At 43.8% G+C, this 70,773-nt stretch overlaps 1 protein-coding gene across 1 annotated transcript; it reads left to right on the top strand.

Moving 5' to 3' along the window:
* Positions 1-12,924: 12,924 nt before the first annotated feature.
* On the top strand, positions 12,925-57,513 carry Cenpf (centromere protein F). The gene is made up of 18 exons (XM_051148123.1): positions 12,925-13,053; positions 15,440-15,633; positions 16,726-16,922; positions 17,891-17,997; positions 18,556-18,647; positions 19,698-19,992; positions 21,029-21,231; positions 27,460-27,585; positions 28,858-28,986; positions 31,049-31,171; positions 37,964-38,099; positions 39,884-43,224; positions 44,687-47,512; positions 48,747-48,903; positions 49,250-49,405; positions 50,262-50,738; positions 52,219-52,397; positions 56,947-57,513. The coding sequence occupies exons 2-18, from the start codon at positions 15,472-15,474 to the stop codon at positions 57,148-57,150; spliced, it is 8,910 nt and encodes a 2,969-aa protein (XP_051004080.1). The 5' UTR covers positions 12,925-13,053; positions 15,440-15,471; the 3' UTR covers positions 57,151-57,513.
* Positions 57,514-70,773: the final 13,260 nt, after the last annotated feature.

The following is a 70,773-nucleotide window of genomic DNA, read 5'->3' as shown; positions in this document are numbered from 1 at the left end:
ATACAGAGTATAGAAGCCACCTTAGCCCTTCTAGCAGAAATGACAAGGCCTCAGAGGACCAGGGCTTCTGTCGGGGACTCACTGTGAGGCTTAGAGCTAAGGGCTTCCTGAAGATCATTTTCCTCATCTTCACAACAACCATAGGAGGTAGAGAAAGTCAGCGGGGGCTGGCTGGTGTGCTCAGTGTCTCGAGCTGCTGCACTGTGGTCCCGGCTCTCCTTCCATGCAGGTGTCCAGAAGGCAGGGCCAGCCTGTGCGGCTGCTCACACACCCTGACCCCGCGCTCCAGGTCTCCTTCTTGTTGCTGCTGGTGTTTGGAGACAGGGTCTTGCTTTGCAGCCCATGCTGTGCTGTTACTCCTATGTAATGTCAGCCTCCCGAGTGCTAGGATTACAGGTGTGTATTCTTCTGCCCTTCCTGCATACACACATACACTCGATGTTTTCGTGAGACCATGCAAAGAATCACTTGAGCACCTCAAAATGGTTTTTGAAATATGAAAATGTTGGTTTCTGGTTCTTGAATCCCAGAAATTATTTTTTTTTTTTCTTTTCTTTTTGTTTTTTTTTTTGTTGTTGTTTGTTTTTTTTGTTTTTGTTTTTTGAGACAGGGTTTCTCTGTGTAGCCCTGGCTCTTCTGGACTCACTTTGTAGACCAGGCTGGCCTCGAGCTCACAGCAATCTGCCTGCCTCTGCTTCCTGAGTGCTTGGATTAAAGGTGTGTGCTACCATGCCCAGCCCCAAGGAGTAATTTCATGCCATGGTCTCTCAGACCTGGTCAGCAAGACTCACCCAGGGGAGGAAAAGCTAAGGTCTTTAATACTTCCTTTTTCTCCAACTTCCAAGAGAAGAGGGAACTGTAATTTTCCTCCCTGTGTGATTTACTTGCAATTAACCTTGGCTACTGAGTCTCGAGTAGGTAAAAAGGAATATTCTCTAGATTTTTCTCTTCCTTTGTCTCCTGACAAGCTGCTTCTTCCAGATAATGAGAGGACAGCCTGCTGAGGGTAGTATGGAGAGCGCAGTGCTCAGCACAGCCTCAGGTGTGGCATCCTGTGCTTGACCTTTTTGCTGGCCACCTGAGATTCGTGAGAGGCCTCAGAGCTGTTCATGCAGGAGCTGTTTTAGGATTGGAAGGATGACAGTGGACTTGGGACACACTCTGGGGAAGGAAAGGAAATGAATTATCACAAGACACTAGTTCAGTGTCTTCTGGGTTCAGAGAGCTAGCTATAATTTAACGTGGGCTCAGAATTATCTCTATGATAATTCACCAGAATTACCAATTACTTGATGAGTTTTATTTTTCAGATTTTGTTGTTTTCTTTTAAATTTATTTATTTAATGTATATAGGTGTTTTGTCTACGTGTGTGTGGGGGGGGGTGGGTGGGTGTGTGTGTGTGTGGGTGTGTGTGCTTGGTGCTCTCGATCCCCTGGAACTAGAGTTAGAGATGGTTGTGAGCTGTCATGTAGGTGCTGGGATTTGAACCAAGGTCCTCTGGACAAGCTGGCAGTGCTCTTAACCACGGTGGCATCTTTCCAGCACTTTTTGTTTGTTTGTTTGTTTTGTTTTTTTGAGACAGAGTTTCTCTGTGTACCTTGGCTGTCCTGGACTCCCTCTGTAGACCAGGCTGGCCTCGAACTCACAGAGATCCAGCTGCCTCTGCCTCCCAAGTGCTCGGATTAAAGGTGTGCACCTCCAATGCCCGGCTCTCTCCAGCACTCTTGATGGGACCAAGAGTTACATGAACACAAACTTTTGGGCATGTCTGTGACAGGCTTTCTAGATTAAGATGGTTGAAGTAGGAACTCCACTTGAATGTGTCCTCTCATGAGTGATATCCTGGATGGAATAAAACAGAGAAGCATGCTAAGTGCCAGCATTCACCTTTCTCTTCTTCCTGACATTGCTTCATGTCACATCTGTCCAAGAAGACCAAGTAACAAACTCTAGAGTTCCGTTAGCCTAAGTATGCCTTCTTGTTTCGTGCCTACAGCCCTTGAGGAGGACGAAGATACTGACATTCTGTTAAACATCCTGTACACTCTTCACCAGCTTTTACCCAGCTTTACTAAGATCTGGAAAACTTCCCTTAATGTTTGGTTTGGTTTGGTTTGGTTTGGGCTATGTAGCCCTGGCTACCCTGGACTTGCTTTGTAGACCAGGCTGGCCTCGAACTCACAGTCATCTGCTTGCCTCTGCCTCCCGAGTGCTGGGATTACAGGCGTGTGCCACCACCGCCCGGCTAAACCCTCTTAATGTTTCATTTTTGTTTCTTTCTTTTTGTATTTGTTCTTCAGAGGGTTGCCCACTGCAAAAACTTTGACGAATATTGCTAAAAAGCAAATGCTTGCAGATTTACCCTATCCTGTGTGTGATAGAACCAAAACAGTGCTTAATCTGTACTTGCACATACATATTCCACATTCATTACATTTCTTATTCCTCACATTCGGCACTAATGCCACCTCCAGGCCTGCTGGCAGCCTGCAGGCTCTTTGTCTTAGACTCTGCCAGGTAGCAGATTACCACTGACTGACACTAGAGGCCACCAGAGGCAGAAGAGACAAATACTACTGCATCACGTGGACGGTTTTGAGTTGTCTCAAGCCATCTGTGGTGGTCCTATCCCATCACCCAGCATACTGCATGTGATTCTTAAAATGGAGGCACGAGGGGACTGGGAAGACGGCTCCGTGGGTAGGATGCTGCCGTGCATGCATGGCATCCCAAGCCGGGGATCTCAGCACCCATATAAGATCTGAGAATGGCACTGTATATAACTGCAGAGCTGGCTTGCAGACAGGAAGGTCGTGGCGCCTGCTCACTGGCAGGTCAGTCCAGCCAATAAGTGAGCTCCAGGGTTAGTTAGAGAGAACCTGTCTCAAAAGAAGATAGAGAGTGATAAAGGATGATGCCTGCGAGAATACACGGACACAGACACATGGACGCACACACACAGAGACTCACACACACATACAGACCATAGGCGTACACACACACACACACACACACACACCCCAAACCATAGACAGACACACACAGAGACACACACAGCCACATAGATACACACACAGAGACCATAGGCACACACACACACACACACACACACACACACACACACACACACACACCAAACCACAGACAGACACACACACAGACACAAGGATACACACACACAGACAGGCACACACAGACACACACAGAGGCACACAAAGACACATAGATACACATAACACACACACAGACTCACAGACTCACACACACATATAGACCATAGACACACATACACACACCAATCCATAGACAGACACATACAGAGACACACACACACACATACACACAGAGGCACACACAGAGACTCACACACATATACAGACCATAGGCACACACACACCAAACCATAGACACACACACACACAGAGGCACACACCGACATATAGATACACACACACACAAACAGGCACACACAGACACACATAGATGCACACACACAGACATACATAGACACACACAGGCACACATACAAAATAAAATAAATCTTTAAAAAGAAAAGGGAAATGTTAGGTCCCCGAGGACAATGTGCAAAGGTAACCAGTGAAGTGATGACTGCTGGCTCAGATTTGGCTTCTTGCTCAATGTGGAACTCCGCTGACTGCATATGTACCCCACACTACCAAAGAAGTCTGTGGGAGGATGCAGAAAGACAAGGTGACTCGTTAAGTCCATCCTGGCTCATCCAGCTAATAAGAATGATATGTCATTCAAACAACCTACCCGGGACATGGTTAGCTGGAGAGATGATGGGAAGTTGATGTAAGCTGATGAATCAGTCGGCCTCCATCTTGGGCTTGAAAGCCATCTTAAAGACAAACTAGGTTCATTCCTATTTATAATAAGTCTGTTTCTCAAGGATTGGGTTCTGCTCTGCTGGTAGCCTTAGCTACAGATGGTTCTGTACTACCTTTTCCAGGAAAACTTATTTAGAAAGTTGTTATGACCACCCGTACTTATGGCCACCTTGCAAACGTGTCTCTGTTTCAGGAGACTGTTATGACCAGCTTAAGCTTATGTTCTGCTTCTGTGACCCCACCTATTTGCCTACTAAGAAGCCCCTTTCTTCCCCGTGTCCAATGCTGACCTCTTGAACCCTGCCTTAAGGACAGACAGTCCATGTCCATGAATAAAAAAGCTTGCTTTAATTACATTGGCATGATGTGAGCTAGTGATCTTTCTCCTCAAATCTGTGGGATTAACAGAACACGTAGGGACATGGATCTTCCCTGCCAACCCCAGAGGCACTTCATGGATTTCAGGATTCCAGAGCAAGCTTTCACCAGACCTCACTACATACTTAAATCGATGCTTTTTACAAGTTTGTCTTTTGGCCAGGCGTGGCTTCCCTACCAGCCAAAGACCTGGAGTGTAGGAAGGAAGATGGAAATACATTAGGAGCTAGCCTGGGCTACAGACAAAATCCTGGATCAAAAGCAAAACAGAAGCGCCCCACGCCATCCCTTGGGACTCTGAGGAGATGGCTGGTTCAAGAAAGTTCTTTGCCTTTTACTCAGAGGTGTTTAATCACTTGGGCATCACGAGACGCCTGTCTGTCCATCTGTCCAGGGCAGCCATGTCATCAGTTTCTTTCAGAAAAGCTGGACTTGTAGAGACCACTTCCTTTGAGGCATAGCCTTCCAACTAATGAAGAAAATAATGTCAAAAATAATTAAAAATTTTTTATTTTCACATTTTCAAAGATAGAGACGCCAGGTAAACCTTTTTTTCTCTGCAAATTTCTAGTGAAATTTTTTGGTTAGAAGTATTCTTTTCATAGTGTGGGGGTGGAACAGGAATTAGACATGACTATGTGCATGTTCTACTTGTGTGGTATATCACAAAGCCCTCAGATTTAAAAATATGAATTATTCTACTCTATAAAAAATACGTGTTTGGAGTTTCTGTGATTCCATAATGGTGACAGTTTTTTGTTTGTTTGTTTTTGGAGGCAGAGTTTCACTGTGTAGCCTTGGCCATCTTGGACTTGCTTTGTAGACCAGGCTGTCCTCGAACTCATAGCGATCTATCTGCTTCTGCTTCTGTTGGGATTAAAGGTGTGTGCCACCATGCCCAGCTATGGTGATGTTTTCTAGGACTTGTTATTTCTTCATTTCCAGTTAATCATTTTTTAGGGACAAGATTTTAGGCCTACAGGCTGTTAACGTTTCTTTCCCCTCCTTTGAATAAGCAAATGTTACCACAGAAGAGAGCAGACAAGGGGAAGGAAGAAAGGAGATGCTGGGGCTTGTGAGACTAGGCTGTTGTCGGAGACCTTCTGTGGCACAGAGCCACCTAGTGGTGGGAAGGAAACGGGGTCTCCAAAGTTGGGGCCCTTTTCAAGAACTTTACATCTCTGAGTGCTGCTCTGTAACCAGTTTACCTAAAACATGTGGAGACAATGAATATTTACTTCTGTAATAAAATTTATTTAAATCACATGCCTCTGTTGAATATTTAATTCCCAAGCCTTCTATCATACAGAGACTCAATTTTTTAAAATTAATCCTGTCTTGAAGATAGTTTCTTGCCCATGGGGTGCTCAGTCTTGTCCTGTGGAAGGCTCTATGCACTGCAGCATGAGCCTAGTGTGAAAGAGGGAAAAAGCAAGCAAATCTCCCTGTGGTCACACGTCTGACTCCCCAGAGAAGGTGGCTGAGGGTCCTGGCACACAGCTGGGGTGGTTTGCAGCATTGGGAAGATCAGCCCCAGCCACAGTCCTCACACGTGGAGCCTGACAATCTCCTGTTCGCTCAGGGTTCGTCTCCAGAAAGAGAACAAGACAAACCTGGCGGAGGAAGTTTCTTTGGTGATGATCCAGGAAGCAAAGGGCTGAGAAGGAAAAGCAAGATCCTGGAGAAGTCAACAGAAGGGCACGGCCACCGCGACTGCAGCGAGCAGCTGGGCTTGGGTCTTTTTGCTTTGTTACCGTGCGTGGGGGACGGGCACCCACCGACTGGCTCTACACCCCACTTGCTGAGGATTGCCTGAGGATGTCCTCACTGCTCCTTGCTTCCAGATTGTGCTTCTGCTAGTGAAACAGCTCCCTCAGACTCCAGCAAAGCTCTGGAGACACCAGAGGCCTATGACTCGCACCTGATGGAGTCTGAGCCCACTGTGTGGTACTCAGTTCTCTGACATGATGTTTCTAATGTCTTTACCCACATTGGGACACTTACAAAACTGGTCTCACTACATGTCCTCACAGGAGAAGGGCACAGGCTATCAGGTCCTCACCTGAGATACAGCCACCCGCTCCGTCAGCGCATTTTCTAGCTGCCTGTATCCTCCCCTCCCCCCTGCCAACCCCCACCCCCTCACCTCCCTGCAGCGGCTGTGCACAGCCTTGTGAAGGCGGTGGGTTTAGAACACACGGAAGCTGGAAGGTTGACTAGGGTAGGAATTCCAGAGATGCAACAGCTTGAGACCCCTATCCTTTCTGCAGTGGGGCTGGTCAGTGACGCAGCTGCCCAGACCACCCATGCTCTAGGAAGCAACCCCTCACTTATGGTACTTAACCCAGTAAGCCAATACACTTGTTGGCACAGTCAGCTGGAATCACATGGAGAACTTCCTTTGGACAGTCAGTGTCACATCTGGGGTGGATGTGCATTTCTGTGCATCTCCCAGGAAAAGCTAAGCAGAACCCTTACACAGCAGCCTGACGCGTCTCCGGCTGACACCACATGGGCCATGAGGATGTTACAAAATTGTTGGCTATAGTCTACCTTTAATCCTGTTTATGTCCATTTGTTTCTGCACTAAGTTGACTCTGTCCCCTTTCACTGTCACCTAGATAACCCTACCTTAGGCCCTACTGAGTGTGGAGTCGGGGACACTTCTATTGACATAACACAAAAGGGCTCAAACATTGGGTAGCTACTCCAGTTCCTGGTTTCCTTATGCATGTGAACAGCAGAGAGAGAGCATTTATAACAGTTACATGAGGTTTATTGACCCTGATTGTCACGAGCCATCTCCTCTGCTACAATATAGCACCAGGGTAGGTGGCTGAAGCTCAGGAGACCCCTGGCTGCTGAGAATTGATCCACATCAGCCATAACCTTGGAAGGGGCTGTAATGGTGGAGGCAAGCTCCTCATACCAGTTCTTTGTGTTGTGTTTTATTTAGGACATTTTATTGGGCAGAGGGTCATGTGTGTGCCAGAGTGCACAGGTATATGCTCTCACTGTCTACTTGTTGAGGTGTGTCTCTCTTGCCTCGGCTATGCTCTGAACTAAAGGCTCTCTGGCCTGTGACCTTCTAGGTGATTCTCCTATCTCTGCCTTCCACACGTCTGTAAGAGTGCTAGGATTATGGACATGCCCCGCCAGTCAGACTTCTGGTGCGCGTTCCAGGGTTCAAGTTGTCAGACTTGTGAGGCAGACATTTCTACCTGCTGAGCCGGGTTCCCATCCCCATCAACTTTTTGACAAAGTCTTCCTTAGCTTATGGCCACCATCATCAATGCAGTGACAGATGCTGGTCAGTGTCTCCCACCCAGGAATGCAGTGCTACATCAGCTATAGCCACAGAGATTTAACCTTTCTCAGGTACTCCAGTCAAGCTGGCCACTGCAACGAGTACTTTCACATTATTGTTTTTCAATTATATGTACTATCTATAGGCCTGACTAGGAATCAATCAAGACACAGACACTTGTTATATTTTAAAATAGTCTTAGTTAACCTGGGGCAGGGCAGATAGCAATCCTCTAAGTTGCCTCCCATAGTGGGGCAGGCATTGGATCCCTGTCTCAATCCCACGCCATCTGTTTTTAATAACTTCCATCAAGCTACCTTCCATCCATAATCCCAAATACGTGTTAATGTTCTTCATCTGGGCCAAATTTTCCATCCACGCCACTGGCCATGTGCTTCTCCTCCATCTAACCCATAGCGGCCTTCCTCTTTTTACTTCAGGTCTCTCTCTTTTTTCTTATGGCCATCTTTTCTTCTTCCCAGAATTCCTTTTTCTCCTAGCCCCACCTATTTTCTGCCCTGCCCAGGTGGGATGGCTTTTTATTAAGCAAAAGGTGGGTCAGACAGCAAGCAGTAATTAGCATCAAAATACCTCAGATTATCTCCCAACATCTCCTTTTCTGTCTAAATAAAAAAGACCATTTTGGGGGGCTGGAGAGATGGCTCAGTGGTTAAGAGTGCCACCTGCTCTTCCAGAGGTCCTGAGTTCAATTCCCAGCAATCACATGGTGGCTCACAACCATCTATAATGTAACCTGATACCCTCCTCTGCAGATAAAGCACTCATATGCAATAAATAAAATAAATAAATCTTTTTTTAAAAGGCCATTTTTTATATACAGTAAGTACAATTATGAAAAATTATAAAAACCAATAGGTAGGATTTACATACATAATTTTTAATCAAAATGTATTTGGCAACCTTGTAGAAATATTATTTTTCTTATCTTTGCAAATTAAAAGTTTTTAACCTAAATCAACATCTATTGAAGCTCAAATCTATTGACCTAAAAGTATCTATCTAGACTTAAAAGTTTAATTCCTAAACAACTAAGCTTAATTTTAAAATTAACTATCTGGTCTTTAACCCCATCAGAGACTTGAGAAGGAATAAATTTAACTACCTGAGTAAAAGTGCAGTGTAGGTTAGCAGCTTTTAAAATGAAACAAAACAAAACAAAACAAAACAAACAAACAAAAAAACCCGACAGAGACAGTTTACTGCCTCAACAGACACCCAACACTCTCTATAACATTGGAGCATCATCTTCAGCCTTTGGCCCAGTATATCCGACAGGCATATTTGTGAAGCAGGAACCATTGAGGACTTGCTTACCCTGTCTTGGCAGAGTCTGGCCATCGACTCTGCCTGCATCCAAGCTTGTCCATTTTTAGGCAGAACTGTCTGTGGGAGAAACAAGGATATTTTTGTCTAGTGGCTGTTTTGTCACACTCAAAGTCATCTCCACAAACAGGTTCTTTACTGCTCATCATCCTCTTTGTGCTAGGCTGGGTACTGCCCAATGATGTCTGCATAAGATGCTGAAAGAAGCAGACTTCAGACTGTGTCCATCCTGTGTAATTCCAGTCATATGAAACTGAACAAAACAGTGATTTACTATAAATTGTTACTTAGTGACCAGCAACTAAGTGGTTGACTGGCTGTGGGAGCTGGGGACTAGACAGCTGGAAAAGGGCATATGGAAACCTGTCATGTCAAAAATGCTTGTATTATGACTTTAAAAGTGTTTATATAGCTGGGCAGTGGTGGAGCACACCTTTAATCCCAGCACTTGGGAGGCAGAGGCAGGCAGATCTCTGTGAGTTTGAGGCTAGCCTGATCTACAAAGTGAGTCCAGAACAGCTAAGGCTACACAAAGAAATCCTGTCTCGAAAAAACCAAACCAAACCAAACCAAACCAAACCAAACCAAAAGTGTTTATAGAGATGTAATACTTGTCAAAAAAAATTTTTTTTGCACCTCACAGTTAAAATGTGTGTTTTGTTTACATTTATTACAATAAAATAAAAAAGATCTTGATGTGCAGAAAGGCTATATCATAATAAAATAATGTGCTGTTGTAAGAGACACAACTAAAACATATAGACATAAAAATTGGAAAAGAGATGGAAAAATATTTCTATCCAATATTAGCAACTGGTTCTAAATAAAACCCAAATGAATAAATCAAAATCACTGTCACCATCACCTAGCTGGCGTGGCTTCCTTGTGCAGTTGACGTCAGTGGGAGAGAAAGTCTGACAATTATATGGACAGATGTGTTCACTGTAAAATGTTTTAAGTCCTCAAATAGATAAAAATAGATTAAAGAATAAGATGTGGCTGAAACAGGTCATATTACACCCATGATTCTGAGAGCGAGAGAGACAGCTTCAAATAAAAGCACTTTTGATCCCTAATCAACCCTAGAAAGAAATGGAGTGTCAGTAGAGGTACAGTGATCACGGCAGGGAAAGAGGGACTCAGAGAATATGTTTAAAATTTAACTTAGGTGCATGCATGTTTTGCCTGCATGTGTGTCTGTGCACACCTGGTGCCTACAGAGCCAGAAAGGGCCATCAGATGCCCTGAACTGGAGTTACAGATGGTTGTGAGCTCCCTCGTGGGTGTTGGGAACCAAACCCAGGTCTTCTGCAAGAGCAGCCAGTGTTCTTAACTGCTGAGCCACCTCTCCAATACCAAGATTATTTACTTTTAAAGGGAAATATTTTGGCATTTGGGTGCTACTAGAAGCGGAAGTAGTTGTAGTTTGTAGCACATCACTGAGAGGGGGAAACTCCTGAAAAAAGTGTGATGCACAACACAGTCGAAAACGGCAGAAAAACGGAGAAGAAAAGATGGGAAGGCCAGAGAGCACTGAGCCATAGAAAGTAAGGTGGCAGATGAATGGTCCCCAGATGGTGGCCTGAGCCACGGAGAGAAGGGGCTGACTATAAGAAAAGCAAGGGGAACAACATACCGTTGTTTCAGTTGGATGGGCTCATCTTTCTGCTTCCAGCAGCCTAAATAGCCAACCAGCCAAAGGCAAGAAATAGTACAGAGGCATCTAGAATAATCTACATTGCATAGTTACCTTGTACAATTAAACTTTAACTGTTTATTGTAAAATCATATAGTGCCAGGCATGGTGGCACATGCCTTTAATCCTAGCACTCGGGAAGCAGAGACAGATATATATTTGTGAGTTCAAGACCAGCCTGGTCTACACAGCAAGTCCAGGACAGCCAAGGCTACACAGAGAAACCCTCCCTCAAAAAAACCAAAATAAAAATAAAAATAACACAAAGCTTGGATATGCAGTGGTAAGTAGACAGCCCCCCGCTAATTTATGTGGAGCGTGTACAGATTTTGCACTCAAACTTTAAAAATCCAGTGTTGTTTTTCTAGTTGTTTCCTAAGGTGGATAAAAATCACTGAGTAATTACCATGAGAACCAACAGAGCAGTAACTGGTGTTCAAATCCCAGAACTAAAAGACACTAATTGGATGGCATCAGTGCACAGACACTTCTCAGCCCCTAGTCCGATGGCAGCAACTGCCCAGAAAGTTTCTTCTTTCTTGCTGCTTTCTTTCACTTGAGGATTCAAGGAAGGTGGAGGACCGGCCCTTCCCCAAGACTACAGGATATCCCCAAAGATGATCTGGCTTACAAACTACCATGTGAAAAGGCGCTAGGACATTTTAACCGGGATGGCAAAGATAAATTGGATTTTATTCTACAGGAACTTCTGAGTCTGATCTGGGGGAACCAAAATCTAAGACATGGCAAAAATCCTAAAAGCAAAGTTTTAAAACAAGTTCTAAGAAAGAGCTAGAAAACAACTTAAGTGTGATTGGGACTTGTGTGGTGGTCTTAGATAGGGTTACTATTGCTGATGCAAGAGGTCACGAAGGGTTGCTGCTTACTGCCTTGCTTTTCATGGCTTGGTTAGCTTGCTTTCTTGCAGAAACTGTGACCACCAGCCTAGGGATGGCGCCACCCACAGTGGGCTGAGCCCTCCCCCATCAATCACTCATTGGGAAAATACCCCACAGCAGGCTCTTCTGGAGGCATTTTCTCAATTGAGGTTCCTTCACACAGCACAGCGGTTTTATGAAGAAAGCTGCATTTGAATTGAAGGACCAGTATGACTTCAGTAAAAGGGGAAGTAGAGTCAGATTAAGCTGCAGGAATAGTCTAGTGAAAGGTGAAAGGGGCAGGGACAGTTTGAAATTTATTGGAGCAACCTCAACCTCACAATTCCCAGTTTGTTCCTGCCTTTAGAAGCTTATTTGTGAGGGAAGAACTTACGGTTCTCACCTGTCCCTGAGGACTCAACAGATAGATGTTGATGAGGGAAAAGAAAAAAAAAAAAATTCCAGTGGTGTGTAGCTACTAGGAAGGTGCATTGCTCTAGTAAACAAACTCTAGCCTGTTTCCCTATGCTCCCGTAAGCATCCCTAACGCTATTCAAACACACACATACACACATGGTGAGTCTAGCTGGAAAGAGGAATGATTTTGGGTTTAAGGGAAGACGGGGCATACATATCTGTGTATAAAAATGTTATAACAAAACATACTATGTATAGTTGATGCTCATTTTAATAGGGAAAGAAGCACGCGCGTGTGCGCACGCGCACATCCATGTTACACTCACAAACCTGGGCTTCATAAAAAGGTTGGAGTACACTCAGTTTTGACGAGTCTTGAGACTATTCGAATCTGATCAAAAGCGTTTCCCTCAAATCTCATATTCAGATTTTGAAAATATGACTAGATGACTGAGAGGGGTCAGCAGTGAAGTGAAATTTTTGTATGCACGTCTAGATTCAACTTAACATTATTTCTGTTATATTGTGTCTCGGTTATTTATTTTAATTTAATTAATTAATTAATTTGAAGACAAGGATTCCATATTCCCTAGGCTGTCCTGGAAAGCGCTCGGTAGCACACGCTGTCCTTCAAACGCCATCCTCAGAGCTGCTGTGACAGGTGCGCGCTGCCTGGCTCAACTTCTCAGCCAACTTTTATAGTAATAATCCCTTCAGAGCTAAATCCTTATTCCAGTGCTACAATGACCGCGTGAGCAGTCAGTCCGAAGCACAGACGTTCACCCTCTTCAATCCGCCCAGCCACTCTTAGAAAAAAACCCAGTTCAAACCGGCTGCCCGTCCCTCGAAGCCTGCGGCGCTCGTCTCTAGGCAACGCCAGAGCATCTGCGCAGGCTCCGCGGCTGCCACGGCTTGTTTTTAAACAGCCGTCCAAAAGAGCCAATCAGAGGCGGGTCACCAAGCGAGCGGGAGCGGATTGGTTGGAAGCGTCCCGCAGTGGCCAATGGGCGTGGAGGCTAGCTGGGCGGGACCGGAAGTGAAGGAGAGGAAGCGGGGGGCGGCGGCCGCGGGCAGTTTGAACCCCGCTGGTCGGAGCGGTGAGGTGAGGCTCGCTGGCGAGGAGTTCCGCGGTGAGCAACTCCGGCTGTCGGATCCTGGGGCAGGGTTCCGTGAGGTTGCAGGTGAGCTGCGTCCCCCAGCCGCGGCGTCCCACTTTGGGGGGGGGGCTCTCATGTTTTCTAGAAGTTTCTTTTTCTCCTGGCTTAGGGTCGCCTGGGTGCCAGGCCGTGCTGTGTGCTCAGCAGCCAGAAGTAATTAGCACTGGGAGGCAGACAGGGCATTCTGAGAAACGACAACCGCAGATACCTGCCAGAACCTTCTGGGGGCCTGACGAGGGCGCCTGGCCCTTGAAGCGAGCCCTCTGCGTATTTAAAACACAAAGACTTTTCGGTGGAAGTCCCTTTAGAACCTTCACCCCAGAGGTTTTGCCTCATCATTCGTCTTCCTCCCAGACCCTGCCCTTTGAATCTTACTTTTCCTATTTACTGATTTTACTACTTTTGCTCCATTAACCCGATTTAGGTGGCTGACAGCTGATTCCTTACTTTGTGAACACCTACGGCAGTTAGGCGGTCGGTGTGGTAAGCGTTAGGAGAGGCAGAAAATGTATCTAAGTGTGTGGCTACAAATAAATGCATGTAGCTGTTGGTAGGGTTTGAATTAGAAACGCAACTTGCTGGTTTCTTTTCTTTTTGTCTTGTTGACTGTGGCTCCCCCCCCCCCCCCCCCCTTCCCCTGCAGACACCCCTTTGAGATAGGGCTTCTTCTCTGTGTAGCTCTAGCTGTTCTGGAACTTACTCTGTAGGCCAGGCTGGTCTCAAACTTAGAGATCTACCTGCCTCTTGCCTCCTAAGTGCTGGGGTGAAAGGCAGATATGGGTATAAGCATCTTGATGTAATGATTTAGGTGCCTGGCTGAATTGGTAAGACATTTTAGTGTGTGATTTTGGGTCTAGTGTACTCTCACTCTTGAATGAACAAGCTACAGGATTGCCATCCCTTAGAGCAGGGTAAATTGTCCTTTGGTAGTTAAGAGACCTTTGATTTCTTTCTTTCTTTTTTTTTTTTTTCTCGGTTTTTCGAGACAGGGTTTCTCTGTGTAGCCCTGGCTGTCCTAGACTCGCTTTGTAGACCAGGCTGGCCTCGAACTCACAGCGATCCGCCTGCCTCTGCCTCCCGAGTGCTGGGGAGACCTTTGATTTCTTTCAGCATTTTTTTATTTTAGGAAATTGGGTGTGGAGTTACAGATGTCTTCTGAGAAACGAGATGGGGCGGGGTGGGGGGGATAATGAAGCTGGCAGCAAAAACTGTTTTCAAGGCCTGATGTCTAACATGCCAAGAACCCTTTTTAACTTTTCAAAGTACTTTTTAAAGATGTTTACAGTTAGAGACTGTCTTAATATACATACACAGATGTGGCTCAGAAAGAGGTGATGCACATTTCCTTTGTGTCGTAAGCTGAAGAGTGATTTTGGGGAACTGACATGATAGTTAACACGTACAGAAAATGTACCAGGAGATGCCATTCTGATGCGTGAGGAAGTTGCCAACAGTATTCTCATTTTATAAACAAGGAAGCCAAGACACAAAGAACAGTTGAATGATTTGCCCAAGGTCTTGTTTTATTTAAGTGGCCATGGTAGGGTGTAAATGTCTTTTGAATCCCTTTCTTCTTCTTCTTCTTTTTCTTCTTCTTCTTCTTCTTCTTCTTCTTCTCTTCTTCTTCTTCTTCTTCTTCTTCTCCTTCTCCTTCTTCTCCTTCTCCTTCCCTTCTCCTTTCCTTCTCCTCTCTCCTTCTCTTCCTTCTCCTTCTCTCTCCTCTCCTTCTCCCTTCTTTCTCTCTCTCCTTCTTCTTCTTCTCCTTCTTCTCTCTTCTTCTCTTCTTCTTCTTCTTCTCTTCTACCTTTCTCACCTTTGGAATGGTCCTGGTAGTAACCTGGCACCCACTCTTGCCTGAGACATTAACTTAACAACTAACACAGCTTGGAAAGAGCTGAGTATGTAGTGAGAAGCTGACCGGGAACTATGGTCTGTGTAGGAATCACAGACAAGGCTTCCCTGAGGACGTAGAGCAGCGAGTCTCGGCCTTGACAGGGTCACTTGTCAGATGTCCTGTGTATCAGAGATTTACATTAAGAGTCATAACAGTTGCAGAATTTCCAGTTGTGCAATAGTGGTGAAATGTATGGTTGGGGTCACCACAACATGAGGAACTGTGTTACAAGCTCACAGTATTAGGAAGGCTGAGAGCCACTGGGATAAAGTATAAATCATAACGATGTGAGGAAGGAAAGGAACATCTGTAAATAATGCCATGCTTTTCTTTCATATAGGTAGAATCTATTTCACCTGGAAACCTTACAGCAAAACATTTTTAAAATTTTTCTATTTTATATAAAACAAGTGTTATTTTATAGCTTTAAACTGAACAATAAGAATAAATGAAGAGGAAACCAAATAAGAACATTATATAATTTTTGAGTTTCCTTTATTAACTTTATTTTTTCAGATTACTTCTAAATGCTTTACAAATAAAACAGGATGAGCTGGGCATTGGAGGAATGGAAGGAAGGTCTCCCTACAAGAGCTCTTCAGAAAATTCAAGAGCTTGAGGGACAGCTGGACAAACTGAAGAAAGAAAAGCAGCAGAGGCAGTTTCAGTTGGACTCTCTGGAAGCTGCACTGCAGAAGCAGAAACAGAAGGTATCAGCCTCCCTTTGCATGGCCTCATCTTTATCAAGCCTTCCTGTGGAAAGGGGGTCTTGCATGCCCAGGTGACGCCTTCTCTCCTTCTTCAGACACTTTAGGCTGCCTCGGATCTGATTCATCTGTGGCTTTATCACTGCCTACCTCTGGATACTTAGGGCTTAGTTTCATTTTAACTCATGTTTGGGAAATGGCTTTTTTGCTTTGTGCAGTAGGCTAAGTGTCTGGTCTCAGATCTGGATTGAGAAAGGGTTATGGTATTTTACAGTTTAAATGAAGATTGCTGTCAGACAGTCAACTTTAAAAAAACTTTAGTGTTCTCAGGGGTATTAAAACATAATGCTTTAAAAACCCAAACAAAACCCTGTTAGCCAACTATGTGGTAGTGCAGTTATGAATTCTAACATATTTTTGCTTATGGAAGGATTTTTTGATTTCTTAAATAACTGGCTTCCTTAGTGAAACTTAAATGAATTGTTCAAAGAAAAGGCTTATTTTAAAATTTTTTAAGAAAGCACATTAATGTTTATGTGTTGGGTTTGCTGATTGTATGTGCACCACATGCGTGTAGTGCCTGAGGGCTCAGAAAAGAGCGTCAGATCCCACAGGACTGGGGTTCAGACAAGTGCGAGCCATGTGGCGTGGGTGCTGAGTCCTCTGAAAGAGCAGCAAGTTGCTCTTATTCACTGAGCCATCTCTCCAGCCTTTTATTTTCAAAAATTTGAAAGGATGTTAAAAGATAATATAATATGCGACTTTATAGAATTTTTCTATTTATACGTGAAAGAGTTCGGTCATTTAACAATTTCTGTGTTCAGCTGGGTATGGTGGCGCACGCCTTTAATCCCAGCACTCAGGAGGCAGAGGCAGACGGATCTCTGTAAGTTTGAGGCCAGCCTGGTCTACAGAGTGAGCTACACAGAGAAACTCTGTCTCAGGAAAAAATCTGTGTTCATGAAGCATCACCTCCCCTACCCCAGGTTTGGGTTTATTACTACAGTATCACAGAAAGTTAATGTTAAGCGTTAGCTTTTGTATAATACTTGGAAAGTGCACAACAAAACTATTTTCTTGTCAACAATCTCTTAGGTTGAAGATGGAAAGACAGAAGGTGCAGACCTGAAAAGGGAAAATCAGAGATTGGTGGAAATATGTGAAAATCTGGAGAAAACAAAGCAGAAGCTTTCTCATGAACTTCAAGCTAAGGAGTCGCAAGTGAATTTTCAAGAAAGTCAACTGAGCTCATGCAAAAAACAAATAGAAAAACTGGAACAGGAACTTAAGCGGTAACTGAGTGTCATTTGTGTGGACTTCTGTGCCTCAGACCCCCGGCTGAGAGGCTTGGCCAAAGGCTGAGAAATGTTAATTTGTAGCTAGGTTCACACAACAATTCTAGGCCTAAGGGTCCCAATGCAACACCTGCAGAAAGACCAGCACTAGAGGGCACGGCTTGTTGCCCCTTGCTTTCGCCAGGTTCTCAGGGAAGCCAAAGCTGCCAGAGATCAGTTCTTGCTTGCCTAGAGTTTCTGTCGCGATGGAGCAATAGAGCTCCTAAAGTGGATGGGTAGCATTTCTAGCCATAATCTTTTCTAGCTGTGTTATGTTAAATTAATTTGTCTGTCTCTTTAAAATGTCATGCAATACCTATATGGCAAGGCTAGATTTTTTATTTTATTGTGTGTTCATGCATACATGTGGAGGCCATTGGACAACTTTTGGTAGTAATTTCTTTCCTTCCACCTTATGGGTCCCAGGGATCAAACTTGTGTTGTCTGGGTTGGTTGCAGATGCCTTTTCCTACTGATCCATCCTGTCTACCCCAAGTCTCTTCTTGTGCAGTGATGAGCATACGTAATGTTTCCATTTTCGTGATTAGAACCTGTTTCAAGAATGTCACTTAACTTGTGTTTCTGAAGTTCTGGGTTCTTTCTGTATCTTTCTTTGGCTAAAATATACATTTTAGATGGAATGTAAAATTTGCTTGGGCTGTATCTCCAGCCCTCCACTTCTTTGCTGCTATAGTGCTTATAATAGGTTTTTATATTATTTTGAAGACAGGGAACTACCTTTTTTTTTTTTTTGGAACTACGTTTTATATCAGGTTTGAAAATTCTTTCTCACTAAGTGTCTGTTGGATAAAATGGTTCCTCGAGGCTGTTTCACATGGTCCTTTGTTCTCTGGAATTGTATGCATTGGTATTCTGTAGCCTTTGTCCTAACCTGCTCTGTTGGTCTCTTGGGTTCTTTTTAACAGGTATAAATCTGAATTTGAAAGAAGCCAACAAGCTGCGCAGTCTGCAGACGTCTCTCTGAATCCATGCAGTGCACCACAAACACTTTCTACAGCTTCTCTCACACCAAGTCAGTATTATATCCGTAAAGATAGAAACAGCTCTGAGTTTTAAATTCTTCATGAGTGGTGAATTAGTCCAAATTTAGATTTAGCTTTTAATTTGGTGTTTAAAATGTTATTCCCAATTGCATGTTGCTGGTATGTTTGTTGAATTGTGTTGAGTCATTAGAGGTAAGCATTAACTCCTTACATTTTACCTTTCTTCAGTGTGTTTTGTTTTTCGAAACAGGGTTTCACTGTGTAGCCTTGGCTGTCTTGTACTCATTTTGTAGAGCAGGCTGGCCTTGAACTCAAAGTGATCCACCTGCCTCTGCCTCCCGAGTGCTGGGATTAAAGGCGTGCGCCACCACGCCCGGCTTCTTTCAGTGTGTTTTAAAAGAAAGTTTCTGAATATGGGAGACACCTCTATTTTTATATTTGAGTAAATTGATCAATAATTTGATGTGTTGCCCCACAGTGTTCTATTAAATATTAAGATAGTTATTCAGGACTTAGCATAATGTCTTTGCTGATCTTTTAGTTCCTTTAGTTGACATAAAATCTGTATTTGATTGTCTTGTGTTTAGGTTCCATGTATGAAAATCTAAAAGAGAAATATAATAAAGAAGTTGAGGAACGGAAAAGACTAGAGGCAGAGATTAAAACCTTGCATGCTAAGGTAAATTCATGATGGTCCTTCAGACAAAGATGTATTTACAGAAACCCTTTGCTGTAGCATAAAAGGAGTGATCTGCCTTACATAGGCCTCTTACCCTGAGGAAAACTTCAGGGCTAATTGGTGGTGATTATTTTTGTTTGTTTTAAAAATAGGGGCCAACAAGATGGCTCAGCAGGTGAAAGCACTTGTTGTAAACCTGGATTTGGCCCATGGAACCCCAAGGGGGAAGGAGGAAACTGACTCCCAAAAGTTGTCCTTTGACCTGCAAATAGGTGCTGCATCACACACAATCATGTGCTCACTCACGGATCACACAAAGAGCCAGAATTAAACTCAGGAGAAGTCTGGACATGTGCTTCATCATTTGGGACCAGTTCTGTCCCGACTATTATGGTATTAAAGGAATGGGTTTCTGTAATCGTTGAACCTCTCAATAGCCAGAAGAGCAGCTGCTATAGAATTATCATGACATCTGTCTCCATGTCTTGACGTTCATCAGAAAGAAGGCAGAAAGTACTTCCAGAGCACAGGCTACATGCAAGTGCCGACTATAAGCACCCACATGAGGCTTTGGGGGCGATCCCTGGGTATGAAGTAAGAGATTAGTGACAGTTCTGCAGGTTGATATTTAGTATAAAGGCATATGAGGAGGTAAAAGACAAGCAAAGGAAAGCCACTTTTGTCGTTTAAAGTGGAAGTGAATGATGGTAAGTAGTGCCAAGGCTAGCCCTTGAGAGTTGGTGGCACTCGGGTGGTAGTTCTTGCTCTGGCTGTTGGGCCTTGGGATGTATGGCGCCCTCTGCCTGCTTAGCGTTCATTATGGTATGCTTCACAAACACCGTCGTCATGGGTTGTGGCTCCATGCTCTGTCTGAATAGAAGCAGCCCTGAATATTGAAATGTCCTGGTTTGGAGATGTAGGTCCACAGTCATGTGCTTGTAGAGCATGCGCAGGGCCCTGGGTTTGATCCCTAACATTGGGGGAAAAGGTAAATACATTTTAAAAAATTGAAATTTCTGAAGGGCTTCTAAAGAGTTTTTTCTTTTACAGAAAGTGAACATGGCTGTTCCCCAAGCCACCATGAATCACCGGGATATTGCAAGACATCAGGCTTCCTCATCAGTATTTTCTTGGCAACAGGAAAAGACCCCAAATCGTCTTTCATCCAGTTCTCTGAGAACCCCACTTAGGAGAGATGTCTCTGCTGCTCACCCTTTGGGGGAAGAAGTGGTGACTCCTAACAGATCAAGTCTGTGGGCAGGGAGAGGAGATTGCGGTGGCAGCGGCCTCTGTGACGGTGCTCAGGGTGCTCAGCTTCTGCACCAGGCTAAAGCCCAGAATCAAGGTAGCTTTCTGACGTGAATTAAGTTGGAATAAGGGTTTTCCGAGGTAATTTGAATCTGAGGTGAGCATTCTGTGTTTTGTCACATCCCAGAACCATTTCTGTAAGACAAAAGACATGATCGTGTGAAATGAACTTATGTTTGTAATGAAAACCTGGTTCTGGGAGCCTTTACGTGGTCGAAAGGCTTTGACTTACATCCTCAAAGCAGAGTGGGAAGGTGGGTACCTTTGCACTGCTCCTGCTTCTCACCTGGCTCTTAGGGTGAGCCTGTGGTCTGACCAGCCTTGGCCAGAGGCGTGGCATGTGTCTGCAGAGCCCTCGGCCCTGCATGCCAGGCTGTCCATATGGGAGCAAACCTGTAACCTTGGCTGCTGCACCACACTGAAGGGACAGCCAAGCAGACCAGGTGGGGCTTTGGAATCTACTCCATGGGCTGTGATCATTTCCAGGGTTGTGATATATTGAGAACCATCAGTGTTTGCTGGTGAGAACTGTTGCACTGCCAGTGTTCATTGGAATCAGTACTGTGTGTTCAGGAAAAGGGAGCGAGATCATTGTTGGTTTTGGCAGTAGAGGAGGTTTACACTGTCTTGATCTTCTGTGGCGGCAAAGCTCTTAGGCACTATAGTAAAGTGAGCATTTCACTGCCTAGCACGGCTTTGCATTGATATGGGCATAAAGCAAACGTTAGCGTCCAGAGTATTAAGTTCAGTAGTACCTTTACATGGTAAGCACTACACCACCATAAGGTGCTCCTTGCAAAGCATTTCCTCCCTGTGTTCTTCTGTGAAGACATAAGGAAACATATTTCTCTGCTTTCTATAGGGCATTTAAATCTACATATCAATGGAGATGCTGCCTGTTGAAGTTAAATCCAGTTAAGGCAGTTTCAGTATTTAATGTAAATTAGAATTACATCATTAAAGATTTTAGAGTAGGTAAAATGAATAAGTTGTCAATATTTTGTAAATATATATATATATATGTCTTTATGTATGAATATAAATTGGAATGTGGTTTTCTTTTGTGTTTTAAGACCTAAGAAGCAAGATGAATGAGTTAGAACTTCGCCTGCAAGAGCAAGAAAAGGAAATGAAAGACCAAGCGAATAGATTCCAAGAGTTACAAGTACAACTGGAGAAAACGAAAGTGGAATTAATTGAAAAGGAGAAACAGTTGAGCAAAACCAGGGATGAACTAGTGAGAACCACAGCACAGTATGACCAGGCAGCAATCAAGGTACTTGAAGTGATCGTTAGTAAGGCCTTTGAAAGCACAGCTGTGTGTGCGTGGGTAGATAGTGGGACCTGTCTTGTCTGTGCCTTTCCAGCTGAGTGACCTTGAGCAAGTCATACTGAACAGTGAGCCCTCCTGCAGCAGGAGGGGTAATGAAGTTGTACAAGAGTCTCAGGACACAGGGTGGGTTCAGGTGACCTGTCCCTGGGACTCAGTAGATGCATGCTGCTGTAGGCTTCTTTTGTTTACTTTACATCCTGGTTGTAGCACATCCCACCCTCCCTCCCTCTCTTCATACCCTCTTCTCTGTCCCTCAGAACTTCTTAAGGCTTTGAGTGAGCTCATTACTTGAGGGCTTGCTCTTTCAGCCCAAACCTACCTCTGGTCCTCTGTTTTTTCCTGTCACTAGTTCTCATTCACTAAGTTATTTATTGAGTGCCTGCTGTATGTTCAGCATTGTTCTAGATTGTAGATTTGTAGAGCAGCAAAAACTATTACTCTAGATTTGTAGAGCAGCAAAAACTATCAGAAAATAGTGCTATGACCTATAAGTAAGGTTAAACCAACCAACCAACCAACCAACCAAACCAACCAACCAACCAACCAACCAACCAACCAACCATAATGGATTTGGTGCTTTCTGAACCCAATCGTTGGGCCCAGCGTTTGGCTTATCTTATCTTTCTATTTGGGATTCTCATTTTCCCTCCAGTCTGTGTGTTTTTGTGTCATCTACTCTTTTCTGGCATCTTCCTTATGGTTCTTTTTAGTGTCATTATTTATATTCTAGGCTTATAGTTCTGTCTTCTGGGTGTTAGGATTACAGAGAACCCTGAAAAACCATGTCTGAAGTGTTCCTAAGGAATTATTTTCCTGTAATAAATAATATTTCTGAGTTTATGGATGAAAATTGTTAGTTTCAGAGCCAGGTTCCTTTTTCTTCCCTAACTAAAATTTTGTTTTAAGCTGAGCAGTGGTGGTGCACGCCTGTTATCTCAGCACTTGGGAAGCAGAGGCAGGAGGATCTCTGTGAGTTTGAGTTCCAGGACAGCCACGCCTGTATATAGAGAGATACCCTGCCTCTAAAAACAAAACAAAACAAATTTGTTTTAAGATAATTGACGGTTCACACTTAGTTATACTAGCTTATTAATGTGGAAGATTACATTGGTTTTCAGATTTTTATTTTTTTATTTTTTGGTTTTTTTGAGACAGGGTTTCTCTATGTAGCCTTGGCTGTCCTGGACTCACTTTGTAAACCAGGATGGCCTCGAACTCCCAGAGAGCTGCCTGCCTCTGCCTCTTCAAGTGCTGGGATTACAGGTGTGTGCCACTGTGCCTGGCATCTTTCTTTCTTTTTTCATTTTACCTATATTGTCCTCTTTGAAGTATGTTTTGAACAGTTAGGACATGCTTTTTAGTTCTATTCTGTCTAGTGAATTTAGCTTGTTAACATTTAATGTAACTATTTATCATGACTTGAGCCTACCATTTTCATTTTTCTTTCTGCTTCTGTTTTTTTATTGCTGTGTTTCTTTCCTTTCAGTGGATTACAAAAAACATTTTATAGGATTCATAGGCTATTGGTATGTTATTTTGCCAGCTTTAATAAATTATGACACATTTACTTCTCTTGTTTTTATCCTACCCCATTTAGAATAGTCTTAAATGTTTTCTTAACATACTTAGAACTATATTGGTTGTATTACTTCCCCGCCCCCCCCCCCCCCCCCCCCCAAGACTGGGTTTCTCTGTGTAACAGCTCTGGCTGTGTTGGACTCTCTTTGTAGACCAGGCTGGCCTCTAATTCACAGAGATCCACCTGCCTCTGCCTCCTGAATGCTGGGGTTACAGGCGTGCTCCACCAGGCTGGCTTGATATTTTGTTCCCTCTTCATTCCCGAAGGATATTTCTGGGCTGAGGTCTGTTTGCTCGTTTTGTTTTGTTTTCTCCCTAGTGTTATGCTTATATTTGAGTATTGAATGCTAATTAGTCTGCTTCCTTCTTTCTACTCATAGTTTATTTCAAAGTTATATTCAGAATTTGTATTTGTTGCTATGTGGAATAAGTAAGAATATGTCTATCTTTCTTGAAGTGGTGTTTATAATACTGTTGTAATAAGGTTTTGTAACAATTGAGGTGATTTTTGTAAAAGTTTTGGCTTATTATAAAGTTTTTTTTGGTGAATTTATAATACTAATTGCCATGATCACAAATTATTATTGAGTTCATATTGAACTCAGCTAATTTTGAGTTGAATGTGTGTCTAGCCAGGACTTAGTGTTGGTGAGAGAGGATCTTTGTTCTACCCGTATTTGCTGAGGTCGCCACCAGGTTGTTGGTAGTGTGCTGACTTGGACGGTGCCGAGAACCTGCCTCTGGCTTCCATCTCATTCCTGTTCCTCCAGCTTCTTAAGAGTCCCTTTTCTTTCAGTGCCTTTGGGTGTCTTCCCCCCACTTCCACCCCCACTCAGTTTCAGATGCACCCAACTGGAAATTCAGTTCCATTTTCTTCTTGTGCCTAATATGACTTTTGTTAAGTGCTCTGCTAACATTATATAATGTTGTGAGTCACTGGAATTGCTTATCATTAGGTAAAATGGAGCTAATATGCCCTGTGCTCTCCAGTGACTAAATGCTTGTTTGTAGTATGTGTCTTTTTCAGCTATTTACAAACTACCGTTTGGGGCTGGAAGGGAATGCTCAGGTCATAAACTACATAGTTGCAAGAACTTGAGCTCTGTATGCTTTAGAGCAGTGGGTCGCAGCCCTTACGGGGTCAAAGGACCCTTTCCCAGGGCTCGTGTATCAGAGACCCCGCACAGCAGACGTTTACACTACAGTTCCTGACAGCAGCCAAGTCACAGTTAGGTAGAAAGAACAAAAATAATTTCGTCTTTGGGGCTCTGCACAGTGCGAGCAGCTGCATTACGGTGTCACACATTAGGAGCTCGGGAGCCTGTGCTCCAGAGGATTATGCAGCGCACGTGACATCTAGTGGCCAGCTACTTACACAGGGATCGTGCATCATTGGTACCACAGCGCTATTCAACATATTTTGAATGAAGTATAAATACCTTTAAGGATTGGTTTTAATCTACCCTGTCTATAAGGAAAGGATTGAGCTCCCTTAGGAATGGATTGCGCTTTGAAGGAGTGCCGGTAGAGGGCGCCAAGCGCTCATTTACTTAGGTGCTTGTTTTTGTGAGATTGTCAACCATCAGAGTGCCGTTCTTTCTTACTGAGTTGTCTTTCCACAGCCTAGAACAGTGCAGGACACAGGAGGTTCTCAGTCACTCTTTGTTAAACTTATATTTATTGTTAAGAATCATGTAGTCCTATTCCTTGAGAATTAAAGAACTTAAAGACAGTAATTGTAACAACGAATGTATCTTAATGAGTGAGGAGGCAGAAGGTGAATTTGATCTATTGGCTCAAGAACTTAATATTTTCTGAGGCTGGGGAAATGGTTCAGTTAGTAAAGTGCTTGCTGTGGACTTGAGTGGGTTCCCAGCACCCAGTAAGAGTTATAGGCATTCATCTGCATAACAGTACATATATGCACCACACAAAGCATTTATTGATTTTTGTTGAGAAAAAGTGTTCCACTGTGTAGTTCAGCCTGGCCTCAAACTGGTGATTTTCCTGCTTCAGTCTCTTGAATGCTGAAATTACAGGTGTGTGCCACCGTGTCAGCTCACTTTTATCTTCTTAAAGTTCTGGTATTTCCAGAATCATTTAGTCACCATTGACCAGTTTGATGCTGTTCATCTTTCCTTAGTTAATAACTGACATTTTGTCTTCTAGCAAAGTATTGGTAGTATTTTCTTCTGAATTCTGAGATTTCTAGTACAATACTCACAATAGTGTTAAGTTAGACTCTGGATGGCTGCACAGATGGCTTAGTCAATAAAGTGCTTATCACACAGGCCTGTGGACTAGTTTAATCTATCCCCAACACTCCTGTTTATATTGCACACATAAGTAGGATCTGTGAATGCACTCAGTGTGTGAAGTAGTTCTGCAGACACCTGACAGCCTGGCTTCAGTCTCTGGAGCCCATGACTGACTCCCATCACATATGCACACACAAGAGTCAAACACCAGCTGCTTATGGCTGTGTGTGTGTGTGTGTGTGTGTGTCTTCCTAGATCAGGGGTGGGATGGGGGCAGACACAGATGGAGCCCTGCTGCTGGCTGGCTAGCAGTGTAGCAGAATTGAACTCCTCCACTATCACTGAGAGACTCTGCCCGAAAACTAAGATGGAGAACCGCTGAGGAGGACACTGATGCTGACCTCGGGTTTCCATTTGTACCTGCCCATGTGTACCTTGATACACATTTGCACAGACACTCAAACACGTGTGTATTGGAAGAGTTTCAGAGAAAAATATTAGTGGAGAAGTTTACTAAATTGAGGCACCTCTCAGAGTGGAGAGCTCTTCCCCATTAATACAAAGCTTCATTTTTCTTTTTTCCCCCAATTCTTTTCTTTTCTTTTCTTTCTTTCTTTTTTTCATGTACGTTGGTGTTTTGCTTGGATGTATGTCTGTGAGGGTATCAGATTCCCTGAAACTGCAGTTACGGACAGTTGTGAACTGCCATGTGGATGCTGGGAATTAAACCCAGGTCCTCAGAAGAGTAGCCAGTGTACTTAACCTCTGAGCCAACCCCAACAAAGCTTTTTTATTAAGCAATTGTATTTTAGGGGGTGAGCCATTTTAAGGATTTGAACTAAAGGGAATCACACCACTTGAAAAACAATTTTGTTTTAATTTAATTTTAGGAAAATACCCTAAATTTTCATGCAATTTGTATTTTTAAAATTAGGTAACTGGATATGTAAGAAAGCAACAGCATATTTTTTTTTTTCTATTGCTTCTAAGAACATAATTTAAAAACAGCTGTGGTTTTCTGGCATTCTGTGAACCTCTAGAAATGTGATGACATAATGAGAGTATTATGGAAGCAAGCAGTTTAATATTTAAAGTTTCTCACAAAAAATCATTATGGGTTGGGCACAGTGGTGCATTCCTTTAATCCCAGCACCAGAAAGGTAGAGGCTGGCAGACCCCTGAGTTTGAGGCCACTTTGGTCAATGTTACAAGTTCTGTGCCAGCAAGGGCTGCATAATGAGATCCTGACTTGAGGGGTGGGGGAATGGGAAATCTGTCTGTCTGTCTGTCTATAATATGCTTATAAGAAACTTTCATAGGAGGGTAAGGCGCTCACCCTAATTATTGTATAGTCCTAAATGATTAGGTCAGGACCACTGCTGTGGTTATGTACAGATGCTCTGTGTGAAGGAGGTTAGAGGACAGCTTGCGGGAGGAAGTTCTCAGCCTAGCTGGAACAAGAGTTTCCGGGCACCGCGCACGTTTCCCTCCCCCATCTTGCCGTGGGAATCCTGGGAGTAAGTTCTCAGCTGGAACAAGAGTTTCTGGGCACCTCGCACGTTTCCCTCCCCCATCTTGCCGTGGGAATGCTGGGCGTACTGGTGCAAACCATCACATCCAGGTCTTCACGTGGGTTCTGAGGATTGAAGTCAATCTGTCAGCCTTGTGGGGAAGTGCTGTGACCTCCTGAGCTCTCAGGCCTGGTCTGCCTTTTGACCTGTTTGCCATGCAAAGCTGTTGTTGGTCTCCCTTTCCCGTAGCAGATGTTGTGAAGTGTTTTAGAAATATATTCATGTTTAACATCCTTGCTGCTATTTCCTTGATATGAATTTCATAGGTGCTAGTAGAGTCAGTGCCCTTAGGGTTTGGATACTGAATATAAATCTGAATTTTTTGTGTTTGTTGTTTTGTTTTGTTGTTGTTTTGTGTGGCCCTAGCTATCCTGGACTCACTGTGTAGACCAGGCTGGACTCGAACTCACAGCGATCTGCTTGCCTCTGTCTCACAAATGCTGGGATTAAAGGCGTGAGCCACCACAGCCCAGCATAAACCTGGTTTTTAACATGAAATAAAAAGAGCAAACATGGTAAGCATGAGACAGACTTTAAGGACTACAAATTATCTTTATTTTATTTTGTTGTATTTTATTTGGCTTTTTGAGACAGGGTCTCAGTGTGTAGGCGTGGCTGGCCTGGCACTTACTATGTAGACCATACTGGCCTTGAACTCAGAGATCTGCCTGTCTCTGCCTCCCCAGTGCTGGGTTTCAAGGTATGGATCACCACACTGGTATAGACTAAAGTTTCTTAAAACACAAAATTTGCCTTGTTGTCAGTGTACTACCTTGGAACAAAAGCTGAAACATTTGACTGAGGAGTTGAGTTGTCAGCGGCAGAATGCAGAGAGCACCAAACGGTCTCTGGAACAGAAAATCAAAGAGAAAGAAAAGGAGCTTCAAGAGGTGAGGTGCATGGGTTCGCGGAGGACTGTTTATGAGGAAGACCTGTTGACCACAACTGAGGACATTATGGGGCAGGCATGCTTTGTGAGCACAGGCCACTGCATTCTCTCACGTCTGCACTTTTGTACTTTTTGCATTGCTCACTTTCTGATTCTCAAGGACGCTCTTCTTTATGGGTGTGAGATTTGATACTGAGTAGGAAAGGAGCATTTCTGAGCTTTTGCTCCACAGTGAGAGGATAGCTTCTTCCTTAAGGCTGTGAGCTGGTTAACCCTAACCTCATAAAGTATCTGCGGTGGTCAGGGAACCACAGGTGGGCTGCTGGGCGTTGTGCCAGGGTGGGTTGTTGAGGTGCTTCCATCCAACATGTTAGTTGATGTCCCTGGTTGCCAAGTCAACTAGTAGTATTTACTTCCTGTCCCTTCAAATGGGGACCATTGTACATGGTATGTGCCTGATTAGTTAAGCGCCCCCTTTTTCTCTCTGAACATGAGCTTATTTAGCTCAGGCTCCACTGCCCAAGTGCTGGATTAGTGTGTGTGTGTGTGTGTGTGTGTGTGTGTGTGTGTGTGTGTGTCTGTGTGTGTCACCATGCCCAGCGCCTATACCCGTTTTTTTTTTTTTTTTTAAAGCATGTGGTCTATTTCTGTATGGGCATTCGAGTGTAGATACAATGCGTGGGCACTAGTGAGGAGGCTTGGAATCAATGCAGGCTGTCTTCTTCAGTTGTTCTCCATTTTGTTTTTGGAGGCAAGATCTCTTAGTTTAACCAGAGATGGCTGGTCTGTTACTGTAGTTAAGCAGCCGGCCCTGGGGATCCTCTTTCTCTGCCTCTTGAGTGCTGAGATTGCAGGTGGCTGTACATCTGCTTGGCTCTCTGGGGCTCCAGGTGCTCATGCTCGGGTGCGCATACTTGGATGGCAAGCATCTGTACACTGGGTCGTCCTCCTAGCTGCTAAGTCTAGGTTCTTAGTGTGTCTCTGGGCTGAGTTGTGTTGGTTGCAGCCAGGCTATTCTCTCCTGCCCCATCCTTCAAAACTGAGATGGCTAGGGCGATAGGCTGGCTTCCATGTGCTTAACTGGCGATTTAGACCTTTCCTTCGAGACCTGCGTCCAGGGTGGTGTATATGTGGCAGTCAGTAGATGGTCAGCAGGACTCCCTGGTGTCTCTCACACTTTGCATATCATACTGCCTAGTAGGGTGTGTATTGGCGCCAGCACCTGGGATCCACTTTGTTAATGGTTGGTTAACCTAGTGGTTTGCTTTTTCAGGAGCTGTCCCGACAACATCGGTCTTTCCAAGCCCTGGACAACGAGTACACTCAGATGAAAGCCAGACTTAGCCAGGAGTCACAGCAAGCCAAGCATTCAGTCAGTGTCCTCCAGCTGGAACTGGAGAAGGTAGGGCCCGAACTCAGTGCTCACAGGCCTGCACACGTACTCCGCCTCTACCTCAGCTGGTCTAGAGTTACTTTAACTGATACTTAAAAGCAGAAAAAAAATATGATGTTTGGTACATACTTTTTGGAAGTGTAATATTTTCAGGTTAAATATATTTATCTTAAACATTTGTCATTCTATGTCACTCATAGTCTCTAGATGAGCCCCTCCTTTAGCCCTTTGTATCCCCCTAAGCAGGAGTTACATTTGTCACAGTGCTCAGGACAATGCTTTCAGGTCACCTGTAGTCCTATCTCACATCTCAACCTAGTCTGTCAAAACTGCTGAATCTACCTTTGCTGATGCACATATTTGTGTATGTTTGTATTTTATAATGTGCTTGTATATTTCTGTGTGAATGATACTAAATTTTATTTTTTAATTTAATTTAATTTAATATGTTTTATTCTTTGAAAAATTAAAAAATGCATGCAATGTGTTTTGATCATATTCACCTCCTTTCTCTTCTTAATTTTTTTTCAGATTTGCACTCCCAACTTCATACCCTCTGTTTTGTGTTTTATAGCCCCCGAGTCCAGTTTGTACTGGTCATGTACTCATGGGTATAGGGCCATCAAATGGAGCATGGCTGACCTATCTTTAAAGAAAACTGACTTTTCCTCTCCCGGCAGCCTTCAGGTGTCTCTTGCTCCTCAGTTAGGAGTTGGAGATACCTAGCTCTTCCTCCTCAGGCCATGCTACAGTGTTGAACAACTTGATCATGTGCAGGTCTTGAGCATGTAACCATAGTTGCTGTAAGTTCATGTCTGCAAGTGTCCTGTCATGTCCAGAAGACATATTTCACCCTGGTCATCTCTAGCCTCTGGCTCTTACAAATTTTATACCATGTGGTCTTGTAACTATTACCTATCAGGATCCTCATCCACCCCAGAAACTTTCCCATGTTCCCTTCCTCCTAGCTAAGAATAAAATTGACTTTTCTGCCTGTGTTCACACATTATGTTGAATACAACTGCTTTAATCATGTCCAGTGCAGCTTCCTGATCCCAGTTACCATCCTCAGTGCCATGCCAGCCTCCTGTCTCCTCCTGGCCCCCCTGTCTGTGCTGCCTGCATGTGTCCCTGCCTGCCAGAAGAGGGCACCAGATCTCAGCATAGATCCTTGTGAGCCACCATGTGGTTGCTGGGAATTGAACTCAAGACCTCTGGAAGACCAGCCAGTGCTCTTAACCTCTGAGCCATCTCTCCAGCCCCCGTGCTTGTTTCTTAACAGTCTGTTTTCAGTCAGTAACCAGAGCAAAGCTATCACCACATAAGTCAGATCTATACCTCTTCTGCTCAAAACCATGTAGTTGCTTCCTGCCCCATTACCAGGCCAGCTCTCTCTGGGGTGGCAGTCCCAGGTGGCCTCCGTGATCCCCTGTGAAGTTCATCTCCTGCCCTTCCTTCCCTTACTTGATTCATTTTGCCACATGGCTCCTGTCTCTTGGCTGGGTATGCTAAGTGGGGGCAACCTCAGGCCTTGATTGCAGTGCTCCATGGGTCACTGTTTGCTCACGGTCGGGAGACATGCATCTCTACTGCATTTGGCATTCTTGGTTGCTGCATGTATCCCCAATCCAGATACTCTGTCTTTGGAGTGCTTAATTACTTTCTGTAGTGTGAACATTTGGGTGTGTCCCTAGCTCATTTGTTTACTGTGTAGTTAGGCCTATGATATTCTGAAAACATGGACTTTTTTTTCTTGCTATTTTTCCTAAATAATAAAGTAACTGCTTACATAGAACCTATAGGTAGTATAGAGATAATGCAAAATATACAGGAAGATGTGTATAGGTTATAGGCAAATCCCACAACACTCTGTTCAGTGAGAATTTTCATGTTCTTGGAGTTTCTGGAGTCAAGGATAATGACTCGCGTTCCCCCAGTCTGTCTTTCTCTTTCTCTTTTGTCTCAGCTTTTTTGTTTTTCTGATTTTTAAATTTAAGAACAGTTGATTATTTGCAAAGAACATGAATTCAGAACTTGGTTTTTTTTTTTTTTTTTTCCCCCTCTTTTGTAGGTCGCATCAGTGAAGCAGCAGTTGGAGAGAAGTTTGGAAGAAATTGAGCAAAAGTTCAGCAGAGCAGAGCAAGCTCTTCAGGAGAGTCAGCGCGCAGAAAGTGAGCTGAGGAGAAGCAGCGAGGTACGTGAGTGGGAGGGTCAGGGAGCAGACCCCACACAAGACAAAGTGTGACAGCAAAACCAGAATGTCTGCTTGGAGGAAGTGTGTGTGTGTGTGTGTGTGTGTGTGTGTGTGTACGCACATGCGTGCATGCACGTATGGGTCACAGCATGCTCATGGAGGTCAGAGTACAACTTATAGGCATTGGTTCTTTCATCTGTCTGTGCGTTCACAGGACCAAACTCAAGATAGCAGGCTCAGCAACAAGTACTTTTGCACACCAAGTCATCTCCCTGGTTCAAAAAGGGACTCTATCATTTGTTAGTAGTTTATTACCATACATATTTTTCTTTTCCAGATAATGTAAAAGTATTCCTATATGTAGAATATGTCCTTATTTTGACATGACTACTCCGTTTTTATTTTGAAATGACTACTCATGTGTTTAGCTTGAGGAATTAAAATCAAGTTTTAACATTTTTGTTTTATATGTATGTATTGTCTGTGCACCACATGTATGCTCGGTGTCTACAGAAGCCACAAGAGAGGTGTCTGATCTAGAACTGCGGTGAAAGTTGGTTGGGAGCCTCTGTCCTCTGGAAGAGCAGCAACCACTGCTCTTAGCCTCTGAGCTGTCTGTCCAGCCGTATATCAAGTTTTAAAGCTGTGGTTCTCAGTCTGTGGGTCGAGACCTCTTTGGAGGTTGAATGACCCTTTCACAGGGGTCACATATCAGATATCCTGCATATCAGGTATTTACATTGTGATTTGTAACAATAGCAAAATTATAGTTAAGAAGTAGCAATGAGCCAGGCTTGGTGGCACACACCTTTAATCCCAGCGCTCGGGAGGCAGAGGCAGGTGGATTGCTGTGAGTTCGAGGCCAGCCTGCTCTACAAAGGGAGTCCAGGGCAGTCAAAAGCTACACAGAGAAACTCTGTCTCAAAAAACAAAACAAAACAAAACAAAACGAAAACAAGAAGTAGCAATGAAAATAAATTTATGGTTAGGGGTTTCCACACCATGAGCAACTATATGAAAGGGTCGCAGCATTAGGAAGGTTGACCATCACTATTCTATAGATTATTTTAGACCACTTGAGAGATGAAATTATGAAACAAAGGAAAGACTTGCTGAGAATTTAAAGGGAATTAATGAAACTGTTAATGTGGGCTATTATTTAATACAGCTCTACCTTCTTTATTCATTCGTTGCTTATTTATTTGTTGTTTGTTTGGCAGAATCTCACTAGGTTGCCTAGGATAGCCTAAAGCTTACTAAGTAACTAAGATAGGCCTTAAATTCCTGATCTGGCTTTTCCTTCCTCCCAGGTGCTGGGATTACAGGCCTATGCTGGCATGCACTTGTTTTTTTGCTTTTGTTTTTGTTTTTGTTTTTTTTTTTTGAGATAAAACTCTGATTATGTGTCTGAGGCTAGTATGGAGCCTGCCTTGTCTTTACAATGCTGGGGTCTGAAAACATTTCGAGGGGTTAATTTTGAGTTACACAATGTAAAAAACAAAACAAAACAAAAACAAAAACATGAAAACCGGGCACAGTGGTGCACACCTATAATCCTAGCACTTGGAGAGGCAGAGGCAGAGGCAGGCAGATGTCTGAGTTCGAGGCCAGCCTGGTCTACAAAGCGAGTCCAGAGCAGCCAGGGCTACACAGAGAGACTGTCTTGAGAAACAAACCAAAAAACAAACTGGAAATCATAGACTTAAAGAAATGACCTTAGTCTAGTGTCTGGTACTGCCAAAGTAAACAAACAAACAAAATCATGTAATTATAAATGGTATTACTCTTTAGAAGTGAACATTGATCTTAGGGTTCAGTGTGCAGCCTGGTCAGTGTTGCTTATAAAGATTCCTGTTCTGCCGGGCAGTGGGTCAGCACTGTAGAGCAGCATGAGAGCTGCAGGAGTGATCTGGAGGGTTTTATTCCCATGCCAGTTTGGCTTTTCTGAACTCCTTGGTGGGCTGGAGTTTGTTTTAAAGGGCTTAATTAAGAAGCATTTAGGTAGCCAGGCGTGGTGGCAGAGGCAGGTAGATCTTTGTGCGTTCCAGGCCAGCCTGGTCTACAAAGCAAGTCTAGGACAGCCAGGGTTACACAGAGAAACCCTGTCTCGAAAAACAAAAACAAAAAATAACAACAAAAGAAGCATTTAGGAACACCTGAATAGAGCCACACATTAAAGAACAAGAGCCGACCAGTAGAGGTGGCTTCTCAGCTACTACAGGAAAAAAAATGTTTTCCCACTATCTAATTGTCGTGTCATCACTTTTTAGCTCGCTAACGATGAAAGAAAAACAATTTTGTCCATAATGACAGTTCCTTATCTAAGTGATAAAGTCTAAATGTGTTTGCCCCTGTGGCATTTCTCTGTAAATGAGAACACCTGTCATAGCAAAGAGGAAGTTATTAAAGCAGCCAGCAACAAAGGGGGAAGCACTGCTGGAGAGGGGTGGGGCATTCAACGCCTGCACCCCAAGTGGAACACATTCAGTCAGATCCTGTGATGGGTTCATCTGCAAACATTTTCAGTGTGTGTTTATTGCAGCAAAACAAATGTTTGCCTTTTGGCCAATGGGACCAACCAACAGATGCTTGTGCTAGCATTTCCACAGGCGGGAAGACTGGCATGAGGCTCTCCCTCTGTGAGCTTTCCTTCAGCCAGGAGCTCTCCTGCGACTTGACTGGCTGCCTGTGGAAACATTTTGTAGAGCTATCATCTGGTTCAGAGTCTAAACACCTTTAACATGGTGCTGTCTCTATTCCAGGCGCTCTGCACTTCATGATTACCATGTTCAAATGAACACAGTCATGTGTGGGAAGCACTCAGCACAGCACCAGAGACAGGAGTTTGCTGTTCATCCTAATTTCTGTTTCTGTCTGCCTGAGAGGCTTCTTTTGGGGATAAAGCAGTAGGAGTGAAAGGGCTTCCTGGCTCTTGTACTTTGAGCTGTAGTCGGGACCCGAGAAGTGCCTTGTCAGTGACAGTGCTGACGCAGCTTGGGGATTGCGGTGCTGATGGCTCCAGTGGGCACACTCTGGACGCGTGCTGTCTGCAGTGCTATCTTGGGGTGATCTGTTTGTCTGCACACAGGTGTAAATAATATCCCTCTCTTGCAAGATTGTATTCATGATTAAGTCGAGTGTTGCATATAAAGTGTGTGGCTTGGGGCTTAACATGTTAAGTGTCTAGTAAACAAATCATGGAAGTCCAGGATGTGCTTGTTTTTGTTTCACCAATGTTAATGGCCTTTGATGTTAGAATTATGTATGGTTACACGTCAGCTCTGAAGGGTCATGGCCAGGAGACAGTGCATTTAAGAGTTTTCATGTTTAAAAACTTAATTAGTTTCATTATCTGGTGTCTTTCTGTATCTAATTATAAGTAAAAACAAAGTTCAACTTGCTTATAGGTTTTGAATGCCGAAATGATGTGATAGTTGTGTTGAAATTTTCTTTGACTGTGTTTAGTAAACTAATATACTTCTTGCATGCAATTAGAAATTATCAGTACTAAAAATGTGATTTAATGGCCAATCAAAGGTAAAGTTAACATTTATTATCAAAGTGATGGGGGAGGGGCTAGATAAGCTGCTCACCTGTTTCCAGCATCCATCGCACTGGGGTTTGGCTGTACAATACCATCAGTGACACGCAGGATAAGGAAACACTTGCTTGGGGACCTTGCTAGGCATCAGGATCTGCACTGTATTAGGTCCTCTGAGGAATGTGCTCTGGCGGGCAGGAATGACGAAGTGGAAGGGAGAAAGCACATCTTTTGCATCCTTTCCATACCCACATAGAAAGCCTTCGCCCAGCAGGGGACATATTAAGCTGTGCTCATGGATGGGATCGTGAAATGCACACGCTAACTGCAGTTTGTTTTGTCTGGCCCTAGGAAGTGATGCTTCCCTCGCTGCTACTAAACCGAGTTGCGCTGGGTAGGATTGCCTGCTAAGCTGTAGTGCTGGCTTGTGGTAGAGATTGTTGTTTTTCTAGAGTAGTGCCCAATTTTGCAAATCATGTGAGGACACAAGAGATGCCTAGGAGAATATATCCTTGTATGCTTAGCTCATTGTTGCTAATGAGCTACCCAATCAAGACTTAAGTGGCTGTAGCCTCATGGAGAACTAATTGCTGATGGATGGCAGCCTGTGCATCCATTTTCAGATGTTCATTTTCTAAATTCTGGCCTCTTAAAATTCTTGGGTTGGTTGCAACAGTGGCATTATAAACCTGCTGGATCCCAGGATTGGTTGAACATTCCTTCGTTAGGAACAAATATTTACAAAGCTTATGCCAAAATGGAGAAAGACAGCCTAATTTTTTCATTGAGCTTGCTATTTTCTTAAATGTCTGCAGTTAAGGACTAAGACACATAGAGACGAACAGACATGCAGGCATAACACAACCCCTCCCCTTTGTGATACCTGCTTTCTCCAAGATCCCCTGCCCCAACCTTCTTTCCTGGGGAGGTACACTGTCTTCCCAGCTGACTTTTCAAGGCCCAGATTTTATGTTATTTATTTTTGAGTAAGAATAATTTGTAAGATATAAAAATAGTAAGTCAATTCATGATTCACCTCAGATGATCTTCCAACTGTTAGATTTGGGAAGAAACACTAATAGCAATGCCCCATTACACTTGTCAAAGTGCTTAAAGTGGTCTCCTATCTTTCACATCTGTGATCTCATTGGATGGGTGATTATTCTTAGCCTGAAGAACAAACAAGTGATTACATTCTGTTGTTTGTTAATGCTAATTTTAATCAGTTACATTGTTTCACTTTCATGATTTTTCTTCTTGGAAGCTTGAGTACTGGCTAGCGTGTGGCTACCATTTCAGTCTTGAGATCTAGTGCAGCTGCTCTTGCCTCTTCATTGATATCTTAATTTCACAGTGAGTTTCCTAGTGCAAGCAAGAAAGGATCAGAACACAGGAGACAAGAGTGCAATACTGACAACAGGCTCTGTCTCATTTTAATGATGAAATGAATGTATATACATGAACACAGCAGCTGCCAGCAAGTTTTCAAGTACTTCCTAGTAGCCAGATTCTCCCTCTTCTTGAATTTGGCTTTGTTACATGGGTACCCATCTGCTGGTAGTAACCAGACTGATAATTGAAGGCAGCCTTCCAACGTAGCATCGCCAGGGCCATCTGTTTTCTAACAGTGCAGTGGAGTTTTGGAGGATGGGTCTTAATTGTTTCTTTAAGATTCAAAAAGCATCTTCCTACCACTTTCTTAGAAAGGTATTTTTGAAATATAACTTAAAAAAAATGCCTTATGGATTTCCTTCATTCTCTAAGATATGAGATACTTAAGTTCTTTCAGGTGGTGATATAGGTGAGAAGATGTACCTTTCAGCTATAAAAAATTATTAAAAATTTCAAGGGGTGCCTTTAATCCCAGTGCTCAGGAGGCAAACCAGGTAGATTCTCAAGTGTGGGGCCAGCCTGGCCTACATAATGAGACTCTATCCAAAAACAAAACAAAAGGGCTGAAAAGATGGCTCAGTGAATAAAGCTACTTAAATTAGTGAACCAAGCTCAAAGACCTCAGTTTGATCCCTGCAGCCCACACGGTGGATTGCGAGAACTGACTACCACAAGTTGTTCTCTGTTGTCCACATATGTGCCATAGCATGCCCTGCCTTCCAGAGCATGCGTGCACACACTAATAAATAAAGCTTATAGTAATTAAAAACTGTAGTGTTTTTAATATGTGTTGTATCAATCTTAGGTTGTTAAGGAGGAACAATAGTGCTTCTATTTGGTGTGCCCTTTGTGTGGTTTAATTTAAGCTTTCCCAACATAGCAGAATGAAATTGCACTTTTATGTATGTATCTGTGTTACTTAGCTGTACACATCCCTGTGTGGACTTTTATGTATGTATCTGTGTTACTTAGCTGTACACATCCCTGTGTGGATGAATATCTAATCATGGACCCAAAAAACCTGTGATTGGTCAAGCACCGCCCCCTCCCCCCAAATCCAAGTTGAATTGTGTGCTAGCCTCTGTATCATGCAGTTCACCCTGGGTCTCTCTAGCAGTTAGCTCTGTTAGGTGTGTACCTAGTGAGCAGGAACACACCTTATGCCATGGAGGGTAATCCACTGCAGGCAGACACTGTTTTATTTATAGATGCAAATTTCATAGTACACGTTCCAGTATATAGGTATACATAGCCACTGTAGGCTTTGTTGATGAAAGCACTTATAGAAGGAAATTTCACCCAATTGGACACTCTTTGTGATAGTAAATCTTACACTGGTTTTGCAGTGAAAAGCAAAAATTTGTTCTTGGAACATTATGACTTAGTATCACATCATATCTTTGCAAAGATATTTTTGACCAATCTGGTTTCATAGGAATCTGAAACTTTTTCCCCCTGAGACAGGGTTTCTCTGTGTAGCCTTGGCTGTCTTAGCCTCGCTTTGTAGACCAGGCTGGCCCCGAAATCACAGAGATCCACTTGCTTCTGCCTCCCCGAGTGCTGGAATTAAAGGTGTGTGCCACCATGCCTGGCTAAACTATTGTTGTTAATTATCTTATAAATATACTTTTTCTTCTGAGCCAACTCTTTAACAAACAGAAAGTTTGAAGAAACATTACTTCCTGAAGATAAAAGATAGCCTTTAGATTTGGGATGTGCTTTTATGATGTGACTGGATATTGGGAAGGAAAGTTCATCTCTGGCTGAGACAGACATGAATGTGAAGGACCCTGAGTAAGGCAGAAATGGTGACTTGCTTGAGCATTTGTTTAGATTAAAACAACTAAATCTGTTTTTAGGAAGTAAAGAAGGAAAACAGTCTCATTAGGCGTCAGTCTGAGCAAAAGACCAGAGAAGTCTGCCACCTGGAGGAAGAGCTTGGTAAAGTCAAAGTGTGTTTGAGTCAGAGCCAGAATTTCGCAGAAGAAATGCGAGGTGAGTGCAGTGGCATTAGAGTTCTATAAGCCTTTTTACGTCTATTTACTTCTCCTGTGTGTCTGTGTGAATGTGCATGGTGTGTGTGTAAGATGGCAATATGACGAAAGAACTGTCCTTTCACCGTATGGCTCTGGGTGATCAAATTCAGGTTATCAGGCTTGGCACCAAGCCCCTTTACCCACTGAGGCACCTCAACCACCCAGATCTGTTATGTCTTACTCCCATGAGGAAAGATGGCTGACATCAGCCTATCAGGAAATCCTCTGTCCTGTCCTATAGTCACCCAAAGTGTCCCTGCACTTGACAAAGTTTTCTTTTTACTGCTCAGTTTCCAGCATGATAGTTGAACTTTCAAAAATCAGAGCACATTGCTTCCCCAAATACATGGTTTTCACTGTTGTGAAACCAGAAGGGTAAACATTTCCTACATAACACTACATTGGCAGCGCTGCCAGCTCTTACCCTCGAGTGCCATCCTTTATGTCTCAAGTGTGTTTGCTGCATATAGACTGCTGTTCTCTCATTACCATTTCTCTTAGAAATGGAAAAATCCTACATTAAATGCATGTTTTTCAAACCCTTAATGACCATTGTATTTTGATAGCTTACTTGACTAAATGACTTTACTTCCTGGGTTACAGCCAAAGAGTTATGTTGTATATAGCAAATGAATCTATCATTTGTTTCACATTTATTTGTAGCTTGTCTTTTATATAATATTTTCTTAACCTGAGATATTTGCAAGAAGAATTTCTCTACCCTGCTGACGTAGAAGTGTGTGACACTTCTATGGCTTTTTTATTTTCATTTTCTTTTTGTTTGTTTTAGACTGGGTTTTGTTAAAGGCTGGACTCAAGTAATCCTCTTGCCTCACTTTCCTAAGTAGTTAGAACTGAATCCCTGAGACTGCTTTTCTTCCCCAAGATGGAAGAGGTACCAGTTTTGAGCTTTCCTAAGGAAAACCATAAGAGTGTGTTATGACTTGGTCATTTTTTAGGGTTGATCAAGTGTCATTGTTTGAGACCCACACATGCAAAGTAGAATAATGTGTTTAGAGCAGGCTTCCACAAACCTTCAACTCTCACTGGATAGGTTTGAAGTAGTGGGTTAGAAATGAGCATAACTTATTTTGTACTACCTTGTATTATATCCTAGATTGTATTATTTATTATAAAGGCTTTCAGTTATTCCTTCTTACCCCTAAAAGCCTTTTCATTGCTGCTTAGTGAAAATATTGCCAAGTAAAGAGGGCTGTCAGGACAAAAATAAGGTGGTGATGGGAGCTTCCACATGAATCTCAAACCCCTCTCACTACACTTACTAAGGAAGGGTTGGAATATGGGTGACATTCTTGCTCACAACTATTCATTGTACATTTTTAAAAAAAGAAATAATTCTAAATACTCTAAACTTCCTTGTTGTTTTATATATCATTTTTATGAAGCTGCTTGAGAGATTATCAGACACATCACTATACTAAAATTTTTCTCTCTGTCTTTGTATAAACTTAGGTCATAAGGTTACTATTAGGTGAATTTTTTTCAAGGACTTCAGCATTAATGTCAAGTTTTACAGGATGTGATGGTCTATTAATTTCATTACTTTTCTCTTTCTAGCTTAGAGTTTAAATTTTTATTTTATATATAGAACCCATCGACTAAACTTGCTATGCAACTTCTTTCCCACTGAATTGCACCCTAATGATAGAGTATAAAAGTCTTATGAACTATGTATTTGTTATATACACTGACAACTTTGTGTTTGTTCATTTGTTTTAATAGCCAAGAATACCTCTCAGGAAATCATGTTACAAGATCTTCAGGAAAAACTAAATCAGCAAGAAAACTCACTAACTGTAGAGAAACTGAAGCTTGCGTTAGCTGATCTGGAAGGGCAGCGAGACTGTTGTCAAGATCTCTTGAAGAAAAGGGAGCATCACATTGAACAACTGAAGAATAAGTTAAACAAGATAGAAAAGGAATGCGAAGCTTTGCTGAGTGCTTTGGAATTAAAAAAGAAAGAGTGTGAAGAGTTGAAAGAAGAGAAAAATCAGTTTTTGTGTTGGAAAAGTGAAAATGAAAAACTTAGAAATCAGGTAGAATTAGAAAAAGAAGGCTTGCAGAGTGAAATCAACCACTTAGAAGCCAGCCTCAAGACACAACAAATAGAAAGTCATGACTATAGTGAGAAAGTAGGAACACTGGAGATTGAAAGAGACAACCTTAACATGGAGATTAGAACCCTCCACAGCACGGTAGACAACATGATGGTGGAGCTTGAGACACAGAAGCAAGCCTACTTGGAACTGCAGCAGAAAGCTGAGCACTCGGATAAGAAGCATCAGAAGGAAATGGAAAATAAGTGCTTAAAAGCTAATGAGCTCACCAGGCAAGTTGAAAGTTTGGAGTCTAAGCTTCAGTTACTGTCAGAGGAAGTAGTGACCAAAGACCAGCAGTACCAAGACCTGCATGGTGAGTACGAGGCACTGAGGGATTGGCTCAAATCCAGAGGGTCTTCTCTCATGGCAGATGAGGGTAATCGGGAAATTTCTTTGGCGTCTGAACAGCACCCTGCAAATCTAATGGGGGAACAAGGAAGTGAACATTCAGAAAGAGGTGACTGTTCTGTAGAAGGGGACCGAAGTCCAGAAAATCTAGCCGTCTTACAAAATAGAGTCAGTTCACTTGAAAGTCTATTGGCGTCTCAAGACCAGATGAACTTGGATCTGCAAAAACGGTGTGAAGAGTTGCTACGGATCAAAGGGGAAGTAGAAGAAAACCTAATTAAAGCAGAGCAGATTCATCAAAATTTTGTGGCTGAAACAAATCAGTGCATCGATAAATTGCAGGAAGACTGTGCAGCTCATCAGAATATTGTTGCTGAAACTTTAGAAACTCTTGAGATTAAGGAAAAAGAGTTGCAACTTTTGAAAGAAAAATTAGAAGCTGAGCAAACAGAGATTCAAGAATTAAAGACCAGTAACTGTCTTCTTGAAGACACTCTGAAGGAGCTACAACTTTTATCTGAAACCTTGAGCTCAGAAAAGAAGGAAATGAATTCTGTCATCTCATTAAGTAAAAAAGACATTGAAGAGCTAACCCAAGCCAATGGGGCTCTCAGGGAAGTGAATGAGGCCTTACAGCAGGAGAAGGCGAGTCTGTTCCGGAAGCATGAGGAGGCTGCAAGCTGTGTGGCAGAGCTGTCCGCTCGGTACAAGCAAGAACGAGTGTTGTTATTACAGCAATGTGAAGAAACAGAAACTGCATTGGAAGAACTCAGGGGAAACTACAAAACAGCACAAGAAAACAATGCTAAGTTAGAATGCTTGCTCAGTGAGTGCACTGCTCTTTGTGAGACTAGGAAAAATGAACTGGACCAGCTAAAGGGAGCATTTGCAAAGGAAGAGCAAGAATTCTTTAAAAAATTAGCTTTTGCTGAAGAGCAAAATAGGAAATTAATGCTAGTGTTAGAGATAGAGCAACAAACTGTGAGATCTGAGATGACAAACATGAAAAACCATTCTAAGAGTGAGGCTGACGGCTTAAGGCAAGGAAGCTTGACTTTAAAGGAAGAGCAAAATAAGCCACAGGAAGTTAGAACCCTGCCACAAGAGAGTGAGCAACTGATGGAGTTAATGCAGACTAAATATGGACAGTGTCATCTCGAGGAAGAACCAGTTGAGAGCTCTGTAAAAGCAACAGAAGATGAGATAACCAGGAGTAGTTCCCAGTATCAGATGGATGTTGACACCAAAGACATTTCTCCAGAGAATTACAAGGCACAACTGGTACAACTAGAAGCTTTGATAAGAATGATGGAAATAAAGCTTGACCAAAATGAGGAGGAGAAAAAGAACCTGTGGCAGGAGTTACAGACAATTAGAGGAGAATTCGGAACTGAGAGTCCACAGGATGCTCCCTTACAGCCAAGGGTTGGCCTTAAAGACTGTGAAACAGAAGCAGAAGAAAAGTATGTGTCAGTGCTGCACGAGCTGTCAGCCAGCCAAAGTGAGAACGCACACTTGCAGCTCTCTCTCCAGACAGCACTGCATGAGCTGAGTGAGCTGGGAAGAGTGTGCGAAGTACTGAAGGGGGAAAAGCTACAACTGGAGTCTGAGCTGAATGACTCACGGTCAGAGTGTCTCACAGCAACTGGTAAAATGGCAGCACAGGTTGAGGAGTCAGTGAATGAAGTGAAAATAGTAAACCGTGGAAACCAGAGTGAGCTCATGAGAGATAAGTCAGATGTTGAGTTTCATGATAAGCACAACACATCTAGGCTCTTGACTCCTTTGGACAGTGGCAATTTCTGTGAACAAATGACTTTGTCAAACAAAGAAGTCCGCATGCACTTTGCTGAATTACAGGAGAAATTCTCCTGTTTACAAAGTGAACACAAAGTTTTACATGATCAGCACTGTGAGATGAGCTCTAAAATGTCTGTGCTGCGTTCCTATGTTGACACATTAAAAGCTGAAAACACTGTCCTGTCAATGAATCTAAGAACCCTGCAGGGTGACTTGGTAAAGGAGGGGAAGCCTGAGGCTGAGGACGGGCATATTCTGCCACTGTCACCCCATGTGACAGACAGCCCTAGTCTGACAAATTTTAAAGAGGCTTCCTTTTACAAAATTGTTTCAGAACAAACTGGAGACACGTCTTATCTAAGTTTAGGAGAGAGTGCTTCAGCAGATCCTTGTAATATAGATGAGGTGTCCTACAGCAGTCTGGAGGAGGGGACTCTGGCTGAGAAGGAAGTCTCGCCTGCCTCTGTGAGGACCGTTGAAGAACTTGAAGGCCTGTGTCAGGAGTACTTGCAGTCCCTCAAGAATCTAGAAGAGAAAATGGAGAGTCAAGGGATTATGAAAGATAAAGAAATCCAAGAGCTAGAGCAGTTACTAAACTCTGAAAGGAAAGAGCTTGGCTGCCTTAGGGAACAGTATTTGTCAGAAAAGGAGCAGTGGCAGCAGAAGCTGACAAGCGTCACTTTGGAAATGGAGTCCAAGTTAGCAGAAGAGAAGCAGCAGACAAAGAACCTGTCCCTTGAGCTCGAGGTAGCCCGGCTCCAGCTGCAGGAGCTGGACTTAAGCTCGAGGTCCCTGCTTGGCCCTGACTTGGACAGTGTAAGTACCTGGGGTGTATGTGCTGGTCCTCTGTGTGCGCGCCTGGTTAAACACTTAGCAAATGTTTGTTGGGGTGAAATAAATGAAAAGTTAGCCAAAAAATTCCCAGAGCCAACAGGACTCAAAGATGTGAGGAAACTTCATTTGAGGAATAAATGTTTATTGTGATTTGTTTTAAATATTTTATGGAAAATCACTAAAGATTTTTGTAAAGTCTGAAACTGGAAGTCTTTAGAATGTATATTGCCTGAGTCACTGTTGTATTGCCATGAAGAGGCACCATGGCCACAGCAACTCTTATAAAGGAAAACATTTAATGACGCTGGCTTACAGCTCAGCAGTTGAGTCTGTTATCATCATGGTGGCTGAGAGTTCTACATCCAGATTGGCAGGGAGAGAGAAAGGGAAGGAAGGAGAAAGAGAGAGGGGGAGAGGGAGAGGGAGACAGACAGATACTGGGTCTGGCTTGAGCATTTAAAATTCCAAAGCCCACCCCCACCCCCTCAGTGACCCATTTATTCCAGCAAAGCCACATCTAATCCCTGTCAAGTCATACCACTCTTTAGTGACCAAACATTCAAATATTTGAGCGTGTGGGGACCATTCCTATTCAAACCACCACGTACACTTTCACTGGAAATTAATAAGGCACACTTACATATTAAGAACTTAAGAATAGTGAGTAATGTGTTAAGGAGGCTGTTTCATGCCTTTCCGACTATTTTAAATGTTATAGCATCAGTTATTAAGCTAGATACAAGAAATTATTTAAATGTTAATTTCTAGCAGCTTGCAATGGTATCAGTTATTTAAGTTAAAGATTACTTTATACTTTAGTCCTCTGAGGTTTTTTTTTTTCCTAGTTGACCAGCTTAAGTACTAATGTTGCACAATTTGAGTCTTACTCTGCTTCTGTGATTTGAAGGTCCTAGGTTATATTGAGGTGCTGGTAGGGATAGTCAAAATCATAGTGTCCCACTTTGTAGGTGAAGTTGAGATAAAAACTTATCCAAAAATGGGCCGACTAGAATGGGGTCTTTGGGCTGAGAGTCTGCTCATATACCCTTACATGAGTGCTGAGGATCATGTTAACCATTTTATCTGAAGTTCGTTAGCCTCTTATTTGATAATCACAAAGAAACACTACTCTTAAACCTCCTAGAACATTGTAAGCGATGAAAGAAAGATGTAATTTCCATGTTAAATGTCATGGAGGGTTCATCCTTATGATGAACCTCTTACCCAGTATGTCACACATAGGTAGAGCCCACTGAATGTCTGCTTTGACTGTCCAGACAGGGAGCAAGAAGGAACGAAGTAATGAGAGCTGAGCTATTTGGAGGCTATGCATGCATCGCAGCACCAGTATGGGCAGTTCCTATAAACTCAGAGTTAAATCACTGATTCTGATTTGATTCTTCTGAAAAATAAGACGCTTTCTTGGTTTACATTATGTTTACAGGCTGTTCGGGGCCAAAATGATAGCTATGAGGTAAAAGAATCAGAAGTATACATTTCAGAGACAACAGAGGAGATAGGACCAAAGCAGGATTCTGATCTGACCTGTGATAAAGATGTTCAACAGGACCTTTGTCTAGAGACTTCAGTCACTGAGACTGAGACTACCCGTCTCACAGGAGAGGGGTGTGAGGAGCAGTCCCCAGAGACCAGTTGTGAGACAACAGCAGAGGACAAAACCCAGGGCTATTCAGAATGCATTTCTGAATTGTTTTCTAGTCCTAATGTTCTGGTACCCATGGACGTTCTGGAAGATCAGGGCTTGGTCCAGAATCTCCATTTGCAGAAAGACACATCAAATGAGAATTTGCAATTACTTCCTGCAGTAGAGGACTGGGACAAAAAAATTGAAAGTTTGCTAAATGAAATAAAAGAGGCAGATTCAAAACTCAGCTTACAGGAAGTACAGTTAAAGATCAAGATGGAAACATGCACACAACTGGAAAAAATAGTCAAGGACCTAAAGAAGGATGAATCTGACCTAAGGGAAAAATTGGAATCCGTTCCCTGTAACCAGGAGGGATGCCCGAGAGTAGCAAGTTCAGAATTAGACATGAGAGCAAGTGAGCTGCTAAGGGAAGCCACTGAAGATAACACAGCCAACACTGAGGACAGCTGGAAGGAGAAGGTCCTTGCTATGGAAAAGGAGCTGACCAGGATCCAGTGTGAGAAAGCTGATACTGAACGTCACATCCTCTCTGTGGAAGCTAACTTAGAGGTGGTTCAAGCCGAGAAGCTGTGTTTAGAAAGAGACACTACAAGTAAGCAGAAGCTCGTAGTTGATCTTAAAGAGGAACTGTTTGCAGCCATAAGTGAGAGAAACAGGCTTCGTGGAGAGTTGGATACTGTGTCAGAAGAAAGCAAAGCACTGGACCAGATGTCTAAGAAGATGAAAGAGAAAATAGAAGAGCTGGAATCTCAGCGCAGCGAGAGCCTTGCTCACATAGAAGCATTGGAGTCTGAGGTCAAGGACAAGACAGAAGTCGTTCAGACTCTGTCCTTTACTGTGAGTGAGCTAGCAAAGGACAAAGCTCATCTCCAGGAGCAGCTGCAGGATTTGCAGAATAACTCACAGGGATTATCGTTGGCAGTTGGTGACCTGGAAATCCAAATTGAACAACTGAATAAAGAGAAAGAACTACTGGTCAAGGAGTCTCAAAACTTCGAGGTCAAGTTGACTGAGTCAGAATGTGAGAAGCAGACCATCTCCAAGGCCTTGGAGGTAGCACTCATGAAGAAAGGTGAGTTTGCAGCACGGCTGAGCTCCACCCAGGAGGAGGTACATCAGCTGAGAAGAGGCATCGAGAAACTGAGTGTCCGCATTGAGGCAGATGAAAAGAAGCACCTTAGTGCTGAGGAGAAACTGAAAGAAAGCCAACGTGAAAATGACGCATTAAAGGATAAAGTGGAGAATCTGGAGAGAGAGTTGGAGATGTCAGCAGAAAACCAGGAGCTGGTGATTCTTGATGCCGAGAATGCCAAGGCAGAGGTGGAGGCCCTCAAGGCCCAAATGGATGAAATGGCCGAAAGCCTGAGGACTTTGGAATCAGACCTTGTCACAGTTAAGTCTGAAAGAGAAAACCTAACAAAGCAACTGCAAGAGAAACAAAGTCAAGTGTCAGAATTAGATGGACTGTGCTCCTCCTTTAGAAGCCTGTTAGAGGAAAAGGAGCACGCCAGAGTACAGATGGAAGAAGACTCTAAATCTGCAGTGCTGATGCTTCAGACACAATTAAAAGAGCTCAATGAGGAAGTAGCAGCCATGAGTAATGACCACGAGACCTTGAGGGCCCAGGAACAGAGTCTGGACCAACCAGGGGAGGAAGTGCATCGCTTGAAAAGCAGCATTCAAAAGCTAAAGGTTCATATAGCTGCTGCCGAGGGGAAGCAGCACCGCATCCTGGAGCAACTGAAGGGAAGTGAGCAGCGTGCAGACTCGCTGAAGGACAGAGTTGAGAACCTGGAGCGAGAGCTGCAGCTCTCAGAGGAAAACAAAGAGCATGTGATTCTCCAAGCTGAGAACTCCAAAGCAGAGATACAGACTTTAAAATCAGAAATACAAGGAAGGGCCCAAAACCTCCGAGACTTGGAGTTAGAACTTACTAATGCAAAGTCAGAAAATGAACGTCTCATCAAAGAATTTAAAAAAGAGCAAGAGCGAGTATCTGAATTAGAAACAATAAATTCTTCGATTGAAAACTTACTGAAAGAAAAAGAACAAGAAAAAGTACAGATGAGAGAGGAATCCAGAATAACAGTGGAGATGCTTGAAACTCAATTGCAGGAGCTAAACGGGACAGTGGCTTCCTTGTGCAATGACCAAGAGGCCTATAAGACCAAAGAGCAAAAGCTGAGTAGTCAAGTAGGAACTCTCGAACGTGAGAAGGCTCAGCTGCTACAGGACCTTGGGGAGGCCAAGAGTCAGTATGCTATTGTTCAGTCATCTGTAAATGCCCTCAGTCAAGAAGTAGAAGCTGGCAAGCAGAAACTAGAGAAGACGGAGGAAGAGGTAAGGACACTGGAAGATCAACTGAAAGGTCGAGAACAGCTCGAGTGTAAACTTTCCCAGGTGGAAGGAGAACAGCAACTGTGGCAGAAGCAGAAACTAGAGCTGGGAAATCTGACTGTGGAGCTGGAGCAGAAGGTGCAAGTGCTGCAGGCCAAAAACAGTGCTGTGCAGGGTACCTTAGAAGCACTGCAGGCCTCCCACAAGGGCTTACAACGTGAACTCGAATTGATGAAGATGGAGAAATTAGCACTTGTTGAAAGAGTAAGTGCCATTACTTATTTCCATGTGGAAGTATGGTCAGGAGGGAGGGACTTCCAGATTGTTCCCTTGCTTTGTGTTCATAGGGTCTTGACTACAGGAACACTGAGTCAGCTCAGGCAGCAGTGACCACTCTGATGTGTGTGTAAGGGACATTTTTGTGAATTGGATTGTATTTCTGATGTGACCTCTTCACATGGGGGATCTTGGGCTTGATGTATACAGTGCTAAGTTATTATCTGTAGTTCAAGCTCATCAGGGTAGAAACATCCCCCTATCCATCTAAGAACCACTGTGGCAAGAATGTAATAGCTTGAGGTCAGAAGGCATCCCCTACCCTTTGCACATTCAGGAGAAAGAATGTCTAAAGATGTTGTGGTTCGGACCAGTGGGACATGGCTTCCAGGGTGTGGCTTGAGTAAAATTAGCTTGAAGGGATTCCTTCAAATTAAACTTTTTACTCAACAGATAATTAAAAAGAAATGTCCAGAAAAATGAAGTCTATTACAACTGTATTTTCCAGGATTTGTACCTTTATAGCTGTAATCTTTAGCATGTTTCAGATTACAGTAGCTTTGTGAGATTAGTAGATTTAAGAACTGATAAAAAGTCCCAAGATCTAGCCAATGGTCAGAATATTCTCCACAGTTGAGTGGAGAGTGTGATATGACTTTCTCACGTACTCTGGTGCCTCACATTTGACCATGTCCCCTGGAGGGGGAGACCTGGTGGCACTCAGAGGAAGGACAGCAAGTAGCCAAGAAGAGACTTGATACCCTATGAGAATATATAGGGGGACGTAATCCCCCTCAAGAACAGTCATAGGGGAGGGGAAGAATGGGAAAATAGGGGGGGGGGCAGGAATGGGAGGATACAAGGGATGGGATAAACATTGAGATGTAACAAGAATAAATTAATAAAAAAAAAAAAATAGAACTGATAAAAATCTAAGGCCCTAAATACAGAAAATTCTTCAATGGATACTCATTACCCCTCTAAACATTCTCTGATGTTAATTCAATTAAAACTTGTATGAAGGGTCCTAAGACTCAGGAGCATCATCTGTCCCTTTTCTCACTGCTGTCTTAAATCTTTGCTGAGAAAAAAATGGGAGCTCACTAGTGGGGTTTGAGAACACCTGTTGAGTTGATTGGGGGCCAGGTTCTATTTTGTTAAAGAAAGGATAGTTAATTCAGTCACAGCAGTCCACCCAGAGCTGATGAGGAGTCAATTGCAGGTTAACACAATGCTTGAGAAGGAAGCAGAGCTGCAGAAGGAGCTGCATGAAACGAGGCAGAAGACAACAAGGATGAAAGAAGAGTTCAGCAAAGAGACAACTAGTCTGACTGAAGAACTAAAGGTGCTGGCCGACGAGCTCCAGAGCACCAAGGTAAGTTCCCATGGCGGCTGCGTCAGGACCTGCTAATGCTCTTCAGTTGTCTTTGTAAGGCATTCTGTAGTGTTTCAAAGTTTGCTCCAGGTTTTGGATCCAAGGTCTGTAGTGATCTTCAGCATCTGACACTGCCACGAGCCCAGGAGCCATGGCATATTAACCATCCAAACCACACTGCCCACTGGGGACTTAGGGAGCTGATAGGGAGGGGTTTGTTTTATGCATCTTTAGATGTTAGGTTTTAAACATAACGGTACTATATGCTTCAATATGCTTTAGTTGTTTTTCCTATATACTTGTAAAATGAAATGCAAGGTTTTAAATGAAATTATATGTTTTGTAGGTAGGCCATCTTAAATATACGAAGAAGCTTGAGAAGGAATTCCAACGTGCTCAAGGGAAAATAAAGTTGTTGCTCAAATCCTGTAAACAGCTGGAAGGAGAAAAGAAAACCTTGCAGAAAGAACTCTCCCAGCTTGAAGCTGCACAGAAGCAGAGAGCAAGTGGGTGCTAGCTGGGGTGCTCTGTGTGTGTGCATAAAATGGCCTTAATGTTTTGTTGTGTGCTAAGTTTTTAAAAGTATTTTAGTAGTGTTTTAGTAGCATTTTCTAGTTTCTCAACTGTGGTCTTAACCTTGTATGTTGACTGTGGGATTTGACGTAGAATTATTTCCGTGGGGGAACCTGATGGTGCCTTTGGTAATGAGTCGAAGAGTATGCTGGTTTGGTACTGTCGTGTAGTTCTTTTCTTTTCTTTTTGTGCTCATTGGTAAACAGCAGTGCCACTTTATCCACTGCACTCTGCTTTCTCCAGCCACTGGCTGGTATGTGTGACAGGGCAGCTCAGCAGTCCTGCCTACTGAAAAGGGTGACTGAGTGGGAATCTGAGAGTGTTCCTCATCAGGTGATTGTCACTCCTGCCGTCTGGAAACTGTCTGAGCCCTGCCTTGAGGTGCTTGTCCTGCATTCGTACCTGCCAGTTCCTGTATTCTCTCAAAATGCTTTCACAGTCTTTAGGGACTTAAATATCCATAGGCTGGAACCTGTGCCCCACACCATACAACAGACTTCATGATCACTACTGAGTTATATTGCTTATTCATTTATAGCAGGAAAAAACGGGGCTGGGAAAAGGAGAGTATAAAAAGTGAATTTGCTTGATCTCTTCTAGTAATTAATTCTATAAGGGAGTTTAAGTGTTGATGGGTTTTAGTTTAACTGTTACCCACTAGACTGTTTCTTGGTCTTTCATTCCTGGAAAAATTCAAGGGTACAGGCTTAAGGGTTATGTGCTGGGAAGTGCTCATTATTAATGGGGCAGCAGCAACTTGTGTGTGATGTGTCACCGTGGTTTCCACAGGTTCTGTCGTAGATGGTAATGTAGATGAATTATTGGCTGAGAACAAGGAGCTGAAAGAGACTCTTGAAGAAAAAATCAAGGAAGCAGATAAGTACTTGGAGAAGTACTGCTCCCTGCTTATAAGCCACGAAGAGTTGGAGAAAGCCAAAGAGATACTAGAAATACAGGTTGCTCGGCTGAGTTCACCGCAGTCCAGACAGCATCTCCAGAGTTCTCCTCTGCTGACCTCTTCACTTCCAGGACCGTCTCTAACTGCTTCTGTCAGTCAGAAGAAGTCAACATTGGTCCAAAATAAAACTTCAGGCAAGAGGCAAAGGTCCAGTGGCATTTGGGAGAATGGTAATGGGACAACAGCTTCTACACCAGAGACATCTTCTAAAAAGAGCAGGAAAGTGGTCAGTAGTAGTGCTCACCTTGCTGATGATCAGGAGGAGACTGGGTTTGAGCCAGAAGGACTCCCAGAAGTCGTCAAGAAAGGTAGGCAGCATTTACATGCAGATTCAAAGGGCTGAGGGTGCAGCCCACTGGTAGGTCATGTGGCCCTTGTTCAGTTCCTTGCATTAAAATGGGATTTTGAGATTTCATATAAAAATTAGCATGTGGAAAAATAGAAATCTTTTTACGTTTTAAAATTATTGAATAATAGCTCACTGCCTGGAGAGACTAGTTCCTTTTTAAATTTGTGACATAAATCACTAAGATGAACTACAGCACTACAGAAAGACTTGGGAAGTGACTGCTGAGAGTCTGTTTTAGAATTCCTTTATTGGTCAGCTTTTACTTTCCTGAGCGTGTGAGTGCGCTGGTGCATGACCCTGAGGCAAGGTTTAGGGCTTCCAACGCTCTTGGTGCAGTTTCAGAAATCACAAGGAGATTTTTTTTCTCTATTAACTTAGTCTTTGGTTTTTTAATTCTTTTGATATTTTGAGACAGAATCTTACTATGTAGTTCAGGCTGGTCTCCATTTTGAAGCATTTTTGTGCTAGGATTGTAGACATGCGCTCCCATGCCCAGCTTCAGCCACATAGCTTTGTTTGTTTGTTTTTAAATAAATCTACAGCAGTTTGGATCTTCTGCCCTACACTCCTGATTAGAGGAGCTATGTTCTGAGGAACTGTGGTTCCAAAGTATTTATCCAGCCATCGGTCTCTAGCTTCTCGGTAGTTAGGTTGAACAGCTGTGCACTGCCCTGGGATGTCTTTTAGTGTCTCGGCAGCTAGCTGGCCATCTCACCACCAGTCAGCTCAGTTCCTTTCCTGGAAGGTGACAGTGGAAGCAAATACAAAGACACTCTTAGGAAGTCCAGCCTGTGCACCTGCCTGACTCTACCAGGGACAGGTGGCCTAAAGTCACTGTTAGGTTTATGTTTTCCCTCTTCAAACAAGAGCTGGCCTTTCCCCACCCCAGTTCCATTGTATTAAATGCCCTGCCTATCTTAGAATGCAAAGTAATTCAACCATGTAGAAGAAGCAAAATTTCTTTCTTTTTATTTTTTTTTAATTTTTTTGAGACAGGTTTTCTCTGTGTAGTCATGGCTGTCCTAGACTCATTTTGCAGACCAGACTGGCTAGAACTCACAGTGATCCATCCATCTGCCTCTGCCTCTGAAGTGTTGGGATTAAAGGCGTGCGCCACCACGTCTGGCGATTTTCCTTCTTTCTTTTAAAGATATGATGTGATTCTCTTTGACTCTGTTTCCCCATTGTGATATCTTTTATATCTTCTATCTTTCTAATGAATAACCTGCTATTTTTCTGATTCATTTGATGATCACCAAGGCAATTATGAAGTTTAGTATATTGTTTTCTGTGGCTGAGGAGAAACTATGTTTTGTAGTTATTTTATTACTGTTGAAACTGTACATGCACAAGCACCTGAACTCCATTGCTAGCACAGCTAAAGCAGAACAGAGTCCCTAATGCATGCCATTACTGACAAACTGCTCTTTTGCCCTTAGGGTTTGCTGATATCCCGACAGGAAAGACGAGCCCATATATCCTGAGGAGAACAACCATGGCTACCAGGACCAGCCCCCGCCTTGCTGCACAGAAGTTAGTGGGATCCTCCTCAACTCTGGGCAAAGAAAATATTACAGAGTCCTCAAAACCAACAGCTGGTGGCAGCAGATCACAAAAGGTAATCTGTGAATGTCACTTCCTGCCTGCCTGGAAGTCTGTTAGCTGGCCTGGGGTTGGAGGGCCCTAAGTGAGCAAGTGCAAGGATCCACATCAGTTTCCTGATGCCTGATCTCATCCTCTGCCCAAAGGGCTGCTGGTAAAGAGCTTTCTGGGAAGTGGTGGTGTTACGGGACCCAAGTGCATTTGTCAGAGAGTTTCAAGCGTGGCTTCAGTGGTTTACAGAGGGTGTTCTCCTCTGGAGCACAGTTCAGATTTGGTCACTGTTGAGACTTTTCACACTATCCATCTGCCCTCTCCCGTCAAAGCTCCTCATTCTCTATGCCTTTTATCCTCTACACTGTGCAAAAGATGGAAAGTATTTGCTCGGCTCATGTTTATTTCTAATACTGCAGTTCATACTAGCAGCACCATTTCTGCACACAAGTACGTGTGTCTTTATTAACTTTAATTTCTAAATCTCAACCTTGCCTTGAACTTACTAGGTCACCAAGAATGGCCTTGAACTCCTGATCTTCCTGCCTCCACTTCCTGAGTGCTGTCATTGTAGATGAGCATCCGCACCCCCATATATGCTTTGTGTGCCAGGCAAGCACTCTACTAACTAAACTGTGTCCCCGTCTTACTTAACTCGGTTTTTATTACTGATCTCGTATACTACAGTGTTGTAAAAAGAGTGAAGAAGGTGACATTCAGGAAGGATGCAAACTTCCCCATCTTCACACCTCTCTTGTGCAACTAGGAACCATGGGAACCCTCTTGGAAATTTCTGGAGTAACTTCAGGAAGTTTTAAAATGTTGCGATGTTACTTTGCTCACCTCTCAGAATTTAAGTATGCCATTTGATAACATTCAAGTAGCAAAAAAATAAAAAATAAAAAAAGCTTGTCACAAGTGTAGTGGCTCCTGTGTGACATGGCTGTTACACGAGTGAGCACAGCTCTCAGGACTTTGTACACCAGGATTAAGAAATATTCTGATTATTTGTATCAGAATAGCAGTACATTGCAGATGGTTTGTTTTGATTGCTGTGAGAGTTCTGTACACAGTTAAATCTTGTGATATGTTTTCTCATAGCTTGTGAGAATGGACCTGTGAGTGTTATCGTGAAGTGAGTTAATTAGATTTTTATAAAGATAAGAAACTGTCCTATGAAGTCACCACAGGGCATTTATTTATTTATTTCCTTTTATAAGGATTTGATGGTAAGAGCAGTTTGCATGTGTGGTGCTCAGATTTATCACCTAGGAGAAAGCCTGTGCACACTAGGGGGCCTACACTGCCCACTGCTGTGGAGCCTGCTGGCACAGAGTAGTAACCATGGTTTCCTACGGATTTGTGTTCTCTACATTAGCTACATGCAGTCCAGGCGGCACCAGCAGTTATGAATTACAAAGCAATTTTGTGCACTTGAAGGATAGCAGGGGGTCCTCTTGAAAAGAGAGTTTAGGAGACTTTATGATTAGATTCACATTTTAAAAACTTAGCCTAGCCATTTTCAGTTTAAGTCAGAATTTTCTGAGGTGCTCTGTTGAAAATACTTATAAGCATGTTGCATCGGTTAGCTTAAAAAAAAACAGAACAAGGTTTTGAGAATCAAAACTATAACTTCTCCCCTAAGGTGAAATTTGTGTTTGAGGCAACTTCTTATGTTATTTATTAATCACTGATGAGTTCAAGGTAGGAAAAAATGGGGAAAATGCATTGGATGCATTGCTCCGTTTATTATGTCACTGAGGTGAAGAAATCCTTATCTGCTGGAGACAAAGGAGCTGGTGTTTATATACTTGATTCCCTGAGTGGTGCTGCTTACTGGGCTGGCCTCTGTAAAGTGTAAGGGCCGCCATGGGTGGTAGTGATGCCTTGGGCATAGGGTCACTTAACATTACATTCTCCCCCTCCCCCCAGTAGGATTCATTTCCGCCGAGCCACCACGTCTATCCTGTCCCCATTCTGGCTGCAGACATTGCTGTAAGACGGGCAGTGCGCTGTCTGATAGGCTCAGGCCCTTGCCTGGTCACACACCACACAGAAGCCAGCGTCTGTATGAACATCACACCCGTTCTTCACATTCTGACCACAGAGTAACTGACTCATTCATGTCAGGGACAGCCAAGGAGTGTGCTGCAGTCACGTGTTAGGGTGGCCACCTCAGTTCCTTGTCTCTGCTTCCCTCCTTTCCTCCTTCCTGATGTGACTCATGGATTCAAGGGACACCCTTGTCTTGGTATCATTGCTTCTCTTTAAAAGAAAAAAAAATAGAATCAATAAAACATTCTTCTCTTCAACTTCTCACAGATGGTAACTTCTTGCCAACTCCTGGTCCTTGGCTGCTGGTTTTCCAGTGTCCTGTGCTCATGGTCTGAGACAGGAGCAGGCTTTCTAGGGGCTTGATTTATTTGCAGGCCAGCTTTACTGTGGGTTGTAATGCGAAGCATCTAGCTGCCACTCCCAGTCCCATGCTTTCTGTAGGAAGAGCGTGAGTGGGAAATAACCTCCTGTTCTTGTTTCAGAACATTACCTGTAATCTCACTTAGGAGTGAGTGTCTGTCAGGTAGTTATTTTTGGGATACCAGATTGAAGACCTATCTGTATTTGAGGAGTGTGGTGCAGTACTGAGTAGAATTGAACATAAGGTTTCATGCGTTTAGGCAGATTTTCTACCACTGAGCTCCATCCCCAGCCCTCCTTTATCTTTATTTTAAGACAATGTCTTGCTAAGTTGCCTGGTTGGCCTGAATTGACTCTGTAGTAAGTTGAAGCATGCCTTGAAAGTGGCCATCTTCTACCATCAGCCTCTCAAGTGTCAGGGCTCCAGCCTGGGCCACTAGGCACTAGATGACTAGTTGTTTTGTTTTTAGCTGCATCTCACTATTGTGCAAGCTGGTCTTCAGTTCCTGGGCTCAGCTGATCTCGTGTCTCTCACTTTGTTGTCTGTTTTCTTCTGAGAGTCTTGTACATGAAATTTCCATTTTGCCATTCACTTCTTGTATTTGTTTTTCCTTGTCTTTCACCTGATTTTGAGACAAGGTCTCTTACTGGTCTGGAGCTCACTCGCTAGACGAGGCTGCTGAGCCGCCGTCCCTAGAGCACTGTCATGCCTTTTTACGTGGTGGAGCCTCGCGTTGACATTGTAGGCACTGGACTAGCAGCCTCCTCCCCAGCCCTTCTTTATCTTATTCTCATCTCTTATATTTCCTCACTATCCTAGATGTCATAAATTTTGACTCAACGCCTACATCTTAACCATTTCTTAAAATTTGTTTTCTGGTATAATCTCTTTCATCTGAAAGACAGAACGACATGGGGCATTTGCTCTTTCTGGATTTCATTATTAGATGATTGTCTTCCAAATCTAGTTTGGAAACAACACTGTTAAGAGAGTGATTTACACTTCGATATGGGTCCTGGGTGTTTGGCATATTCTAAATGCAGTTTTTCCCTCTGAAGTCAGTTGTATACATCTGTATTACACTTATTGTGAATGCAACAGGGATTCAGGACCAATGAGGCAGGTTATGCATTTTATTTACCTACACTTTGGCTATGTGCCTCAGCATCTGTGTGGATGTGCCCAGCAGGGGATCCAAGCAAGTGCTGATGCTCACAACTAAACTGCAGGGTGGAACACAGGGAGTCTTATGGAAGAGTTGGGGGATAGAAGGACCTGGAAGGCAGGAGCTCCACAAGGAGACCATAGAGCCAACAAATCCAGGTGGAGGAGGGGGTGCCGCATAGACTGATGCACCAGCCAAGGACTGTGCATGGCGAGGACCTAGACCTCCGCTCAGATGTGGTAGATAGGCAGCTCCGTCTCCTTGTGGGTCCCATAATATGGGGAGTAGGGGCTGCTTCTGACATGGATTTTGGCCTCGCACGTTGATCACTTCACCCTGGCAGAGCGGCCTTGCCAGGCCACAGAGGAAGAGGATACAGGTAGTCCAGATGAGACTTGATAGGCTGAGGTCAAATGGTAGGGGAGGAGGGCTCCCCTTGCTGAGGACTAGGGGAGGAGGAAGGGGACTACAGTCCGAGATGTAAAGTGAACAAAGTGAAAAAAAGACTAAGTGTAGGTAAATAAGATGCAGTCTTTGTCTTCAAACCATTTGCCTTCTGTTCTGAATGCCACACTTGCTTGAGAGCAGGGCTCTGGCCACCAGTGGTGTCAAGAGCAGCCTGGGACTTGTTATAGGCCGTGTCTGATGTTTTATCTCTTGTGGTGCCTCCTGCTTTCAGAGAGGACAGTATTAAGACTGTGGTCCCTGCTTCTCACAGAAGAGCTGGCCCCAGGGTAGTGGGTGTCTCAGCTTAATCTCTTGTGAGTGTGAGCATGACCAGGCCTGGCTGTGTAGACCTCTAAGTCTACTAGAGAGGAGGCTGAGACAGGAGGATCACAATTAAAAATAGGGCTGGGACTGTAGCTGAGTGGTGGGCCACTTGTCTAGCGTGTGTAATGCCCTTGGTTCAGTCCCACACAAAACAAAACAATGACAACCACCGAAAAATGTGAATGTGACTTTTGAACCTCTAACAGATTATGTATGTTGCAGGTCCAGGTTGTTCAGCAGAGCTCGGAGGATTCACACACTGCCTTCCCAGAACTCCCAGCGAAGTCTCTCACAGCCACTAATGTTTCTCGCAGAAACTCTGCAGAGAGCCCCAGGGAGGGCCTGAGGGCCAAGCGGGGCTACCCTGCCTCCAGCCCAGCTGCTGGGCCCCACCCTGCCAGCAGCGAAAACTGCCGGGTCCAGTGAGATGTCAGGGACCTGAAAGGGGCAGTCTTCAAATGAGCCTGTCTTTGGGGACTTGCCCTGAGCCAAGAGCGCTTTATCACTGGAGAATACCTGGCTCCCTGCGTGGTCTTCAGGTCTCCCATATGTAAGGCTGGAAAAGTTAGAAAGCGCCTATTGCCGGGCAGTCCTTCTTCCTAACCAGGAGAGTCAGTGCTCGTGGTGGGGTGGAGGGCTGCCGCAGCTAAGTGCTTTGTCTGTGTGTGCAGTTCACAGGAGACAGCCCTGCAGCGATCTCACTTAGGATCTTCCCGTGTACATCGTTAGGTATGAAACAGCTGTAGATCGAGAATTTGAGCTGAGTATAACAAGGAGAGCCTGTATACATGTGGTATGTTCATTCTTCTTGTGTGTTCTGTAACTTCCTGCTCATGTAACCTGTACATAATGTGTAGGAGGCGTTGGGGCATGATTTCAGACACCTCAACAGTGGTGTATGTCATGTTTACTGTTACTGTTTTCATGTTAAAGTCTTCATAGTTCTTTGGTATACATTGCTGTGTCTGGTTATATATTAAAATATGTTCTCATAAAACTTTTATTTTATTTTATTTTTTTGTAAAAATTAGTTCCTAAATATAAAAACATTGTGACTGGTGGCACTACCTATGTCATGCTAACTAAAATCACCTCCCATAAAAATAAAAATGTTTGAACAAGTGACACATATCTTTGAATACATGATACCAGCCCACTTATGGAATTTGAGGCATACTTTAGAATGTTGGCCATACAGATGGCTGGTATCTGATATCGTGTGCTCATTAAATCACATTAGCAAAGGTTCAAGAATGGAGGTTTCCATCTGTCTGTTGATAACAGGGCTTGAAAAGAGGGTGGCGTCTTGACCTGTGTCAAATAAAAACATTTGACTGAACCTCTGTGCCCTTGAAGAAGGGTAAAAGGTTTGTCAGGATTTAAGTTAGTAGTAGATAATTGGTTCTTGGCTTTCATTTCATATTGGTATTCAGACCTGCACAAACAGTCACTTTGGATTTTAAAACTGCCTCCTGCAGATGGTTCCACTGCTGGAAGATACACCACTAGCGTCAAGCCGAATGGTAGCCATCTCCTCAAAGTGATACCCTGCTCTCTCCTTTCCTGCGGTGCTTGCTCATGTGCTGGCACAGTCCCAAGCCGGCCCAAGGCCACCATGTGCTTCAGTGCCGAGGTCAGGCTAGCAACTTTAAGGGATGCGCCCAGAGATGGAAAGATCCCATGCAGGGTGTTGCGGAGTACTTTGCAGGGTCCTCAGGAGTGTGGTCCTTCTTATTTTTTGTAGGTCCGCCATAGCTTCTTTGTGACATGGTATGCTTCCATTATCAGAAGCCATGGGTTCACCTTTGGTCTGTTTCTTGCAGCAAGTGAGGAACATGTTGAAGATTGTTCCTAGAGCAGCGTCTCAATAGAATTCAAAGGCTGTCAGAGGCAAAACACTAGTCATGTGTGGGCACGTTTCTGCGCATTCTCTGTATGGGGTGAATCACTGTGTAGCCTGGCTGGGCTGGAGCTCATCTGCCGGCCTCTGTACCCCAAGTGCTGGGGTTCAGTGCATGCTCCACCATGCTTGTTAGAGCAGTACTTAAACTTCAATGTTTGTAATCCCTTTTCACATGGGACTCTGTACCTGGTATATAAAGTGGTGTACACGTCAGGTGTCTATTGATAAATTGTAAGTCCCTTTTAGGCTGGGGATGTGACTGTTGAGATGTTGTGCAGTGTGCTCAGGGCTGGGGTTTGATCCCAGTGCTGCCAACAAAGCAAAGCTGAAACCCTTTTGCTGTACATATGATTTAACCATTTTTTTTCAAAGAAGCAAACTTACTTCCCAGTGAGATGAGTGAATATCTTTACTTTACATAAAGAATAGTTGAACACTTGATAGTGCAGGATGTAAGAGCATTCAGTATTTTCCTGAGATGACTGAGACTTTGATTTTATGGTCATCAGTACAGGGAACTCTGCTTCAGACAAATGTGTAAAACATGATGGAAGATGTGTATTTAGAGCCATTTCAGAAATATAAAATCTGTCCCAATAAACCATTGTTTTTTTTTTTTTTTTTTAATAACAGCAGAGTCCTTGAATACATAATAAAGACTGCAGTGTGCAGCTTGTGAGAGCGTTGACTCTAAGCAATAGTGTTGTGACCCCACCTCTAGTTAAGTTGTCACCTACAGTCTTAAAAACTGCTTAGGTCTCCTGTAAAGGCTTGGTAGACCTGCTTTATATGGCTCACCGTCTTCTGGGCTGCCTAGCCTGGAAGCTAGCCCACCATTTAAAGGAATAGTAGATATTTGCCTGTGAATATTGAAGTTGGATCCTAAAAATGGCTAACATTTTGGGTTTTTACAATCAGAATTGTTCAAAGTTGGCAGCATGTGTCATGAACTTTAGCTACATATATGATGAAAAAATAAGTGTGTTGGTTTTAGTATCTTATAAGGTGGCCAAGGTACAGATAGGACTCCAACTAACTAATAAGGGGAAATAAATTGAGTTCAGAAATCTGCATAATGAAGGGCATGGCATGGTGGGAAGGAATGCTCCTTGTCCTGGACCTCAAATAGCTGTGTTAATGGTAGTTGTCAGGACTCCAGGACTTCAGTGAGGGAGTAACATCTGAAGTTCAAGTGTAGCCTGGTTCCTTAAGAATCACTCTCCCCCACCTCAGGTGTATTCACCTTTAAGGTTTATTTGAGTTTTCTCATTTGATTCCAATTGATGTCTTATGGGTGCCGTTATATTCCCAGATGTATGAACCTGGAAAACTGAGGGAATACCGGATTGAATCTGCAACAGCTTCTCGCTGCTTTTTCAGGGGCTCAGACACGGACACTGATGACTTGAAGTTGGCAGGGGCTAGTTGGCATTTAAGGACATTTAAATTGTGATCTTCCTTCGGAGTCAGGGGCCGGGGACTAGTTCACTTGGCTAGGCCAGCTCAGCGCTTCCAGGGATGAAGAGGTCACGCTCAGATCCCCTGGGACTGCCCGTCTGGAGCCATGACTTACCTGAGCTGTGCCTCAGACCCTTTAGGGAGAGCTCCTCGCTTTGGCCTCCCCTTGTGGCTGAGATGAAGTAGCAGGCACTGGTAGAACTCTGATCTGAAGACCATGTTTAACGTGGAACGTGTTTCCCATCGGTCTTGCAGAAAGTGCCTTGTTCTCGTGTGATGAAAGATGGCGAGCATTTGTTCCTGTGACTGTGATAAAACACTCAACAGAAGCTCTTGGGGAGGAGAGCTTTATTTTGACTCCTGTGTTGAGGGGCTGTATTTCATCAGCGGGAAGACATAGCAGCAGGGTCTTGAGGTGAGGTGACTGCCAGACTGTGCTCACATGCGACTACAGCAACCAGAGGGAGATGTCTGATGTCCCGCCCTACCACGTGTGCCTCAGTCCCTTGAGGCAGGGTGTCTCACTGAGCATAGAGTTAGGCTGGTGACCAGCAAGCCCCAGGGACCCTCTTGTTTGCACCCCTACTATACTTTGGCTACTGATGTGCTACCAAGCCCAGCTTTTTATTGTGGGTGCCAGGATTTGAACTCATGTTTGAGCAGCAAGCATGCTTGCCGACTGAGTCATTTCTCCGTCCCTAACTTTTAAAAACACCAAAGCCAGAAGTATTAGAAAAATCTGTTCCTCCAACATGTTTCTTTTAGGTCAAGTTCTGTTCTCCAAAAGACAACGGAGACCAGTCTGTAGACTACTAAGTCTTTACTTTGCAAAGAAGTATAATCGCCACAAATCTGGGTGTAGCATTCAATTACTGATCATGCAAATGAGCCATGATCAGTACATTCTTTTTTTGTTTGGCTCATTAAAAATACCCAAAGAAAACAATTACTGCAGTTTTACTTACAAATGAGTTGTGCTCTTAAGTTCAAATATAAATGACTGTTTAGAACTCAGAACCCATTTCCTTGTAGAAACAGCCTTGCAAATTTTACCTACATTGAAGCAGAAAGCAAATTTAGTACATGCTATGTCAAAATGGCAATTAGGTTTGTGGCAACTATACAAACCTCCATTCACAGCACGGTGGAAAGCAGATTTTGCTTTGCTGTAATCTTTTCTGCAATGTGTCCCCACACTTTTCTTCCTCTTTTGTGCCCCTTCACCGGAGCAGCATAATGGTCTCAAGAGAGACACGTAGGATGCAGACCCACGTCTGCCTCCTTGCCAGCTCAGCAGCTATGCCCAGGAGGGAGTGATGTCCTGAATGTTGGGGTTGGCCAACTGTAGCCAAAAGCAGCCCTCTAATGCTGTCCTGTCTGTGGGTGTGATGCTGATGTGTCCATTGGGGTGGCTTATTCTGTGGGTGTGATGCTGGCGTGTCCATGGGGATGACTTATTCTTTTGGTGTGATCCTGGCATGTCTGTACATACATGGAAGTGGCTTACTTTGTTGATGTGGTGCTGGTATGTCTGTATGTACACTTGGAAGGGGCTTATTGGTGTGATGTTTTCTGTATGTGTGTGAATGCACATGCATGGAAGTCGTGTGTGTGTGTGTGTGTGTGTGTGTGTGTGTGTGTACACACTTGGAAGTTGTATTGGTGTGATGCTGGTGTATCTGTGCATGTACACAGGCATGGCTTATTCTGTTGGTGTTTTATGAAATCACAGAGAGATATATCCCCAAGCCTTACACGGTTTTGTTCACTTGTAGATTGAGTTCCAGCCCACAGAATTCCCACTAACTTGGGCGATGAACAATGTTTTTGCGTCTAGTCTTCTGTCTCAGTGGTCTAATGTGTAAAAATCATGTTTGCCAAACCTGACCCATGCCATTTCAAATGCATTGTTTCATTCATCTCCTGTGACCTGGCTATACTAGCGATTGAAGCTGGGAACCCAGGTAAGCATTACACTGGGCTCAGCCATTGTTTTTATTTTTAACTCTTTGGTTATCTGAAATGTAGCCTCACTCTGTAATCTAGAATGGCCTGGAACTCAGTATATAGCTCAGGATAGGCTCATACTGCACACAGTGCTCCCGGTTCCGTCTCCTGAGTTCTGGGATTATAGTACAGGGCATCAGATCTGGCCCAGAGCTTCCCACTGTCTGCGTGTACTGCCCCAGTAGTGGGTGAAAGTGGGCCTGCTTGCCTGGCAAGTTCTTTTCAGACCCACAGGAGAATATCTTTTTGTTAGGGATTTGCCCAGCTGATACAGTTGAATATGTGGGATCTAGATTCCCAGCACAATGGCAGTGTAGTTAGAATGGGGAATCTCAGCTCCCCTCTTGGGTTTTCTCTGGGCTGCTTTGCTCAGGCTTGGAAATGGGGAGCTGTCCACAGTCTCAGGCTTTCTAGCAAAACATTGGGACGTTCCTGAGCTTCCCATGTGACCAGAACCCCTCAACTTGAAATCGCAGTTGTGTTCCCATTGCCTCCTGCTCTCCCTTGAACTTCTTGGGCAGTCCACATGAGGATGGATTTGTCTTAGATACCATCTCCTTGTGATAATGGTCATCTTTTTAGACTCAGGCCAGCAGGAGGGCATGGGAGTGGCCTGCTCTGTCCTCTCCTGTGCTTGGCTGGTCATGTATGGCCTGTGTAGTGTGTCTGCTGAGTGACTTGCCAGCGAGGTGCCTGGGATACATAGGGAAAAAGAGAAGTGCCATTGTTCGTATGGGTGAGGTGGGTGTAGACCATTTCATTCTGAAGCAGAGCTTGGGGAGGGGCAGTAAACGTCAGAAGCTGGATGGGCATCTTGTGATGCCAACACAGGCTTACTCCACTCGTTTTCATGTGTGCTTGAGCTTGCTTTTAGCCTGTCTTCATAGCGGGACTACTGTTTCTGGAAATCAAAGCAGGCTCTTACTGAGAAGATTTACTGCATACTGCACCTACTGATGGGCTGTTTCGAGAACCAGAAGCCCACGTTTGCATCCTAAATCTTGTTCTAGCCCATGAAGTGAAATTAGTTGGTTTTCTCCTTTAAATTGGTCATAAACTCATTTGAGAAGAGAACACATGCTGCTTTGGAAGAGTTACTCTGGTTTCTCAAACACAGAGTGGGTCATAGTCACTCAGGAAATTATTTAAGCCAAGTTTAGCCAGTTTTAAAATTTTCCCCCAGAGAGAACAGGCTTTATTCCTGTGGCAGAGACGGAGAGTGCCCATCCACCTGTCACTTCCGCTCCCCTCCTGTCAGGACAGCCAGTTTTGGTTCAGATGCTTGACATTAATTTGCTCAGAGGGTATGGACTTTCCCCACCCCAGCGTAATTAGCATAAGCCAATTATGGTAGTCTTTCTCCTGCAGTGTCTTGGTTATAATGACCATCCCATAATAACCAACTGGGACCAGCAAATGAGGTCTTTCCAGAAGCATGGAGAACACCAGATCAGAAAGACTGGAAGAGCCTGGGTCCTGTATAACAGGGGGACTGCTGGACAAGCCTTGATTTTCTTAGCATGTCAGAAATGAAAATTATCTCTCTCTGTCTCTCTGTCTCTGTCTCTCTCTCTCTCCCTCCCCCCACCCCGTGTGTGTGTGTGTGTGTGTGTGTGTGTGTGTGTGTGTGTGTTTTGTGTGTGTGTGTGTGTATACATGCATGCATGCATGTGTGTATGCCTTGTGTGCAGGGTTCTTGGAAGCCTGAAGAGGGCATCAGATCCCATGGAGCTAGACTTACGGGGAGTTGTGAGCCGGAGCTGTTTTTATTCCCCCAGCTTCTACCCTACAACTACCTTAAAAACCAATTTCCATGAGCAAATTCATTTGCTTCACTCATAGATTTGCTGATAAAGAGCCAAGGCTGTTTTCGGACATGATGTTAGTCAGCACCTGCCCTCTTCACCATCTCTTTGAAGTTAGCCTCTCAGTGTAAGAGAGCACTTTGAGCCAATAGTGCTTGCAGCTCGTTGAAGCCCGCAGTCATCCATTTAAAGAGCTCTGCCTGGCGGGTATGGGGAACATGCCTAAAGCTTAATTATAGCCTGTGCATGGACTCTGTTATGCAGAAATGTCCACAGGAAGGTGTGTAATCACTGTGCTGGTGAGATGGCCCAGCACCTAAAGGTGCCCACAGCCAGGCTTGACCCCTGGGGCCTACAGGATGGAAAGAAAACTGACGTTCAAAAGTTGTCATATGACCTCCACAGGTGCATGCATATGCCCCCTCAATTAAGTGTAATTTAAAAATTTAAGTATATAATTCTCTAATGCCTCTTAGTTTAAATCTTTAATCTAACTTATCACTCTGCCTATTGTGATTTCCCCTAAACACCATATGGTTTATTTTCTAGGTCATCTTTATCACTTTGAAGCTGACAAAAATTGAGATCCTGAAGGAAAAATTGTTTTCTCTATACTGTAAACTATCTCCTAAAAGCAAGATTCTAGGCATCTCCTCAAATGGAGTGTGTGGGTAGCCGATGTGAACAGCACTTGCTGGCTCTCCCACCCCCGGAAATAATCACTCATGGCATTGAAGGAGTGACACGTTTGGACCATCATCTCAAGAGAGCTAGTTATCTTCCCTGCCTTCAAGAGCAGGGGCAGTGCTGGATGGAGTCGGTAGGGGAGCTGTATTAGGCAGTGGCTGATGGTGAGAACACTGCTGCAGACACTCCTGGGCCTCGTGGACTTTTTCCACAGGCTTGCTCCAGAGTCTAAGCCTGCACTGACGTAATCTCTGGATTTTTAGCCTTCTCATTTTGCAGTGCTCAAACATGGCATTGTTTGCGAGTCAGCTTTTTGTCACTGTGATAAAAACACACGAGGAGATTAAACTAGATGGAGACGGCATGTATTTTGACTCACGGCCTCAGAAGTTTCAATCTGCTGTTTGCTGGTGCCAATGCTTTGGGCTTGAGGTGAAGTGGGACATCGTGACATCAGTGCTGTGTGGCAGACAAGATTGCTTGCCTCATGGAGGGCACAAGCGAGAGGAAGGAGGTAGGGACAACACCTCATTGGCACACCCCAAGGACCACATTCTTTTCTGCTAGGTTCTACCTCTTCTTGTCATAGTGGCTCATCAATTTATGAAGGTACTGTTGGCTTAGTCCTCGATGGAGTCAGACCCTTCATATCCAGTTCCTCCAAAGCAAGCAGCTGGCACAAACTCTTCATGGCCGTGGGTGGCAATTTGGAGCCAAACCCTAACACGTAATCTGGACCATAATGTCCAACAAAAATCCTTAGATATAACCTGTCACGACTTTAAGGCCGCTTCTCTCAGAGTTCTCCTGGGCAATCTGCTTGAATTATTAGTATCAACTAATAATTGATATTTTATCAAATTTGATAATTACCAAGGAACCAGAATGAAATCAGAGGGTGGATGTGTCCAAATAAGTCCTTGTAGTTGGCATAACAGCAGGGGAAGCCCTGCCATCTTATTCTGGAGACTGTTAACCAGTTGACAGAAACGCAGCTGAAGTGTGAGGGGCCACACAGCAGTAAAGGTCAAGTACAAAGGCTGGTGAGGGTGTGCACTGGGCACTAGAAAGAGTACTGTATTGAAAAACATCATTTAGTGTGTGTGTATGTGTGTTTGTACACTTGCTGCATGTGGAGATCAGAGGACAGCCTGCAAGAGTCACTTGTCTCCATCATGTGGGCCTTGGGATTAAACTGGGGTTGTCAGACTTGGTGGCAAGACTTTATGCCATCTGAGCCATTTTGTTAACCCAAACTACTAGATTTTGAAAGTCAGTATAATAGTAATACAAGAAAATAAATACAAACAAAGAAAATGCTGATTACAAGTCTACCCTACCTTTAAACATTATTTATAGTAGAGCTATTGGGAATCCATCTTTCTCATGTAATTTTTTTTTTAATGACACGGTTATAGATTAAAGGCATTTACCACACAGCCTGTGGGAATGGCTGTTTGGTGGGCTTTTCCCTCCACCCTCCTCTGCTTATTGCCACTTTAAAGTTTGTGAAGGATGTGCCTTTTACAGTGTCTTTGTTTTCTGGCTTCATATAAAATTCCCCACTTTAGCCAGGCATGCAGTTTATATCTGTAACTCTAACTTAGGAGGCAGAAGCAAGAAGCAGGAGGACTGCACCAGGGTTAGCCCAGCCTGGTCTGCAGAGCAAGGCACATGCTGGCCAGGACTGATCAGAGACACTGCCTCAGAAGACCAAAGCCGCCCCTACCAACCAAACAAATAGCTACAAACAAAATCGTACAATAAAAAAAAATAAGCAAAATTGTTTCTACTTCCCACCTGAACTTGTTCCTGCTCCCTCCAAAAACATAAAAATGATTAAGCCAGGGAGTTTTAAAAGATTTATTTATTATACTCTGTGTGTATGGTAATCCCCCCCCCCACATATATGTCTGTGCATCGCATGTATGCAGTGCCCCCAGAGACCAGAAGAGGGTATCGGATCCCTGGATTTACAGATGGCTGTGAGTGGCTATGTGGGTGCTGGGAATCAAACCCCCAGGTCCTCTGGAAAAGCAGCCAGTGCACTTCTGCTGAGTTTACGCTTTAGCGTCAAACCAGGGAATTTAAAAATATTTGTTGATCTTGACTGAGATTGATGATGGGTCAGGAGGACTCCAGTGATGGTCAGAAAGAAAAAGAAGGCAAACAAACAAAAATCCTCCCTGGGACAAAGTCTTATGGTTCCTTTATGGAACTTAAATGCACATGTGTTTGTGAGACACCTCCCACCCCCAAATTTCTGGGAGGCCAAACACTCCCCTGAAATAAAGCCAGGCAGAGGAAGGGGCATTACATAGGAAGCTGGACCCTGGTCATCTTCTGTGGACCGCGGTGTGCCCTCTCTGAGACACCGTTTAGTTTAGTCCCTTGGTGTGACGGGTGAGGCCTCTCTGGAGTTGCTCCTGTAGCATCAGCAGGGACAAGGCTCAGCTGTCAAGGCTGACTGCATGTGACATTTGGACCCAGCTTCTCTGTTGGTCCCCGTCCGGCACTCTTTTCCCTTCCCCTGGCCTGGACCCATGACTCATCTTTCCCTGACCAGGCCAATGTTTTTTGTTGACTATCTGCCAAGAAAAGCAAACTAACAAAACACTTTTCCTGAGTGAATACAAAATTATCCATACGCACTTCCATTCCAGGAAATTACAAAACGGCTTGCCTATGATTCCAACACAGTTGTGTCTCAGACACCAGCTTAACCTTTCATTGTACATGCTGTTCTCTCACACACCGTTATGCATATTTAAAAAATCCTACAAGTAATGAATGTTCGTTAGTGGAAACCTGGGAAACGACTCTACTGCTGGCCACTAGGCGATGGCATCCTCCCTCCCTTCTCAGCCTCTTCCTCCGGTTTGCTGGTGCGTCTTCCATCCACTCTGGGCCCGGGAGGCCACCTTTCTGCTTTCTGCCTTGCCCATTATCAGTCACCAGGAACTGATGATTTTGTCCTCTACACTAGGCTCCGTCTGCCTCTCCTCATGGCCTCTACCTCTTTGCAATTTCCCATTTTAATGGGTCTTTCTGCATCCATTGGCTCTCGACATCTTGAATGCTCCTCTTCCTCGAATCAAATTCAACCATTCCCCCTCTTCCTCCTTTCTGGTACAGTACAGATGCTTAGTTGAATCTGTGTCAGTGGGTTTTGTTTTTGTTTTGAAGTGTTTTTTTAAGAGAATATTTCATTCTCTAGCCCAGACTGGGTTGGAGCCCACTGTGTACCCTACAACTGGTTTCAAGTTTATGGCAGTCTTCCTTCCTCACGCCTAGGTCCTGGGCAGACAGGTTGTGTTGCCATACCTGGCTTAAGGTGTTAAGTTGCTGATGTGCTACCTGGACTCTGCCCATACAGTCATCATCACTACCCATGTTACTCTTTTTATATCTGTCATGTGTTGCCTTCATTATTTTACTGTTTTATTACCCACACTATAATGGAACATACCCCAGAGTTCTTTGTAGATTTGGTATTTCCTGGCAAAGAGTGCCCAACATTAAAAAAGCTTCAATATTGACCAACCCATTGAAGAATGATTAATTAAAAACCACTCAACTATGTAATTGCTCAATGTCTGTGTATAATTTTTCCCCAAGTGGAAACAAAAAAAATGTAATTGTCTTTTGGATTTTTGTCTTTTTGAGAAGACTCCAGGGTGAAATGTGTTTCAACACATTTTATTTCACTGACCCTTAGAACATTCACACTAACCCAGTTATATGGCATTCCCAAAGCCATGCATCCCTGCTCTCTTTCTGAAGGATTCTCACTCTTGCCTGGACTCCTTCCTGACCCTGCCCTGCCTGTTCTCCCATGTCTGGTGTAAGCCCTCCTTCTCTGCAGTCTGGTGGCCACCTTCGAGGCTGCCACCTCCTCTTATGAAGACCCGTGGTGAAGCTCTTTGGGGGTCACAGAGCAGCAGCTGTTTATGTATGTGGATCCCCAACATCCTCATCTGGACATGGAGACTAGAAGACAACAGATCCTATGCTAGAGACCCAGAAGGAGGGGTGCTACTGTAGGTTCTAAGGAGAGTTTCATGCGATGCATTCTGATCATATTCACCCCAACTCCTTTCCACAACTCCTCACAGATCTACCCCCACCTCTCTGCACCCCACTCTCATATCTGTGTGTGTGTGTGTGTGTGTGTGTGTGTGTGTGTGTGTGTGTGTTTAATAACCCATCAACTCTAATTTGTGCTTCTCCTACACTTGAGGCTGTGGAGATTTCAGTCAGTCTACCAGCGGTGACACCCTGAAAGACAACTGAAAGCCCTCCCTACATGCATCGACTCTCCATAGCCCCTCAGTCAGGGGTGGGGGCTCACCGGCCCCTTCCTGCTCCATGCTGCAGTGTCTCTCTGCCCTGGTCCCTGTGATCTCTGTTGACAGGACTCAGGCACACAGAGCAGAGTGTAGAAGCTAAGTGGAGCTCACCCACAAGAAAAAGGAGAGTGGTTCCCGGTCCGCGAGATAGCATTAGTTAGGATTCGTGTATCTTTAAAGTTTCTGGAGCAAACAGCTTTCCAAGGGCATGTTTTCTCATTTGGTGACTGACAGGCCTATTTGGATTAACAGTTAATCACTGACTCCTCAGGGAGAGGTGATGTATGTGTGTGTTCTTCACGGAAACTTCTATGGATGAGACCCTTACAAGCTGATGTCTCCATCCAGGGCCAGAGATACAACTCAGATTGTACTCTTGGTTTTTTGTTTTTGTTTTTGTTTTTGTTTTTCTGACTCCTAGATATTTACTGGAGCGACCTCATACACTATGTACAAGACCCTCTACACAACACAGGTGACTGGGTGACACTAATAGTTGACTGTCATGGTGGGTATGTGAGATGTGAGCTAGGAATCCAGGCGCTGCTGCCTCAATTTCTGGTTTTCCAAGCTGTTGCCCATGCCCAGTGACATCAAGCTACAGAGCGGCACCATCTCTGTGTCCTGACTGGGCCTTCACTGATGAACATCATGGCCTGTCTGACTTATTTGGTGGTAACAAAATAAATATTCTAGGTTGGACGCTGGCACAAACTGAGACTCCTGGCAGAGGCAGGAGGATTATGACCATCCTGGGCTACATAGGAAGACTTTGACTCCAAAAGCCAAAGAAACAAATGAACTAATGAATACTATTTGAATTTATATTTTTTAAATCATTTATATATCTGCCAAATGTGAAAGAACAGACTGTGCAAACCATCCCTTCCTTTCTGAGGCTTCCAGTCACAAGAGGGGGCCTCACAGGACACTGGACATCTTCAACCGTAGGGAGCTGTGGAGCCTCAGACTCCATGACCCTGCTTGGGCAGGAGCGGCCCTAGTGGGAGACTCAGAAACCAACTTCAATCTTCACCCCGACTGTTGCTCAGCGGGGGCACGGGTGCATTTGGGGGACAGATGCTTTGGCCTGACCTTGCCTGCTCTGAAGTCACTGACCCTTCTTCAGTTGCACCTGCCTGTTTACAGAAACTTCTCCACTCTTTTCACTAAGGATAGTAATCATGAATTCATCCAGCATTTAATAGGGTACAAGGGGAAGAAGAGAGTATGACATTTGCCTTGTGACACAAGAGCTGAGCTTTCTGGATGATGGTTTGGGGAAGTGGCTTTTAGTCCATGTTCTGTAGATGGAGAAATTGGACGCCTCTGTGCTGATTTCCTCAGAGTCACCACCTCCACCAGAGACACAGACCTTATATATAGACGTGCTGATTTTTAAACCCAAAGGCCGGGCACGTTAACAGGAAAAAGCTAAGATGTAGAGAGGTGTGCAGGTTCTTTCAGCTGGAAAATTCCATATGATACCAAAGGAAGGAGTGGCTTTTGTCTTGGAAATACAAAGCCTAACGATGTATTTGAATTTCGGATAGACGAGTGGGTATGTGAACAGAAAGGGCGGGGGAAGGAAAGATGGACGATGGGCAGCCAAGACTAAGAGCGCACAAAGAAGCTTTATAAAACCACAGTAGTTGAGTACTCTGTAAGTTATAAATAAGAACTTCAAATAAAAGGAGTTTGAGCAGAATTATCCTGCATGGGTGAGCAATGCTGTTCTCAAAACCACGAGGGTATTATGTGAAAGTCTTGGTGCCAGGCACATCTCACCTCTCTTGTGAGCTATTGTCGGTCAGGGAGGCCTCCGAGGCATCCAAAGGAA

The sequence above is a fragment of the Acomys russatus genome, chromosome 6 (assembly GCF_903995435.1).
Source record: "Acomys russatus chromosome 6, mAcoRus1.1, whole genome shotgun sequence".
In the NCBI taxonomy this organism is placed as follows: domain Eukaryota; kingdom Metazoa; phylum Chordata; class Mammalia; order Rodentia; family Muridae; genus Acomys; species Acomys russatus.
The sequence above is the reverse complement of the archived record's forward strand: the minus strand, read 5'-3'. Positions and strand labels throughout refer to the sequence as shown.

Bases quoted from the DNA above. Each gene is read 5' to 3' on its own strand.
- Cenpf (XM_051148123.1), top strand. From the start codon at position 15,472: ATGAGCTGGGCATTGGAGGAATGGAAGGAAGGTCTCCCTACAAGAGCT. The intron at 21,232-27,459 runs GTACTTGAAGTG...CCTTGTTGTCAG, and splicing joins ATGACCAGGCAGCAATCAAG to TGTACTACCTTGGAACAAAA. The intron at 43,225-44,686 runs GTAAGTACCTGG...TTATGTTTACAG, and splicing joins TTGGCCCTGACTTGGACAGT to GCTGTTCGGGGCCAAAATGA.